A 72,089-nucleotide genomic window follows, 5' to 3' on the forward strand; every position below is an offset into this window, starting at 1 on the left:
GCACTTATTAGTGTGAGCATATCATGTAGGCTCTTTTGTGATTGTGTTACCTCGCTCAGGATGATATACTTCAGATCCATCCAAATGTCCAAGAATATCATGAAATCATTGCTTTTAATAGTTGAGTAGTATTTCATTGTATAAGTGTACCACATTTTCAGTATCCATTTCTCTGTTTAGGGTCATCTGGGTCCTTTCAAGTTTCTGACTATTATAAAGGAAGCTTCTATGAATATAGGGGGCCTGTGTCCTTATTACAAGTTGGAGCATCTTCTGTGTATATGCTCAGCCATGGTATTTGTGGAATGGGTAGTACTCTATTCAATTTTCTGAGGACTGCGAAACTGATTTCCAGAGTGGTTGTACCAGCTTGCAATCCCACCAGTAATGGAAGTGTGGTCCTCTTTCTCCACATCCTTGACAGTCTCTGCTGTTACCTGAGGTTTTGATTTTAGCCATTTTTACAGTTGTTAGGTGGAATCTCAGTGTTGTTTTGATTTGCAGTTCCCTGATGATTAAGGATGTTTAACCTTTTTTTAAAGGTGCTTCTCAGCCATTTGGTATTCCTCAGTGAGAATTCTTTGTTTAGCTCTGCACCCCAATTTTAATAGGGTTATTCAGTTTTCTGAATCTAACTTCTTGAGTTCTTTGTATATATTGGATATTAACCCTCTATAGGATTTAGGATTGGTAAAGATGTTTTCCCAATAGGTTGATTGCCTTTTGTCTTACTGACAGTGTCCTTTGCCTTACAGAAGCTTTGCAATTTGATGAGATCCTATTTGACAATTCTTAGAGCATACACCATTGGTGTCCTGTTCAGGAAATTTCCCCCTATGAACCTGTATTGGAGGCTTTTACTCAAAATCTCTTCTAGTATTTTCAACACCACTTCATGACAAAAGTTATTAAAAGATTAGGATTTCAAGGCCCATACCTAAACTTAGTAAAAACAATATACACCAAACCAGTTGCCAACATCAAACTAAATGGAATGAAACATGAAGCAATCCCACTAAAATCAGGATCTAGACAAGGCTCCTCACTCTTTCCATACCTATTTAATGTAGTACTTGAATTCCTATCCAGAGCAATTAGACAAAAAAAGGAGATTAAAGGGATAAAAATAGCACTGTAAATTGTTAAGAAGCACAATATACAATTGTTAACTGAGTAGCACGTGCAGAACTAATAAATCTTTATATATGTTGTCTTAGAGTTACTAGTTTGAAAACAAATAGTATTCATACACCTCTTCAAGGTCTATAACCCAATATAGTTAGTCATATTTACAGATGACCTCATTGAGACTTGGGTGTCTCCCTTATCCCAGGTCTCTGTCACAGTCTGGACACTAAACCAAACAAACTTAGGAAGAAATGTATTATTTCATTTCACATGTTACTACTGAATGTTAAAGAAATAAGGAATCAGAATGTTGGTGAAGGTTTAGCTATTTTTCATTTCCTTCTTTTTAAAATCATTTATTAATATATTCACCACTCTCTCTTCTCCTACAATTCCCAGTCTCACATGTCCCTACCCCATTAACCCTTTGCCATTTCCTCAGAGAAGGGGAAACCTTCCGTGGGTAAGAACAATATACTCATAGGAAGGAGGGTCTTGGGAATGAGGGAGGAGGGAAAAAGGGTGACAGGATCAGGTGAGGGATGAGACTGAGGAGATGTACAACAGATCAGGAAATTGAACAGAGGTGTGTAGCAGTGGGAGATTGGCACCTGAGGGGGGGAGCCACCAGAAAGTCCCAGATCCCAGAAAAGCAAGAGGCTCCCAGGACTGAAAAAGAATATTAGCTGAAATACCCAACAAAGGGGAGAGAGAAACTTTAGAGAACATATCCAGTGGTTAGATGTGGCTCCTAGTTGAGGGATAAGGCCAGCCATTCATCAATAAAATTTTAACCCAGAATTGGTTCTGTCTAATGAAAATACAGGGACAAAGAATGGATCAGAGACTGAAGGAAATTCCATTCAGAAACTGCTCCTTCTAGATGTGGATCCATACCATATGCAGTCATCAAACCCAGATACTGTTGCTGATGCCAAGAACAGCTTGCTGACAGCGTCCTGCTATAGCTGTTTCCTGAGAAATTCTGCCTGGGCCTGAACAATACAGATGCTGATGCTTGCAGCAAACCCACAGACTACTCATCATGGGGAGGTAAAAGGAGTAGTTAGGGGCAGGACTGAAGGAACTGAAGGGATTTACATCCCCATAGGAAGAACAACAATATCACCAACCATAACCCCCAGAGTTCTCAAACCAAAAAGTACACATGCAGGGACCGTTGGCTCCACCTACATACGTAGCAGAGGATGGCCTTATCTGGCATCTATGGGTGGAGAAACCCTGTATCCTGTGGTGCCCTAGCATAGGAGAATGCTCCGGTGGTGAGGCAGAAGTGGGCATATGGGTGGGGGAGCACCCTCATAGGGTGTACAAGCAGGGGAAATGGGGGATAGGATAAGGGCTTTGCTAAAGGGAAACTGGAAAGAGAATAAAGTTTGAAAAGAAAATAGAGAATAAAATAAAAATAACAATTAATATAAAAACATATTAATTCATAAAAGAAACTGAACCTGGCACCTCTAATTACAGCACACATATCCTCTACCACTAAAGCCAGACAAGGCAGTCCAGATTGAGGAAGGATTGCAAAAGAGCAACAATAGCCTTGCAGGGCCGTGGTTATGGGGGAAAGAGGGGAGTGGGAGAGAACCTGTGTCCTGCCAGAGTTCAGGTGCTTGGGTGGGCTGAGAACTGCACACTATACACATAGCCCTGTGTGGGTGTCTGGATGTGTTAAGTCACTGATCCCATCTAGGTGGGTGGTGGAAAAGGGGCAGCCCTAGGTACCAGGTTCTCAGGCTCTGACATCCCACCCCTAGATACAGCAGAGGAACTGAGAACAGGATAGTGGCTTTGAGTGGCTATCGGCCCCAAGGATGAAGGGAGGGGAGGACAGGGGGAGAGGGGGCACTGGATAGTTTCCACACAGGTGAGAGTTTATGTGGCTGGATCACAGGGTGGCTTCCTAGCAGGAGGTTAGATGCTGCTCATTAGGGGAAAGCCTATCCCATCCTTCAAGGTTGGCTGGCCTTGATGAGCAGAGACTGTCTATGGTTTTAGAGATTTATTGTAGAAAGGCAGGGAGAAAGGAGAGAAAGTGGAAAGAGAGAGACTAGCCATGGCCATGGCCATGGCCATGTGGAGAGAAGAGGGAAGGGAAAGAGAGAAGAAGGGCTAGAGTGTAACAAAGGAGAGAGCTAAAGAGAGCGAGGAGTTGCCAAGCAGCCCCTCTTAGAGTGGGTTGCGCTATCTTACTGTTGCCAGCTAACTGTGGGGAGAAGTATATCTGGCTATATTCAGGTAATTATGGGGGTGGAGTCTAGCCAGAATGATAGAAGCTTGGGACATTGCATGACTGATAGTCATAGAATCATGGACAGGCACTTGATTCTGGGAACATGGATCACCTTTCAGTCACTTGTAGATTCCTCTATTGGTTCACTCGAGCAAGCACCATTCAACAAAAATAGATTGCCTAACATAGTCCCACAAGCCTCTTCTCTGATTCTTAGGGTACCCATATGAAAACCAAGCTGTACATCTGTTAAAAATGTGTAGGGATCCTAGATTCAGCCCTTGCATACACTTTGGTTGGTGGTCCAGTTTCTGTGTTTACTCATATGTTCAGGTCAGTTGCCTCTGTAGGACTTCCTGTGGTGCCCTTGAACGCTCAGGTTCTCTAAACCCTATCCCCCACTGCTCCACAAGATCCCCTGAGCCTTGCCCAATATTTGACAGTGGGGACTCTACATATGTTTCCATCAGATGAATGAATGGCTGAAGACTTCTTCTGTTCATTCAGGAGACAGCTGTGCTAGGTCTCAGTCTGTTAGCACAGGAGAGTATCATTAATCTTGTTATAGTTTGAGTCTTTCCCAAGAAATGGGTATCAAGTTGGAGCAGTCATTTGTTGTCCATTCCTTCCATTTCTACTCCATCTTAATTCGAGTGAATCTTGTAGGCTGGACAAAATTTGACTCAAGCTATTGTGTCCATTTCCCTCCAATGGAATTCCCACTTCGCTACAGGAGGTCTCCACTTCAGTTTCCATATCTCCAGATGCCAGGAGGTTCAACAAGGATGAACCACATAAACACTAGGAGCTTCCCTGACCCCAGGTCTCAGGCTATTCCAAGAGATGCCCTCCCATTGGATTCCTTTCTCTGTCTCAGCCTTTTCCTACACCCTCACACCCACCACACTGGATCCCCATCCCCATTCCTATCTTCACCCAATCTCTTACCTAGTTAACTCCATTTATCCATCTATCATGCATATTTTCTTTCTCCATCTGAGTGAGATATAAGCTTCTTGACTTGAGTCGTCCTTGTGACTTAGATTCTTTGAATCTGTGGACTATAGCATGGTTATCCTATACTTTATGGCTAATGTCCACTTACAAATGAGTAATAAGTTTGTGTCATTATTGGTCAGGATTACCTCACGTGAGTTTATATTTTATAGTTCCATTCATTTTCCTGCAAATTTCCTGATGTTATTGTTTTGAATGGCTATATTGTTTTCTATTGTTTAGATTCAGGACATTTTCTTTATCCATTCTTTAGGTGAGGGACATCTAACTTGTTTCACATGTTTTGCTAGTAAAAGTAAAGTCTCCATAAAAATATTTGGGAAGCCTTGTGATGTATTGGAGCATATTTTAGTAAATACTATGTATTTTTATTTGATTTTCTGACCGTATATACTTCTTTCCTATCTCATTCATTACCTGATCCTGCCCCCCTTTTTTCCCACCACCTCCTATCTCCCTCCCAGGTTGCCCATCTCTCCCTCCCTCTCTCCCTCCCTACCTCCCTCCCTCCTTCCCTCCCTCCCTCCCTCCCTCCTTCCCTTACTCCTTTTCTCCCTCCCTCCCTATATCTTCTGTGATTTTTTTGTTCCCCTATCTATGTAGAATTGAAGTATGCATACTTTGGTTTTCCATCTTCTTCACCCATATAGTTTGTGGGTTGTATTATGGGTATTCTGAGACTTAGGGCTAATATACAATTACCAGTGAGTAGGGACCATATGTGTTCTCTTTTGCATGGGTTACCTCATTCAGGATGGTATTTTTTTACTTCCATCTATTTGTCTGTGCTTTTCATGAACTCAATGATAGCTTTATAGTATTCCATTGTATAAATGTACCACACTTTCTGTATCCATTTCTCTGTTGAGGGACATCTGGGTTGTTTCCAGTTTCTGTCTATTATAAAAAGTCTGCTATAAACATGTTGCAGCATGAGTACTTGTTATATGTTGGAGTATGTTTTGAGTATATGCCCAGTAGTGATGTAGCTGGGTCTTCAGGTAGAACTATTTCCAAATAGCCGAGGAACTTCCAGATTGTTTTCCAAAGTTGTTTTAACAATTTCTGAAGCACATATATAAAATTGGAAAGATACAGAAAAGATTAGCATGGCCCCTGTGCAAGGGGGGTCTATTTTTTTTTTTTACTTCATTGTCTCACTCCTAAAGTTCATTTACAAAATATTAAGGTTTAGAAAACCCAACAAGCACGCCTTTAACTCATCACTCAGGAGGCAGAAGCAAAGGAATCTGAGTTCCTCTCAGTCCTACAGAACGAGCTCCAGAGCAGCTAGGGTAGCACAAAGAAAAGCTGACTCAGAAAAAACAAACAAACAAACAAACAAAAACATCCCAAACAAACAAAAACCAACACCCCAGAAAACAAAAAAAAATTTCAGGACAAAAAGACCTTAAAATGACACCATTACTGAGTGCACCTGAACCTGAACATGAAGGACACTCCCAGAGTGGCAGTATCCAGTCACTGGAGAGGTACACGGCTCCCAGATTAAAACAAGTTACTGCATCAATACTAACTGTCCTGAGTTTGATCATTTGGATACAGTTGTATAATATAAATTATTGTCCCTCGAATAAAATGAGGAACATGTGTGCCTCAATTTTATTTGTTTGTTTTGGTTCTATGACCTAGGCTCTTGCTATATTCTTTTTTCAACAATTGTGTCTTGGCCTATTAATTGCCAGAATCACAGTGTAATCTACTACATTTAGCAAATTTCAAGTATTACCACCTTTTTTTTTAAGACCTAAAATTATATATGAATTAAATTGGGAAGATAGGACAACATACGACTTGGGTAAAAATAATCCACTTATCTTTGACCTACACTTGCAACTCTTCACCAACTTTGATATTATATTTTATGGACAAAGGAAACATTTATAAGATTGAGAAAAAAATTACAAACGAAACAAAAATCAAAACAAAATTGTAATCAGCTAACATGATAAATCAAAGACATTTCTTCTCTTAATTGTACTTTCAATTAAGACAGTTTGTCTTGCCTGGCAGTGGTGGCACATGCCTTCGATCCCAGCACTTGGGAGGCAGAGGCAGGCAGATTTTAGAGTTTGAGGCCAGCCTGGTCTTCAAACTGATTTCTAGTACAGTCAGGATTACACATAGCAACCCTGTTTCAGACAAACAAGCAAGCAAATGAACAAACAAACAAAAACAATTTGTCATAACATTAATGGAAATTCATGCTGTTATTTTAGGGGGGGGACTTCTTTATTCAGTTTTATGGGAGTTTAAGTAATCAGAAAGAACACAATTCTGAAGGCTTTAGGGCAAAGCGTGCCCATTCACCTGAGTAGATGTGTCCTCTCTCCAACAGGATAGAAAATGACCTCTGTTCTGTCAAGATAGGTACGAGAAGACAGTCCCAATGTTCTTGCAGCTTTGTTTCTCTTCACAGCAGACTATGTTCTGTAATCAAAATACTTGTTTGTTGGAGTCATGAATTATTACAAGAAACGAATAAGGATCAACACATTCCATTTTTACCTTTAACTCTGGTTGGAAAGTTAATCAGGGAATTTATCCAGTTTCTTCCCACAAATACAGTAGTAGGGAATATTACAGTCAGTATCTTCTATTCTTGCTTTAGATAAAAATACACATCCTCTAGACTTAAAGTTCATTTTCCTTATTTTCATGTCACTGAAGAGCAAAGACAAGAGTGGGCAACTAGTAAATTTTGAACATTCACTGAAAAAAATCATGATTTTAAAAATTCTATTGGCCAAAGTATACAGAATATATAGCCTAAGTTTAGCCTAAGTTCATCATGAAAATATTTTCTTCTAAGTTCATTATAAAGAAATGGTCTCTTATCACACCAAAACTCTACATCACATTTCACACTCACAAGTGTTTAATCAGTGGTTAAATCTGATTTTCAATATTTTCAAAGAATTATTTTACCAATCTTGCTTTCCCATTTATATTTTGTCAATAAGAATGCTAGGACGATAGTAAAGCAGATGTGTTTGGCATACAAAACAAGGTTTTATAGGTTTGTGTTTTAAGGAAAAGGGCATATTTGAAATATAGTCACAGATGAGTGCTTGTAACTAATATTTTTGCATTGTTTCCCTTTATTCCTAAGCACCCCATAGCTAACAGGTCTTCACAGACACATAGTAATCTACTGAATTCCCTGTCTGCAACAGAACTCTAATTTCTGCAGGATGATATTTTAGGGACCATAACTATCTTTCTGTTAAAAAAAAAGTCAGCTATATAAAAAAGTAAATTATAACACAGACAAATTACCACAAAAACAGGAGCACTGTGCATTCTGGGACACATGGGCTACATAGCAAAATGAAGTAAAAAGGTAATTATTTAATAATTGATAATTAAGATTATCTTATATAAATCAACAGAAATGGGATTTCTCCTCAAGTTGAGGTGTTAGGAGGAGGATCTCAGATGGTCAGGGAAGCACTGTTGCTAGTTTTTCCCAAAAAGTAGAACTGACTAAGGAATGTATTCAAAACGAAGATCCTCAATAATAAATCCAGCCAGGCATTGTGGGACACAATCCATCATCCCAGTTGTGAGGAGATGACGGTAGATGGATCACAGTTCAAGGCTAACCTTCAATACAGAGGTAGTTTGAGGCTATCCTGGGTTAATGAGACTTTGTCACATGAGAGAAAGAGTGTGAAATCCACTGAAACCACATGGAACTGCCAAAGGATGAGTCTTTAGCAAAATAAAACATTTTGGAATTTTGGATTTAAGATGAAGAAAAATAGAATATTCATATTCATCGAATTTAGGAATGGTGAAAAAAAGAAATAATCAGATAAGATGAAAAATATATGTTTTGGATTCTGAGTGTTCAAAGACAAAGGAAGATTTTGAACTGGAAAAGAGGTAATGGGAAAGAATAAAGGATGTGTAAACTTAAACTAATTGTGTATATAGGCTTTAAGGAAAACCACTACTTAGGTAGCTTATAGTTGACAAAGACAAAACAGACTCCATATTCCTTTGGAGGTTTAGAGACTTGTGTGTGTGTGTGTGTGTGTGTGTGTGTGTGTGTGTGTGTCAGTGTGTGTGTAATTTTTGCGTGTATGCTTGTTTGTTTTGTAGGGGTAAATTTTGTCTTATTGTGATTTTGATTTGTGTTTTTACTTGCTTGATTTTATTTTCCTTTTGTTGTTGGTTTTTTTTTTTTTCAGAGATAGAAATAACATGATGTTGAGTCTGTAGTAAGGTAGAGAGCAATAAGGCATATTCAGTATGAAGGGAAACAGATCAAAATATAAAATGTAAGTATAAAAGTTACATTTTCCATAAAAATGTAACTAATATGAGAATTAAAATTTAGAAAAGCGTTACAATTACAGAAGATATTAGTTTTTAAATCGAAACCAAAGTACAAGGCAAAGGAGACCTACAGAGAAATTACTGCCTGGTCAGGTAGATGACAGAGTTCTCCCAAACAGCACAGGCTATTGCTCCTGCCCTTGGGTTTCATAACTATTTGATAAGGCCTTGTTTCTGAAGATACTCCTCATTTTGACATCAGGACCCAAGAATTCAATTTCAAACCAATATGGAAATACCTTCCCCTAGGCAGGCTTTCAAGGGGTTAGTAGGTTATCTACAGGTTTTAGGGGAGAAAAGGTATGAGTAGTCTTATCCTGCACTGGACCTTTTATGCTACAATGGTGACCTGCAAGACAAGACATGTTATAGGATCAATAAATGTATTCTTATTGGAAATGAGACCTTTACCATGGGAGGCAAGCATGCTTGGTGTTGTAATCTAAATCAGAAATCCAATATTGGGAAGTTCAAATGCCCCACTTTCGAATTTGGTATAATCGCTCTGCTTAGTGAGCAGTGGTTAACATTTACACCTATAGCCTAGACCTGTGATGCTCTCAACCTCCATCAGAGGAGCTTCTTTATTCGGTGAGGCAGAGTCCATGCAGTGTGTCAGAATTGGTCAAACTGCTTTGGAGAAGTGTTTATGTGCTGAGCCCTAAAGGAGACATCTATATCAACTTCTTCCTTTCCATACCACCAGCAAGTCTCAGGGAATAGCAGGGAAGAGAAAATAAAAAAGGTAGCACCAGAGAAGAAGAAAGGCTTTGTGAAATTCTGCCTTCTAGACTTCTAGACAAGATTAATTTTTTTAAAGTTTAGTTCATTTTAGAAACCATTATTAGGTGACAGCTGCTGAAAAAGTGAGATTCATTTCTTTATTGAGTGTGTGGCTATTGTTGGATTTTCTGGTTCCAGTGCATGGCCTACAACCATGCACCTGTGGACAGTTAATTAATAAGGCAAGAAGTTATCATGGGACATGTTAGAGATTTGAGTAGGAGTAGGGGCAGATATGTTCATATATTATTTGATGTATATATGGTACTAAAGAAAAAGTCATATTATTAAGAAAGTTAATCAGTAAACAGATTTCTACCAGATTGTAGATAAAAAATAAACTTGAGATTCACACAACACATCTTTAAATGGAAGGAAAGCATTTATATGTATGTATATATAAACATGTACTTATATTTATAAGTAACTGAAAATAATATAAGCTAACAACAATAAAAAATGTTAAATGAATATCTGTTATACTCAGACTCATTGTATCTGTCATGACCATTTCCTCAAATTACACCATCTTAAGTTGTTGACGGTCTAGTGCCCTTCCCATGTTAGAACACACCATCCTTAGATGTATGCAGTACTAAGGCACTTTTGGTCATCTCCTCAACTATATATCTTCCTTTTGTAACACTTAATCAGGAACTGCCTTATACAACTTGTCCTTACTACTGAGCTCCATAGAAAATGAGGAAAACCATGAGAAATGGAGAAAAGCCTTTGCAGACGACCGTCTCAATCCCCAAGGGAGGGTTAGAGTCTGAAGTGATCAGAAACTCACAGTTTAGATTGGCCATTGTCAATCCATGCCCATTGCTTTTTTTTCTTATCATAAGACAATACAATCCAGTAACTCTCTGGAATAACATGGCGTTGAAGAAATTTCTGTATAGGAAACAATGTAGCTTATCAGGAAATTTCTGTATGTTGGATGAGAGAACAAATAGGAAGAGTCCCCACCACCCGTATCTCACTCTCTGCTGTCCTATCCTCCCACCACTCAGTCTCATCATATTCATTTTCTAAACTGACTTCCTATTTATATCAAATTGAGGTCAGTTCAATAAACTATTTAAAATAAAAACTTCAAGTATCCTGGGTTCATGATTTGATTTGGGACTGTGTTTATTACTGAGTCTCAGAATTTAAACAAGGTTGCTCTTGAACTCACAATATTCCTACTTAAGGATGGAATTTTTTAGATTTATCATTTTGACTGATGTATAGATTCCTTCTATTGCATCTAAAATGTGTGAGCTAAGCAGAGAATTCTCAACAGAGAAATATTGAATGCCCAAGAAGCATGTTAACAAACATTCAAAGTTCTTAGCCACTAGGGAAATGCTAGTCAAAACAAACCTGAGATCATGTCTTACCCCAATAGGAATGGCTAAGGTAAAAAAGTTAATGATAGCACATGCTGACAAGGATATGAAGAAAGGGAAACACTACTACAGTGATGATGGGGGGGGGGGAACAGTTGTAGAAATCAATTTGGTGGTTTCTCAGGACACAAGCAATAGTTCTATCTCAAGAAACAGTTATACTACTCCAGGGCATATACTCAGAGATTCTCCACCATCCCAAAAAGACTCATTGTCAGATATGTTCATAGCAGTTTTATTCATAACACCCAGAAATTTGAAACATCTTAGATGTCCCTTCACTGAAAAATGGATAAAGAAAATATGCTACGTCTATGCAATGGAGTACTCTTTAGCTATGAAAAAAATCATCATGAATTTTGAAGGCAAATTGATGGAACTTAAGAATATCATCCTAAATGAGGTAACCAAATCCTAAAGTGACATTCATAGTATGTCTTCACTTATCAGTTGATACTATACATAAAATGCAAGTGTACATGTTACCCTCCACAGAACCCAGTGGCTGGATAAAAGAAAGCCACAAGTAAGAATGCTTGAGTCTCAATTGGAATCACGAATGGAATAATTATAGAAGGTAGATGGAGGGAGGGAACTGAGTGAAAAATTAAATCAAGGGATCAATTAGGGTTCAGAAACTGTTGTGCTTCAGGGAGAGATGATGGCCTGAAGGGAATGAGAATGAATGTAGAGATGAAACTGATAGGGGGTAGATGGGGACATCTCCCAGAAAAGATGGATATCAGTGATAGGGAAAGTACACAAGAGTCAATGGGGGTGTCCTTAGCTGTATCTCTATATAACCTGGGTAGGCTGTCTCCTGTGGCCAATAAAGAATTCCTGAGGAGTGACAGGGAAACAACATACCCGCAAAACTTCCTTCCTAAACTTACCCCTTCTACAAGAAATACAGGGATTGGGATTGGATGAAAGTCTAAGGGAATAAACAACCAATAACCAGCTTAACTTGAATCACATCCCATGGAGAATCATCTATCCCTGACCCAACTAATGATACACAGCTATGCTTGCAAACAGGAATATAGCATTGCTGTCTTCTGTGAAGCTTTGTTCACAATCTGAGTCATACATACACAAACAACCATAGCCAAACAGTGAATGGAGCTTGAGGACTCTTAGGGGAGAACAAGTGGAAGGATTGTAGGCTCTGAATGGAATAGGATCTCCATAATAAGACCAAGAGTATCAACTAACCAAGACCCTTGGGGTTCTCAGAAATGGAACCACAAAAAAGAACATACATGGGGTAGGAACTCACCCTACCTGCTTGTGTGCAGTTTGGCCTTCAGTGTAAGTTATGAACAAGTGGAGTAGGCACTATCCCAAAGAGTGTTGACTGTACATGGGTTAAGTTCTTGTAACTGGGCTGTCTTATCTAGCTTCAGTGGGAGCACATTCACCTAACCTCATGGAAATATATTGTCCTTTGTTATGGGGATACCTAGGGGCCCCCATCCAATCAGAGCAGAAGGGTGGTTAGGGATGGATTATGGATCAGGATTTAAAATGAATAAACTACTACTATACTACTAGTACTACTACTAGTACTACTAGTACTACTACTACTACTACTACTACTACTACTCTACTACTACTGCTACTACTCATCTACTACTACTACTAAGGCTGCTGCTGATAATAATAATAATAAATTTTAAAAATTGGTTATGTTTCCTATATCAAAAGGAAAATTACACTAATTTTGACATCAATATCCATTTAGAATGTCATTTAAACACCATTAACTTGATGTATAAATATCATACCATATTATAAATAACAAAATTTTCAAGGTGATCCTGCAATTATTTTTCTAGAAAAATCTAGTCTTCGTATTTGAAAAGATTTCATAAGTAATAATTTAAAGAGGGAATGACAGAATCGTGGAAACTTTATTTTATTTTAAATAGTCATTTCTAAAATGAATATCTTTTTTACAGGACATAAAAATAATATGCAGTAAGTATTGTGAACAGTTTCAGAGGAAATCACTATGGAGTTAACTGGTCAACCATTTAATTCTACATTTCTCATATCATTTCATTTTGCAGACAGGACCAGAGCACAACTGCTTTCCCTGTTGTCATCTGATTACTTATCTCAGGCAGCCTCATTTCCAGCTTCCAAAGAGCAAATCCTAAAAACAGGGGTTTACTTGGCACTATATGGAGACAAATAACTGTCAGTAACTGGATATGCTGTACCAAAATATTAAACTTCATCTGGGAAAGAAATGATTTCTGAAGGATTCTCTTGTACACTCCTGAAAAAGGGAGGAGACTGAAAGATACAAATGTCTTTGTAGTAATGAGTCTGCACTTAACAGACTTGTGTCCCACAGTTCACATTACAGGAAAAATCATTTACAAATGAAAAAAAATGTATCTGGTACCTCATTATTCAGGGTTAGTGACAGAATCTAAGAAAATAAGGGGCAAGTAAGCCTCCACAGTACCAGTTCATCTTCATCTTCTATCTTCACAATGGGAAAGTTGTAATGCTGGCAGTTCGCTTTACATCCACTCCATGATCTATGCAACATTGTTAATACAACTACAGATCTAGAAATATTTCCTGTGTCAATCATGGATGAATCAATAGAGAAAATGATGCACATACACACAAAAAAATATTGTTTATCCTTTAATGGAAAATGAATCAGCTTGACAGGATGATCTATACCTATGACATGAGAACTCCAAAGAGAAAGACAGGAAGATCACTAACAGTTTGAGGCCTTCCTTTCCTAAACAATGACTTTCATGTCAGTCTTCTCTACATTGTGTGTTCCAAGTCATCCTGGGCTAGAGAATAACATGTCTCACAAGAAACCCAAAAGCAAGATGCTGACCTATGTGACAAACATCACTTGAGGATGGTTTGGAAAGTAAAACACACCGGGCATAGGACCACACAAAATGATTCTATGAAGATCAGGTTTTTTTAAAAAGCCTAGTTCTATGGAACAGAGGCTTGTGAGATACCAGGGGCCAGAGGCAGACAATGAGCAATTGCTACTCAGAGGCAGTTAAACTGCTGACAGAATTCTAGATATGAAGTAATGCATTGTGCCCACACTCGTCTATACACTTGTATGCACTTAGCATTGTGCCAAGATCTGTGATAATTGATATTACCTTAACAGTAATAAGAGACAAACAAATGCCGGGTGGGGTGGCAAATGCCTTTATTCTAAGCCCTTTGGAGGCACAGGCAGGCAGATTTCTGAGTTCGAGGCCAGCCTGGTCGAGAAAGTGAGTTGCAGTACAGCTAAGGCTACACAGAGAAACCCTGTCTCAAAAAAACAGAGAGAGAGAGAGTGAGAGAGAGAGAGAGAGAGAGAGAGAGAGAGACAGAGAGAGAGAGAGAGAGACAGAGACAGAGACAGAGACAGAGACAGACAGTGACAGAGACAGAGAGAGACAGAGAGAGAGAGAAACAAGAGAGGTTTGGTGTTGAAAGTCTGTTCTCCTGATTATGCTGATTCCATCAGTGTTTTGCCCACATGTCCAAATGTTTAAAGTTGAATACATGAAAATGTGTGCAGTTGGTTTTGCAAGATCCTCTCAATATGAATGTTTTGTTTAGAGAGTTGCAGTGAATGCCCATGGTCTATTAGGTAAGTTTATTTCCAACCTTCACTTTTCTGTGAAGAGGAATCAATGTGTAGCTCAGGCTGAACTTGAAATTTCTGGGACGTCCCTATATTACTGAAAGTTATCATCCTCCTCCGTCAACCTCACAGTCATTGGGATTACATCATTATGCTATGCTAGACAGGTAATTAAGTTATTGTAAAATAATTTGACAACAGCTTTTCTATAGGTTGGAATCTTTCAAAGATTGTTTTGGAGCTTTTTTTTCCTGTCACAAATTTTATAATGCAACAGTTTTAAATATATGAATCCTGACATAACCAGAATCATCACATCCTACTGTCACAGAGTGGTGAGATAATATACAAGATCCCTTTGTTACAAATCTTGTAAAAGTATTTAATGATAATTGATAAACTTTGTCAGTAAAAATGACTTGCATGGGCAAGAAAGATTCTTTGTGACTCTTGATCTTTTCATTTTTCCAGTCTCATTCACTCTGTCACTGGCAGAGTTGCAACCTTTAAACACCATGGTTGAACTTCCTTATCTGCCCCAGGAAGGGTCCCTTTTTACAAACGGTACAGATCTCTCAAAACCTGTCAGATGGGAAACATACATGCACAAACAAAAAATTCTTCTAATAACTGCCACCATGTAAATGCTCTAAGTCCATTTTAGCATAAAAATTTCATAAATACACTCTTACTAAAACCTTCCATATTCTGTCAGCAACAAAGTTGTAGACTTATATTTTCTAGACAGAAACAATCAAAATTATCAAAGGTATGGATTTGTAATTCGCTCCCCATGAGGCAGTAGGTGTGCCAAATAGAACTTGGCTTCTAGAAACTATAAGATTCTCCTCATTCAAATATGGATTTCTGAGTTTCCATATCTCTACATTAAGTAAGTTACCCCCAAATGATTAACCCAAAGATCACAAGCATCTTAACCTGCTGTATGTACTTCAAATCTGCCAGAGAAGAAATAATAGATAATAATGCAATTCTGTACTCATGGTATTTCTCTGCTACATACCTGTGTCTCATGAAGAATCTAAAACACTCTTGGTTTCACTGTCCCATCTCTCCTGTTCTCTGTTGAGGGATTCCAGAAGTTCATTGCTTGGCCTACAATCTATAGCCTTATTTGTCAACATTTCTTCCTTTAAGTTGAAATCCCTTTGCATGTTGCTGCAGTTATGGTGGTTGTTGAGAGTTTCATGGATTTCTTGTTTGTGTTGACTATACTGAAAAACTAAATTAATCACAGATATAAAATAAAAATGCTTAAGAGAAATGCATATCAATATTTAAGATTAGAGAATAGGCTTCACGTGGAGAGCCAACACATATTATTATTTCCTTGGTATTTTAACATTTATAAATTATTACTTCAATTTACTCATTATAGAAAGAGATACTTCAATTTTCTCTAAGTTAAGTTTACTGTAAAATAAATTAACAGAGCTGAAAAAATTATGGTGGAAGTAACTTCCATTCACTTCAATTTTACAGCAGAAATTTGCAGATAATTACCTAAGTAAAATAATCAGTGAATATTTAGCAAACTATGAAAATGTGAACTAAAAAGAAAAAAAAAACCAAAAGGACAAAAAACAAAACAAAACAAAAAAACACAAAAAAAACAAAACAAACAAACAAACAAAAACTCACGTTAAAAATGGCACAATTCTTCTTTGAGCATATGCTTTGTAATATATTCACATACAGAGTTATGTTTTGGCATAGCCTGAAAGTGATTCCCTTTGTTAATATAGAGAAATCCAATTAAACTTATCTTAATGTCTCTGTCAGATTAAATCTTTTTATGTATGCATAAAATAAACTTTGAAGAAATATAAAAACAAGGCCATTGATTCTTTGCACAGGTGTTTTTCAAAAAATGTTTATTTTACATTCGCAATCATCTGAGCTGAGAAATTAAATGATCATCAAGTCCTCAGAACGAATATGACCAAAAATGAAACTGAAAGGGGGAACTCTCAACAGTCCCAGAGCTAATAGATTAAGTATGAAAAGAAGAGAACACTGCAGTTTTTCAGGAAAAAAATATCATAACTCCAGAGATTCTGACTCATCTCCTCCTGATTATAGACAGAACATTGTACAGCATGTATTACTGCGTAGTTAATGTCTAAAGCTATTCTCTAGGCGGAAGCTCAAAGAAGGTGCATCTCAGTTACTTACTCTTTGTCACAAACACTGCAACAATTACCAGCCGAAGGGTACAGAGGATTCCAAGAGCTATCACAATGAGCTGCCAAGGAACTGAACACACTTAAATCAGCAAAACAAAACAAGAAAATCTCTATTAATAGAGTAGATCTCAATACTAATTACAATTTGTGTAGCATGGAAACAAGGAAATCTTTGCACAAGTCTATTATATGAACTGACTGAAAATGTACCCTCAAGATTGTAGATTTCTACCTAAAATGTAAGGATTTTAGAAATCTTACAGGTGTTCACAAAATTTTGAACAAGGCCTGAGCCTTGCACAGTGAATCCTCCTGACTCAGATTAGAAGGAGCTAGATGACAGGCATGTGCACTCACCCAATTCTATAGAGAAAAAAAAGTGCATTCTACAGATGTCATTCAAGGCATATATACTATCCAAGTACAAGGTATCAAGCTGAGGCATGCAGCCTACCAAGAGAGATAACTGAGGATGGGGAGGAAGGAAAGAGGGATGGATCTTTTTGAGAAATGGTAGGAAACCACAGTTGTTCTAGACATGATCTGTATGCATCGCCATCCTTGAAAGTGCCTATAATTCAAGAATCACTTTTTTCCTGTAAGTTCAAAATTGCTCCATATAATACTAAATATTTGCGTGTATCTAAGGTGTTTGGAATCTGAAACACATGCCTGTGACTTACATTATATCAAAAAAAGATAAAAATCGCAGCTTGGAGTACAGCTGTGCCAATGTGTATAGAGTAACTAAAAAGAATAAAAATTGAGATTTTCTCAATTTCAGTAAGAAACAAAATTATTCTTTGATATTTTTTCAGGAACTCCCCATGGGGTTTACTTATTCCTACATGGACGAATCCTCTCATCCCCTCTCTCTGCATCTGCAACTTTATTATCAAGAGGAAATGTCCTTTTCTGATGGACAACTGTTTTTGCATAGCGGCGTTATATATTTGGATGTTTATGACAATTAAAACATGTTCTCCAAGAGTAAAAGTATTGATTATAATGCATAGGCTTCATTTCCTTAGGATTTTACTTCTCTAGAAAATTGTTTTTTTCTCCAGACCCTAGTTTGTCTGCCAGTATTAAAGTTTAGATGTTTATGACAATTAAAACACTTTCTTCATGTATGAAAATATTGTTTCTTTTGGGGGAGTTTGAGAAAGGTTTTCTCTGTTTTGCCAGGCTGTCCTGAAACTCACCCTGTAGACCAGGCTGGCCTCAAACTCAGAAATTCACCTGCCTCTGCCTCCCAATTAATGGGATGAAAGGCACGCTCCACCACTGCCAGGGAAAAGTATTTTTTTCTAATGCATAAGCTACATTTCTTTAGGAGTTTGTTGTTCTAGAACATTTCTTAAAAAAAAAAACACTCTTTTTTTTAATGTTAGTTTTGAAGTTTTCAGAATTCTTCTTGACTAGACTAAAGGAAAAAAAACCCTCCTAATAGTTTCTTACTTCTTGTTTCCCAAGAAATGTTTTCTCACCAATTACCATTGTTCTAATCAGCCCATCTGATTTATTCCCTTATCAGCAAACATCTAAATGGTAGAAGCGTTATATATTTCTTTCTGTTTGATATTTAATTTTAAAACTTGATTGCTTTATTTTTAAACTTAATTTTGTACAATTTTGTACATAATAACCCTCCAACTAATACTATTTTCTTCTCTCACCCTCGTGTATAATTAAGCCAAGATGAAATGGAACATTTTACTTTTCAATAAAAGCCAGTAGGATATTTTCAAACTATTAAATATTTAAAATACATCTTTTAAAAAGTGATTTTAAACACTTAAAACACTTACCTCTTAGGCCAGCTTTTCTAGATCTCTGAGTCCCCTCAAGTCTCACCTGGCTGTTCAAACCTGAAGACTTATGGAATCTCATAGTTGGGAAAGCGACTTCCTGCTCACCCATCTTGGGAATACGTAGAGTATGTTCTTTTAAAAAATATGTCCTTGAGTGATTTATAAAGATAACGTTAAAATGCCAACCTATTGGAAGGTACCTGGATCTGGTGATACAGAAGGTTGAGAAAGGGTGGGGTTTGACTAACTCACTTAATCATCCAAAATCCCTCAAATTCCATTAGAAGTGAGAAACCTTTGCAGACTTGCATTAAAATTGCTTTTATTTCTAATGGTAACAGCAGTTTATAGGAAATATAGAAGTATTAATGCCACAGCCCGTTTGTTCAAAATATCTAGCACATAAAAATGCTAGGTAAAAGTGCTACCACTGAAAAACATTGAAAAGAAATTTAAACAATCTATTCAAATAACAAAGAGTCAAAGATTTAGGAATAACTAAAAATGATGCTTTAAAATTATTTACACATTTGGATAAATACATGAATGCTAAATGATCTTTCAGTTATATATATGTGTGTGTGTGTGTGTGTGTGTGTGTGTGTGTGTGTGTGTTTGTGTGTGTGTGTGTGTGTGTGTGTGTATGTGTGTGTGTGTGTGTGTGTATCAGACTTTCCCAGACACTACTGCAGGTGACACAAGAGACAGAAATATCTCTTAATGAAGCTCCAATCAGCTGAGATATCCAACCTCTCAACACAGCCTCAGTCTACACATTCCTCCATATGGTTGGACCAGGTAAGTGGATGCAACCAGAAAAGATCTTACTGAGTGGGATAATTCATGCCCAGAAAGCCAATACTGAATATTTTCTCTTATCTGAGGTTTCTGGTTCAGTCTTCAGAAAAGATTTGTTATCTTTAGTAACTGAATCAACCAGAAAAGTAGAAAGGGACCTTGCCCATGGAGTATGGGAGCAACAGGAAACAGCATAGAGAATAAAATACAAAGTTTCAATTTTAAGACCTTCCATCTAAATAGTCATGTCACATATAACATACTCATACATAATGTTGCAAGAGAAGGTTATATGAAATTGTCAGTATGAAGCACACATGATCTAATGCCCATAAAAGATACAATCTGATGATAGATATCAATGTACTAGGAAACACTAAACATTTGTAACTGGCATTACCCTTACATTAATAACTGAGCTAAGAGCCAGCAGATAGTAAAGATAAGCTGCATGTGTGATAGCTTTCTTTTCTACTTTTTTAATTTATGAAGTTTTCTGAAGAGATTCACTGTCTTATTTCTTGACAAAAAAAAATCCTTCAGTTACAGAATTTTGTTCCAAATTTTTATTTATTAGTAGTGCTCTTCGGATGGGTGTATTCAAGCCAATGTGCATGTGTCCAGAAGACCATTTACAAAGTGAGTTGTCCCTCTCCTCTTTCCTTTTAGGTACAAGGATCAAACTTGGGTATTCAGGGTTTTCAGTAGCAAGCACATTTACACACTGAAATATTTTATATAGATACTATTATCACAACTTTCAGATGGATAATATATAAACATTTAACCAAACTAAAGAGTCATGAACTCCATAGATTCCTCTACCTTAAATTCTTAGCACACAATACAAGTCCCAGCATACTCCAAAAGAAAATCACCAGTGCAGAATAACAGTTTTCACATGCTACCAGATTTAACCTGATATAACACAGCCAAAAGGGCTCTCAGCAATCCTGTTCTCATGTGACACTGCATGAAATTCTCTAGAGTATATTTTATCATTTGTTAGAAAAACAATAAAAGCAGCTATTTCTACCTGTGTCTCCACCCTGAAGTGATTCCTGTAGAAAGAATGGATGCCTCAATTGGGGTAATGTGGGCCTTTACAGTCTGTATCCCCTGAGAGGCTCCAAGAAGAAAGGCAGAACTAAATTTCCTCCGAGTGATACTCAACCTCATGTTTTTCTGCCCCTCCTCTTGACCAAATCAAAAAGAGGAAATTGCTTTTGAAACCTGAGTCTGAGAGCAAATTAAAGGAGCAAAATATTGGGCCAGATGTTGCAAAAGAAACATCTATAAATGATATTTGAAGACAGAGAAGTTGAGCACTCCTGCAGAGAAAGCAAAACCCGTGTCCTCAGCAAATCAAATGGGAAAAAGAGGGACTGAAGATTCTCTGCTCCAAATTTTATAAAAAAATATTTTATTAGGTATTTTCCTCATTTACATTTCCAATGCTATTCCAAAAGTCCCCCATACCCTCTCCCCCCACTCCCCTACCCACCCACTCCCCCTTTTTGGCCCTGGCATTCCCCTGAACTGGGGCATATAAAGTTTGCACGACCAACGGGCCTCTCTTTCCAGTGATGGCCAACTAGGGCATCTTTGATACATATGCAGCTAGAGACATGAGCTCCGGCGTACTGGTTCGTTCATAATGGTTTTCCACATATAGGGTTGCAGATCCCTTTAGCTCCTTGGGTACTTTCTCTAGCTCCTCCATTGGGGGCTCTGTGATCCATCCAATAGCTGACTGTGAGCATCCACTTCTGTGTTTGCTTGGCCCCGGCATAGTCTCACTAGAGACATCTATCAGGGTCCTTTCAGCAAAATCTTGCTAGTGTATGCAATGATGTCTGCGTTTGGAAGCTGATTATGGGATGGATCCCCGGATATGCAAGTCTCTAGATGGTCAATCCTTTTGTCTCAGCTCCAAACTTTGTCTCTGTAACTCCATCCATGTGTGTTTTGTTCCCAATTCTAAGAAGGGGCAAAGTGTCCACACTTTGGTCTTCCTTCTTCTTGAGTTTCATGTGCTTTGTATATTGTATCATGGGTATTCTATGTTTCTGGGCTAATATCCACTTACCAGTGAGTACATATGATGTGAGTTCTTTTGTGATTGGGTTACCTCACTCAGGATGATGCCCTCCAGGTCAATCCATTTGCCTAGGAATTTCATAAATTCATTCATTTTAATAGCTGAGTAGTACTCCATTGTGTATATGTACCACATTTTCTGTATCCTTTCCTCTGTTGTGGGGCATCTGAGATATTTCTAGCTTCTGGCTATTGTAAATAAGGCTGCTATGAACATAGTGGAGCATGTGTCTTTCTTACCAGTTGGGACATCTTCTGGATATATGTCCAGGGGAGGTATTGCAGAATCCTCCAGTAGTACTATGTCCAATTTTCTGAGGAACCGCCAGACTGATTTCCAGAGTGGTTTTACAAGCTTGTAATCCCACCAACAATGGAGGAGTGTTCATCTTTCTCCACATCCTTGCCAGTATCTATTGTCACCTGAATTTTTGCTCTTTACCATTCTGACCGGTGTGAGATGGAATCTCAGGGTTGTTTAAATTTCATTTCCGTGATGATTAAGGATGCTGAAGATTTTTTCAGGTGGTTGGTTCTAAGTCATTTGGTATTCCTCAGGTGAGAATTCTTTGTTTAGCTCTGAGCCCTATTTTTTAATGGGGTTATCTGATTTCCTGGAGTCTACCTTCTTCAGTTCTTTATATATATTAGATATTAGTCCCCTATCTGATTTAGGATAGGTAAAGATCCTTTCCCAATCTGTTGGTGGCCTTTTTGTCTTATTGACATTGTCCTTTGCCTGACAGAAGCTTTGCAACTTTATGAGGTCCCATTTGTCAATTCTCGATCTTACAGCACAAGCCCTTGCTGTTCTATTCAGGAATTTTTTCCCTGTGCCCATATATTCTCTGGTTTTATGTGGAGCTCTTTGATCCACTTAGATTTGACCTTAGTACAAGGAGATAGGAATGAATCAATTCGCATTCTTCTACATGATAACCGCCAGCTGTGCCAGCAACATTGTCGAAAATGCTGTCTTTTTCCCACTGGATGGTTTTAGCTACCTTGTCGAAGATCAAGTGACCATAGGTGTGTGGGTTCATTTCTGTGTCTTCAATTCAGTTCCATTGGTCTACCTGTATGTCAATATACAAGTACCATGCAGTTTTTTTTTTCCATTTTTTATTAGGTATTTAACTCATTTACATTTCCAATGCTATACCAAAAGTCCCCCATATCCACCCACCCCCACTCCCCTGCCCACCCACTCCCCCTTTTTGGCCCTGGTGTTCCCCTGTACTGGGGCATATAAACTTTGCAAGTCCAATGGGCCTCTCTTTCCAGTGATGGCTGACTAGGCCATCTTTTGATATATATGCAGCTAGAGTCAAGAGCTCCGGGGTACTGGTTAGTTCATAATGTTGTTCCACCTATAGGGTTGCAGATCCCTTTAGCTCTTTGGCTACTTTCTCTAGCTCCTCCATTGGGAGCCCTATGATCCATCCATTAGCTGACTGTGAGCATCCACTTCTGTGTTTGCTAGGCCCCGGCATAGTCTCACAAGAGACAGCTACATCTGGGTACTTTCAATAAAATCTTGCTAGTGTATGCAATGGTGTCAGCGTTTGGATGCTGATTATGGGGTAGATCCCTGGATATGGCAGTCTCTACATGGTCCATCCTTTCATCTCAGCTCCAAACTTTGTCTCTGTAACTCCTTCCATGGGTGTTGCTCTGTATTACTGCTTTAGGTCAGGCATGGTGATTCCACCAGAGGTTCTTTTATCCTTGAGAAGAGTTTTTGCTATCCTATGTTTTTTGTTATTCCAGATGAATTTGCAGATCACTCTTTCTAATTTGTTGAAGAATTGAGTTGGAATTTTGATGGGGATTGCATTGAATCTGTAGCATGCTTCTGGCCAGATAGCCATTTTTACTATAATGATCCTGCCAATCCATGAGAATGGGAGATCCCGTGCTCCTAATTTTTTAATTTAGTGCTGGAAATCTCTTATGCTTCTATTTTTAATACTTCTTGGTTTTAAATCATGCTAATTGCATCTAATTATGTATTAGAAATGCTGTTAGAACACATTCCCCTGGAAAAGTGTTCCTTTACACTATTCAAGCTTTTTAATCATAGGTAATATAGACTGTGAACATCCAAGTCATTCCACACAGAGTGGTCTCCTGCTGGGGTTTTCATGGTGCTGGAATATCAAATCTAAGGAAATGGACATGATCAGCAAATACTCTTTCCCTAGGCTACAGATTAAGGCTTCATTTTGGTTTTCTTCTGGTGTTTAGTTTTTGGTTTGTTTTTGTGGTTGTTGTTGTTTTTGTTTGGAGACAGTTTTTGTACCTTGCTCTCACAAGCTGATGTCACACTCACAGTCCTCTGACCTCATTCTTTTCTGTCTTTCCATTAGAGCTATACAATTCTGCATCAATTAACTCCATATTTCTGATATTAATTTTTCTAGTAAATAGTAAGCAGTTCTTAATTTTATATATAATGACCTCAAGATGATTAAAGCAATGTGTATTTATTAATCACTTCCATAAAACAGAAAGCAATTAGAAAATGCTCAACTATTTAACATTCTAGTTGTTTTATAGTATTTTGTTGTTTTTACTTTTAAAAGTACATGGAACGTACTTTAGAAAATCCTAAGAGATATATTTTATGCATTAAGTCATGGGATTCAAGGAGAAATATATTTTAAAAACTCTAATATAGATTATTACATGGCATCTAGTTCATTTACAATCTTCCAGTTGCCATGAAAATATTCACTACTGATTTTATAGATTAGATGAGGTGATTTTTCTTCTGTAAATTTTGCCGTTTGGTTTTTGATGAGAATTCCTGGAAAGAAGGTATTTCAGCCAGTTGATTCAAAGTATAGAGAGGTGAGGACAATGTCATTCTATGGGTCAAGGGACTATTTACCTTACCAGAGGCTAACTCTAGCCCTTTAAGTAACCTATGTCAGAACTAACATCCTCTGATTAATAGATAAATGTTTCATGAAATCTATGCACATAGCTGACCACTAAATCCATTTACCTGAAGGTTTAGAATGTATTCTGATGACATATAGAATCTTCTATTTTGCTGAAATCACCTCTCTGATGTACCCACCAATGTGTAATGAAATTGTCTTTCTTTATGATTTTCTGCATTATTTAAAAATTCAAAACTTTATGAAACTGCTTCTACATTGGGGCATGGAACCATGGTCTCTCAAAATGTTTCCAGAATACATTATCATTTATTCCTTTTAATCTGAAAGCTGGATTTTGCATCAATAGACCTTCTTTGAAAGCCTTTGCTGTGCAAACATTGCTAGTGAGGTTGCACATTCTAGTGATGATTCACATACTGGATACATTAGACACTTCACTGGGATTGAGGGTACGGTTCACGGTAGGGCATGTACAGAGTCTTGACCTCATACAGCACAGTAATCATAATAGCAACAATAATAATACAAATGACAATGATAGGAACAAAAACAATGATAATAATAACAGAATAAAGAGAGGAGGTAAAAGATTATTTGACTTCAACAGTCTGTTTCTATGAGCTCACCCTTTTTGTTATATGTTTACATCTCTCACTAAATTTTACTTTCATTTGATTTTATTTTTTTCCAACTGGCTGACTTGTTTTTGTAGAAAACAATTTAAATTGTTCTTTAAATCAAGAGACAGTGATTAACCATGAACTGGGAAATGTGGATGGCTCAAGACTAGAAGAGGAACTGAAGATACACTGTCAAGCCTGATTGCTAGTAGAGTAGGTCAGAGCAGACCCCCTGATTCTCTCTTCCATTACTAAATTCCAGCCATCCTTAAATTATGACTTCTCAGTGGCTTCTTTAGTTCTTTCTTTCACTCAACTTCCAATGTTTTCTCATACTTTACAAATTACCCATTTGCTTATCAATAGACAGTCCTGCCTGTTTCCTATATGAACAGAGTCTGTCTCCTTAAATTGTTTATTTTTTAGATGTATTAGAAGAACTTTTATATTGATCGTTATTCCTTCATGTGTGTATGTTTACGAATGCTTAAGTGCAAACAAGCCATGTAGTATACAGAGGAAAACTTTGGGGGTTAGTTCTTTTCTTCTGCGGATAACTCACTGGAACTTTTTTTTTTTCTGTCATCAGGCTATGCTGTAGTGCTTTTACCCACTGGGACAGTTCAAATTCCAGTTTTTGATACTTTAACCCAAATATGTATGAGTTGAGACTCAAGTCTGCCATTATCATGTACCTGACCTTCACTGAAACAGATGACAGACTTACATCATCTCAACAGTGTAATAAAAGTTCCGTGGATGCAGTGTGGATGATTCTATAATGCCTTCAGCTAGTCACTTTTGTCTGTAACCTCTAACCCTTGGGGAATCATTCTATTTATAAACTACAAACACACACACACACACACACACACACACACACACACACACACACGCACACGCACATGCACACGCACATATACATACACACACACATACACATACACACAGCGGACATGGGAAGTAGGGTGGAGAAGCAGCAGTGTTGAACAAAGTGGTCTCAATGTCTCAGTGCAGACAGATGCTTGTGCTGTCTCAGCTTTCCTCAGAAAAGATTCTGAAGAAGTCAGCTGAATGACTTAAGGATACTGTGGGCCTATATTCCAAATACATCATTAATTCATGCATGGAACATGGATATGATTGACACTTAAAAGGGCCTGGGTTTTAGGTTCCCATTAAGCATGAGTCTGCCAGCTGAGTGTCATGAGTGGAAACACCAAACCAGGCACTTGTGACTTCATGTAAGTCCCATCATTCACAGATTCTTTCACCACAGTACATCAGAAGTCCTATTTCTTTATATGTTGCTGTGAAGGTTTAATAAGATACACTAATAGCATTTTGTTTTCTTGTGTGTGAGACAAGTCCTCACTATTTAGCCCTATCTGGGCTGGAGTTTACCATATAGAACATGTTGGCCTCAAAATCACACAGATTGAATGATTCTTTCTCCCAGGTGCTGGGATTAAATGTACGAATCACCATTTGAAGCTTCAAATAATGTTTTTAATCATAACCTGGCGAATGAATAGTAAGTTGCATTCAATATCAAACATTACTTGGGGGGGGGCAAAACTCCAGTCTTTGCTTACCATATTGATATGATCAAAAGACTGATACTTTAAGCTTATGTTTTCATGTGGTCATCAATATTGGGTCACCTCCTTCTTAGGTTTAAAGTAACTGTAATCTGGAAAACTGGAAGAACCTGGTAGATTTCAAGAGAAGGTTCTTTTTTCTCTTGAATTTTTTTCAGCATTTTAGTTTCCAGAAGCTGATCTAAGACACAAATAGGATAGATTTTCTAAGGGTGTATGTGTTTGGAAGGACAGGATAGGGAGGTTACATGAACAAAAGTGAGAAACTGACACATCTACAGCCTTGAGCTATTGCCGCTCTAGAAAACCCACATTCCTCCCTCCTCTGAGAGGTTTATGTCAACTTGTACACAGAAATATTTATGGTGCTGAGACCTTGCATCCTTATCTCTGCTAAGAGGGTGTCATCTTTACCACAGAGGCTAACCACATGCTCAGGGAACACTTCTTTGTGATTTCTGCATATTGTTTGCCTCTTCTAACATCATGCAAAGTCTGTGAGCAAGTGGGTCTCTAGTTGCAAATATAGTAGAGGATGGTCGAATCGGCCATCAATGGGAGGAGAGGCCCTTGGTATTGCAAAGATCATATGCCCCAGTACAGAATATGCCAAGGCCAGAAAGGGAGCAGGAGTGAGTGGGCTGGGTAGCAGGGTGAGAAGAGGGCATTAGGGGCCTTTGAGGATAGCATTTGAAATGTAGATGAAGGACATCTGGGTTCTTTCCAGCTTCTGGCTATTATAAATAAGGCTGCTATGAAAATAGTGGAGCATGTGTCCTTATTACCAGTTGGAAAATCTTCTAGGTATATGCCCCGGAGTGGTATTGCTGGATCCTCTGGTAGTATTATGTCCTGTTTTCTCAGGAACCACCAGATTGAATTCCAGGGTGGTTGTACAAGCTTGTAATCCCATCAGCAATGGAGGAGTGTTCTGCTTTCTCCACATCCTCACGAGCATCTGCAGTCACCTGAATTTTTAATCGTAGCCATTCTGACTGGTGTGATGTAGAATCTCAATGTTGTTTTGATTTTCATTTCCCTGATGGTTAAGGATGTAGAAATTTTTTTCAGGTGCTTCTCAGTCCTTTGATATTCCTTACTTGAGAATTCTTTGTTAACTCTGTACCCCATGTTTAATGGGGTTATTTGAATTTCTGTAGTCCAACTTCTTGAGCTCTTTTTATATATTGGATATTAGTCCATACCAGATTTAGGACTGGTTAAAATCCTTTCCCCATCTGTTGGTGGACTTTTTGTCTTATTGACAGTGTCCTTTGCCTTACAGAAGCTTTTGCAATTTGAAAAGGTCCCATTTGTTTATTCTTGATCTTAGAGCACAAGCCATTGCTGTTGTGTTTAGGAAATTTTCCCCAGTGCCCATATCTTCGAGGCTTTTCCCCACTTTCTCCTCTATAAATTTCAGTGTCTCTGGTTTTATTAGGAGTTCTTTGATCAACTTAGACTTGAGCTTTCTAAAAGGAGATAAAAATGGATCTTCTACATGATAACAGCCAGTTGTGCTAGCACCATTTGTTGAAAATGCTGTCTTTTTTCCATTGGACGGTTTTAGCTCCCTTGTCAAAGATCAAGTGATCATAGGTGTGAGGAGTCATTTCTGGGTCTTCAATTCTATTCCCTTGATCTACAAATGTGGTACATTTACACAATGGAGTACTTCTCAGCTATTAAAAACAATGATTTATGAAATTCTTGGGAAATGGAGGTATATGTAGGATATCATCCTTAATGAGGTAACCCAATCACAAAAGAAGTCATTAGACATGCAAACACTGATTTGTGGATATTAGCCCAGAAACTTAGAAAACCCAAGATACAATTTGCCAAACACAAGAAAATCAAGAAGCAGGAAGACCAACGTTTGGATACTTCATTCCTCCTAAAATAGGGAACAGATTACCCATGAAAGGAGTTATAGAGACAGAGTTTGGATCTAAGGTGAAAGGATGGACTATTCAGAGACTACCCCACCTCTGGGTCAATCCCATAATCAGCCACCAAACCCAGACACTATTGCATATGCCAGCAAGATTTTGCTGACTTGACCATGATATAGCTGTGTCATGTGAGGGTATGCCGGTGCCTGGCAAATACAGAAGTGGATACTCACAGTCATCTATAGGATGGAACACAGGTCCCCCAATGGTAGAGCTAGAGAAAGTACATAAGGACCTGAACGGGTGTGCAACCCTATGGGTGGAACAAAAATATCAACTAACCAGTACCCCTAGAGCTGGTGTCTCTAGCTGCATATGTAGGAGAAGATGGCCTAGTCTGCTCTTGCAAGCACCAGACTGGCCAGCAAGAACAATGTTGCAACAGGATCTTTCTGCACACATTTATTGGGAGAGCTTGATTGCAGAGGTGAAGTGACCCCAAGACTAGAACTGGTGCTGCTTATATAGGCCTAGGAGAGGCATGTCTCACACCTGGATTGGTTGTGCTTTGGTTATGCTTACCCCCTCATTTGCATGCCTACATCTGATTGGTTAACTTCTCTCTCATCTGATTGTTTAACTTCACTCTCATCTAATTGGTTAACCTGTCTCTCATCTGATTGGTTAACTTGTCTCTCATCTGATTGGTTATATTGTCTCTCATCTGATTGGTTAATTTTGGTTAATTCTCAAAACCTCATCTTGGCAAAAAAACCTTTATTGCCTATGTATGCATGGTGGCCAGCTGTAGCCAGCGCCACACTGCAACAGCACATGTGTCTTCCCACAGTCAGCCATCATTTGGAAGAGAGGCCCCTTGGTCTTGCAAACTTTATTTGTCATATATACAGGCCCAAGAAGTTTAAGTGGGTTGATAGAGGACCAGGGCAGGGTGAGGTTGTGATAGCCTTTGAAATGTAAATAAAGAAAATATATAAAAAAAAAGAAAGAAAAAGAAAAAGAAAAAGAAAACGAAAAAAGCTGTGCAATGATAGCACTGAGGCCTGAGGGTCTGAACCTCTCCTAAACAGCTTTAGGAGAGATCCTTGGTATTGCAAAGATCATAGGCCCCAGTAGAGGGGAAAGCCAGGGCCAAGAAGGGGGAGTGAGCAGGTTGGAGATCAGGGCAGGGGGGAGGGTATAGGGGACTTTGGGGATAGCATTTGAATTGTAAATGAAGAAAATATTTAATGAAAATGCCTTAAAATAAAATTAAAATATAATAATAAAAAATAAAAAAGAAGAACTTTAGAGCTGTTTGCTCATTATTGTGGCCATAGCATTAATGAAAGATGAGTAGCTTACCAGTGTACTTCAGGAAGGAGGAATAGTATTAAAAGAGACTGAACACACAGTGCGTGTTTCTTTGTTTGTTTGTTTGTTTGTTTGGATAGATAAGAGCATGCCTATAACTGTAAAGCCAAAGAGCCGCATCTTTCTCTAAGCTTTGTACACTTGGGCTCTAAATTTATAGAAGAATGAAAACTGTTAGGAGGCACAATTAACATTGAATAATGACTACCAATGGTATAGACTTGATTGTCAGTTCAGTTTTGTTTCTTGAACCAAAGTGCAGCATAAACCATGACGTACCAAACTCACATCTCACAGGAAAAGGTAATAAATCTTTGAAGTGAAAAACTAAAAGAAATATTTGTTTTCTGGAGATTTATCTTTAAATTTATTATAAACAAAACAAAACAAAACAAAAACAAAAAATAAAAACATTCATAAGCACACACACACACACACACACACACACACACACACACACACACACACACACATACACACATGTTCCTTTGCTGTAAAAGCCTTTATTTGTGAAAACACAATTGCCCATTCCTATATGTTGAGATAGACACAATCACAATTCCACATTCAAACCTTCCAATCAGACCCTCAGGCCTCAGTGCTATCATTGCACAGCTGCAATCTGCTCTTCCTGTCCCAGGCTAAGGTGAGGGATACCTGGAGTAGTAACCAGACCACAGCAAAGGATGGGCTGATATCTTGCTTCTCAGGGAGGACTGGTTTATACTGCCCAGCATCTCACCTCTTGATGATGACTTTTCTGGTAGAAATTTAACTACTGTAGAATATCATAAATTCACAGTTCTTAAGAAAACACAAAACAGTTCTATTTTGAGATTTCCTCTGTTTGTATTCACCCTGGGCATTTGTACTCATAGGTGTTTTAACACTGCTTAATCTGCCTACATACATAGTCCTTGATAGAATCAAGCACTGAGAGCAAGAAAATGAAAAAGATGATTCAAGAATGTAGTAAGAATGATAAAGGGGGATCATAGAGTGTTTCTTGTGGATATCTGGGCTCCTCAATACCTAGGGATACAAATTACTCTTGGAGAAGTTAGGCAACAATCTGTAAGACATTTGCCTCTTCAGAGTAGACTCTAATCCAGCTCCACTGAATTCTTTGTGGAGTCTGTGAGATCAGCTCATCCTCCTTTAGCATTCTTTTAAGTTTATTTCTTTTTTCTTTTTTCTTTCTTTTTTTTTTATACTATGTGGTTCCATATACTTCATGATGGCCCAGAATTAATATTTAGCTGAAAATGCCCTAAACACTTGATCTTATTCCTTCTAACTTTTGAGTTCCAAAATTTCAGGGTGATCTGACATATGCAGCTATCATATCATTCTTTTACTTTTCATTTTGTGCTTACTTTGGTGTTCCTTCTTCTTGAATTTCATGTATTTTGGGAACTGTATTTTGGGTATTCCTAGCTATTGGGCTAATATCCACTTATCAGTGAGCCCATATCATGTGTGTTCTTTTGTGATTGATTTACCTCACTCAGGATGATATACTCCAGATCCATCCAATTGTACAAGAATTTCATGAAATCATTGTTTGTAATAGTTGAGTAGTATTCCATTGTATAAATGTACCACATTTTCTGTATCCATTTCTCTGTTTATGGTCATCTGGGTTCTTTCAAGTTTCTGGCTATTATAAAGAAAGCTTCTATGAATATAGTGGAGCATGCATCCTTATTACATGTTGGAGTATCTTCTGGGTATATGCCCAGGCATGGTATTTCTGGAATGGGTAGTACTATATTCAATTTTCTGAGGACTGTGAAACTGGTTTCCAGAGTGGTTGTACCAGCTTGTAATCCCACCAGTAATGGAAGAGTGTCCCTCTCTCTCCATATTCTTGCCAGCATCTGCTGTCACCTGAGTTTTTGATTTTAGCCATTCTTACTTTTCTTAGGTGGAATCTCAGTGTTGTTTTGGTTTGCATTTCCCTGATGATTAAGAATGTTTAACCTTTTTTTAAAGGTGCTTCTCAGCCATTTGTATTCCTCAGTGAGAATTCTTTGTTTAGCTCTGCACCCCGTTTTTAATAGGGTTATTTGGTTTTCTGGAGTCTAACTTCTTGAGTTCTTTGTATATATTGGGTATTAACCCTTTATTGTCTTTAGGATTGGTAAAGATCTTTTCCCAATATGTTGATTGCCTTTTTGTCTACTGACAGTGTCCTTTGCCCTACAGATGCTTTCCAATTTTATGAGATCCTATTTGACAATTCTTAGAGCATACACCTTTGCTGTCCTGTTCAGGAAATTTCCCCCTGTGAACCTGTATTGGAGGCTTTTCTCAAAATCTATTCTACTATTTTTAACACCACTTCATGGTAAAAGTCATTGAAAGATTAGGACTTCAAGGCCCATAACTAAACATAGTAAAAACAATATACACCAAACCAGTGGCCAACATCAAACTAAATGGAAAAAAAAAAACATGAAGCAATCCCACTAAAATCAGGAACTAGACAAGGCTGCCCACTCTTTCCCTATTTATTTAATATACTTGGATTCCAATCCAGAGCAATTAGACAACAAAAGGAGATTAAAGGGATTCAAATAGCACTGTAAACTGTTAAGAAGCTCAATATACAATTGTTAACTGTGTAGCACGTGCACAGAACTAATAAATCTTTATATATGTTGTCTTAGAGTTACTAATTTAAAAACAAATTGTATTCATACACCTCTTCAAGGTTCATAATCCAATATAGTTAGTAACATTTCCAGATGCCCTCATTGAGTCTTGGGTGTCTCCCTTATCCCAGGTCTCTGTCTTACTCTGGACACTAAACCAAACAAACTTAAGAAGAAATGTATTATTTCATTTCGCATGTTACTACTGAATGTTAAAGGAATATGGAATAAAAATTTAGGTGAAGGTTCAAAGCTGAAACTTCAGAGGAACTATTTTTCTGATTTGAAACATAGCTCAGGTTTAGCTATTTTTCATTTCTTCCTTTTTTAAATAATTTATTTATATATTCACCACTCTCTCTTCTCCTGCCATTCCTAGGCTCACATGTCCCTACTCTTTTTAACCCTTTGCCATTTCCTCAGAAAAGGGGAAACCTTTCATGAGTAAGAACAAAATACTCATAGGAGGGAGGGGATTGGGAGTGAGGGAGGAGGGGAATGTGGAAAAAGGTTGACAGGATCAGGTGTTGGATGAGACTGGAGTGATGTACAAGAGATCAGGAAATTGAGCTCAGGTGTGTAGCGGTGGGGGATTGGGAACTGGGGGAAGCCACCAGAAAATCCCAGATCACAGAAAAGCAAGAGGCTCCCAGGACTTAAAAAGGATATTAGCTGAAATACCCAACAAAGGGGAGAGAGAACCTTTAGTGACCATATCCAGTGGTTAGATGTGGCCCCTAGTTGAGGGATGAGGCCACCCATTGTGAGCACCCTACTTGCCAGCAAAGCAGAAGCCACAACAGGATCCTTCTGTAACAACTTTATTGGGAGAGCATTTACTGAGTAGGCAAGAAGACCCTGAGCCCAGAACTGGTGCTGCTTATATAGGCCTAGGAGAGGCATATCTCACACCCAGATTGGTTATGCATTCTACCTCATTTGCATGTTCCTCATTAGATTGGTAATTCACTCTCAGTACTTCACTGAGCCTCATTATCATACTTCATTTGCATGTCTCTCATCTGATTGGTTATTCTCTCTCAGTACCTCACTGAGCCTCATTATCCTGCCAGGGCCAGGTAATCACTTGGTGAAAAACTTTACTGTATATATACACAATGGTTGTTTACCTAGACTTATGGCAGTAGCCAGCGCCACGTTGTAATGGCATATGTGGCTTTCCACAACCCATCAATTGACAAAAATTTAACCCAGAATTGGTTCTGTCTAAAGGAAATACAGGGACAAAGAATGGATCAGAGACTGAAGGAAATTCCATTCAGAAACTGCTCCTTCGAGATGTGGATCCATACCATATGCAGTCATCAAACCAAGATACTATTGCTAATGCCAAGAAGAGCTTACTGACAGATTCCTGCTATAGCTGTCTACTGAGAGATTCTGCCTGGGCCTGAACAATACAGATGCTAATTCTTGCAGCAAACCCACAGACTACAAATCACAGGGAGGAAAATGGAGGAGTTAGGGTAAGGACTGAAGGAACTGAAGGGATTTGAATCCCCATAGGAAGAACAATAATATCACCAACCATAACCCCAGAGTTCTCAAACCAAAAACTACACATGCAGGGACCGTTGGCTCCACCTACATATGTAGCAGAGGATGGCCTTATCTGGCATCTATGGGTGCAGAAACCCTTTATCCTGTGATTCCCTACCATAGGGGAATGCTCTGATAGTGAGTGGTGAGGCAAAAGTGGACATATGTGTGGGGGAGCACCCTCATAGGGTGTACAAGTAAAGAGAAATGTGGGATAGGAAAAGGGGTTTGCTAATGGCAAACTGGTAAGAGGATAAAGTTTGAAAAGTATATAGAGTATCAAATAAAAATAACAATTAATATAAAAACATAATAATTCATAAAAAAGAACCTGACCTGACACCTCTAATTACAGCACACACATCCTGTACCACTAAAGACAGACAAGGCAGTCCAGATTGAGGAAGGGGATCCAAGGTAAGCAACAGAGCAACAACAGCCTTGTAGGGCCATGGTTATGGGGGAAAGAGGGGAGTCGGAGAGAACCTGTGTCCTGCCAGTGTTCAGGTGCTCTGGGTGGGCAGAGAACTGCACACTATACACATAGCCCTGTGTGGCTGTGGGGATGTGTTAAGCCACTGATCCCATCTAGGTGTGTGGTGGAAAAGGGACAGCCCTAGGTACCAGGTTCTCAGCCTCTGACATCCCACCCTAGATACAGCAGAATAACTGAGAACAGAATAGGGGTTTTGGAGTGGCACTCAGGCCCAGGGATGAAGGGAAGGGAGGGCAGGGGGAGAGGGGGCACTGAATAGTCCCCACATGGGTGAGAGTCTTTTGACAGGTCTGTGGCTGGATCACAGGTTGGCTTTCTAGCAGGAGGTTTGATGCTGCTCATTAGGGGAAAGCATATCCCATTCTTCAAGCATGGCTGGACTTGATGAGCAGAGACAGTCTATGGTTTTAGAGCTTTATTGTAGGAAGGCAGGGAGAAAGGAGAGAAAGTGGAAAGAGAGAAACTGGCCATGGCCATGTGGAGAGAAGAGGGAAGGGAAAGAGAGAAGGAGGTCTAGAGAATAAGAAAGGTGAGAGCTAAAGAGAGCTATAAGGTGACAAGCAGCCCCTCTTATAGTGCATTGAGCTATCTTGCTGTTGCCAGGTAACTGTGGGGAGAAGTATATCTGGCTATAGTCAGATGACTGTGGTGGTGGAGTCTAGCCAGAATGCCAGAAGCTTGGGGCATTGTAAGACTGATAGTCATAGAATTATGGACAGGCACTTGATTCTGGGAACATGGCTCTCCTTTCCTTCCTTTGTAGATTTCTCTATTGGTTCACTGGAGCAAGCACCACTCAACAAAAATAGTCTGCCTAACACAGTCCCACCAGTCTCTTCTCTGATTCTTAGGGTACACATATGAAAACCAAGCTGTATATCTGTTAAAAAATATGTAGGGATCATAGATTCAGCCCTTGCACACACTTTGGTTGGTGGTCCAGTTTCTATGTTTACCCATATGTCCAGGTCAGTTGCCTCTGTAGGACTTCCTGTGGTGTCCTTTACCTCGCAGGTTCTCTAATTTCTATCACCCTCTGTTCCACAAGATTCCCTGAGAGTTGTCTAATATTTGACAGTGGGGACTCTACATCTGTTTCCATCAGATGAATGAATGGCTGAAGACTTCTTCCCTTCATTCAGGAGACAGCTGTGCTAGGTCTCAGTCTGCTAGCACAGGAGAGTATCATTAATCTTGTTATAGTTTGAGTCTTTCCGAAGAAACGGGTATCAAGTTGGAGCAGTCATTTGTGGTCCATTCCTACCATTTCTGCTCCATCTTAATTCAAGTGAATCTTGTTGGCTGGACAAAATTTGACTCAAGGTATTGTGTCCATTTCCCTCCAATGGAAGTCCCACTTGGCTAGAGGAGGTCTCCACTTCAGTCTCCATATCTCCAACTGCCAGGAGTTTCAACAAGGATGAACCACATAAACACTAGGAGCTTCCCCCACCCCAGGTCGCAGGCTATTCCCAGAGATGCCCTCTATTGGTTTCCTTTCTCTGACTCAGCCTTTTCCTGCACCCTCACACCCACCACACTGGATCACTTTCCCCATTCCTCTCTTCACCCACTCTCTTACCTAGTTAACTCCATTTATCCATCTATCATGCATATTTTCTTTCTCCATCTGAGTGAGATATAAGCTTCTTGACTTGAGTCCTCCTTGTGACTTAGATTCTTTGACTCTGTGGACTGTAGCATGAGTATCCTGTACTTTATAGCTAATGTCCACTTACAAATGAGTAATATGTTTGTGTCATTTTTGGTCAGGATTACCTCACATGAGTTTATATTTTATGGTTCATTTTCCTGCAAATTTACTGATGTTATTGTTTTGAATGGCTATATTGTTTTCTATTGTTTAGATTTACGACATTTTCTTTATCCATTCTTTAGGTGAGGGACATCTAACTTGTTTCACATGTTTTGCTAGTACAAGTAAAGCCTCCATAAAAATATTTGGGAAGCCTTGTGATATATTGGAGCATATTTTAGTAAATGCTATGTATTTTTATTTGATTTTCTGACCGTATATACTTCTTTCCTATCTCATTCATTACCTGATCCTGCCCCCTTTTTTCCCACCAACACCTGTCTCCCTCCCAGGTTGCCCATCTCTCCCTCCCTCCCTCCCTCCCTCCCTCCCTCCCTCCCTCCCTCCCTCCCTCCCTCCCTCCCTCCCTCCCTCCTCCCTTCTTCTCTCCTTCCCTCCCTCCCTCCCTATATCTTCTGTGATTTTTTTGTTCCCCCATCTATGTAGAATTGAAGTATGCATGCTTTGGTTTAACGTCTTCTTCAGCTCAATATGGTTTGTGGGTTGTATTATGGGTATTCTGAGACTTAGGGCTAATACACAATTATCAGTGAGTAGGGACCATATGTGATCTCTTTTGCCTGGGTTACCTCATTCAGGATGGTATTTTCTACTTCCATCTATTTGTCTGTGCTTTTCATGAACTCAATGATAGCTTTATAGTATTCCATTGTACAAATGTACCACACTTTCTGTATCCATTTCTCTGTTGAGGGACATCTGGGTTGTTTCCAGTTTCTGTCTATGATAAAAAGTCTGCTATAAACATGTTGCAGCATGAGTACTTGTTATATGTTGGCATATGTTTTGGGTATATGCCCAGTAGTGGTATAGCTGGGTCTTCAGGTAGAAATATTTCCAATTACCCGAGGAACTTCCAGATTGTTTTCCAAAGTTGTTTTAACAATTTGTGCAGCACATATATAAAATTGCAAAGATACAGAAAAGATTAGCATGGCCCCTGTGCAAGGGGGGTCTATTTTTTTTCGTACTTCATTGTCTCACTTCTAAAGTTCATTTACAAAATATTAAGGTTTAAAAAAAGCAACAAGCACGCCTTTACCTCATCACTCAGGAGGCAGAAGCAAAGGAAACTGAGTCCCTCTCAGTCCTACAGAACGAGCTCCAGAGCAGCTAGGGTAGCACAAAGAAAAGCTGTCTCAGAAAAAACAAACAAACAAACAAACAAACACATCCCAAACAAACAAAAACCACCACCCCAGAAAACATTAAAAAAATTTCATGACAAAAAGACCTTAAAATGACACCATCACTGAGTGCACCTGAACCTGAACATGGAGGAAACTCCCAGCATGGCAGTATCCAGTCAGTGGAGAGGTACACGGCTCCCAGATTAAAACAAGTTACTGCATCAATACTAACAGTCCTGAGTTTGATCATTTGGATACAGTTGTATAATATAAATTATTGTCCCTCGAATGAAATGAGGAACATGTGTGCCTCAATTTTGTTTGTTTGTTTTGGTTCTATGACCTAGGCTCTTGCTATATTCTTTTTTCAACAATTATGTCTTGGCCTATTAATTGCCAGAATCACAGTGTAATCTACTACATTTAGCAAATTTCAAGTATTACCACCTTTTTTATAAGACCTAAAATTGTATTTGAATTAAATTGGGAAGATAGGACAACATACGAGTTGGGTAAAAATAATCCACTTATCTTTGAACTACACTTGCAACTGTTCACCAAATTTGATATTATATTTTATGAACAAAGGAAACATTTATAGCATTGAGAAAAAGTTACACATGAAACAAAAAGCAAAACAAAATTGTAATCAGCTAACATGAGAAATCAAAGACATTTCTTCTCTTAATTGTACTTTCTTTCTTTTTCTCTTTTTTTTATTACGTATTTTCTTCAATTACATTTCCAATGCTATCCCAAAAGTCCCTCCCCCCACTCCCCTACCCACCCATTCCCATTTTTTGGCCCTGGCATTCCCCTGTACTGGGGCATATAACGTTTGCCTGACCAATGGGCCTCTCTTTCCATTGATGGCCGACTAGGTCATCTTTTGATATATATGCAGCTAGAATCAAGAGCTCTGGGGTACTGGTTAGTTCATAATGTTGTTCTTCTGATAGGGTTGCAGATCTCTTTAGCTCCTTGGACACTTTCTCTAGCTCCTCCATTGGGGGCCCTGTGATTCATCCAATAGTTGACTGTTAGCATCCACTTCTGTGTTTGCTAGGCCCCGGCCTAGTCTCACAAGGGACAGCTATATCACCGTCCTTACAACAAAGGCTTGCTAGTGTATGTAATGGTGTCATCGCTTGGAGGCTAATTATGTGATGGATCCCTGGATATGGCATTCTCTAGATGGACCATCCTTTTGTCTCAGCTCCAAACTTTGTCTCTGTAACTCCTTCCATGGGTGATTGTTTCCAATTCTAAGAATAAGCAAAGTGTCCACACTTTGGTCTTCGTTCTTCTTCAGTTTCATATGTTTTACATATTGTACCTTATATCTCGCTATACTATGTTTCTGGGCTAATGTCCACTTATCAGTGAGTACATTTCAGTTGAGTTCTTTTGTGATTGGGCTACGTCACTCAGGATGATGCCCTCCAGGCCCAAACAAGACAGTTTGTCTTGCCTGGCAGTGGTGGCACATGCCTTTGATCCCAGCACTTGGGAGGCAGAGACAGGCAGATTTCAGAGTTTGAGGCCAGCCTGGTCTTCAAAGAGATTTCTAGGACAGTCAGGGCTACACATAGCAACCCTGTCTCAGACAAACAAACAAGCAAATGAACAAACAAACAAAAACAATTTGTTATAACATTAATGGAAATTCAGGCTGTTATTTTAGGGGGGACTCTTTATTCAGTTTTATGGGAGTTTAAGAAATCAGAAAGAACACAATTCTGAAGGCTTTAGGGCAAAGCATGCCCATTCACCTGAGTAGATTTGTCCTCTCTCCAACAGGATAGAAAAATGACCTCTGTTCTGTCAAGATAGATAGGAGAGGACAGTCCCAATGTTCTTGCAGCTTTGTTTCTCTTCACAGCAGACTATGTTCTGTAATCAAAATACTTGTTTGTTGGAGTCATGAATTATTACAAGAAATGAATAAGGATCAACACATTCCATTTTTACCTTTAACTCTGGTTGGAAAGTTAATCAGGGAATTTATCCAGTTTCTTCCCACAAATACAGTAGTAGGGAGTATTACAGTCAGTATCTTCTATTCTTGCTTTAGATAAAAATACACATCCTCTAGACGTAAAGTTCATTTTCTTTATTTTCATGTCACTGAAGAGCAAAGACAAAAGTGGGCAACTAGTAAATTTTGAACATTCACTGAAAAAAATCATGATTTAAAAAATTCTATTGGCCAAAGTATACAGAATATATAGCCTAAGTTTAGCCTAAGTTCATCATGAAAGTATTTTCTTCTAAGTTCATTATAAAGAAATGGTCTCTTATCACACCAAAACTCTATATCAATTTTCACACTCACAAGTGTTTAATCAGTGTTTAAATCTGATTTTCAATATTTTCAAAGAATTGCTTTCCCATTTATATTTTGTCAATAAGAATGCTAGGACGATAGTAAAGCAGATGTGTTTGGCATACAAAACAAGGTTTTATAGGTTTGTGTTTTAAGGAGAAAGGGCATATTTGAAATATAGTCACAGATGAGTGCTTGTAACTAATATTTTTGCATTGTTTCCCTTTATTCCTAAGCACACCATAGCTAACGGGTCTTCACAGACACATAGTAATCTACTGAATTCCCTGTCTGCAACAGAACTCTAATTTCTGCAGGATGATATTTTAGGGACCATAACTATCTTTCTGTTAAAAAAAAAGTCAGCTAAATAAAAAAGTAAATTATAACACAGACAAATTACCACAAAAACAGGAGCACTGTGCATTCTGGAACACATGGGCTACATAGCAAAATGAAGTAAAAAGGTAATTATTTAATAATTGATAATTAAGATTATCTTGTATAAATCAACAGAAATGAGATTTCTCCTCAAGTTGAGGTGTTAGGAGGAATTGGACAAATCTCAGATGGTCAGGGAAACACTCTTGCTAGTTTTTCCTAAAAAGCAGAACTAAGGAATGTACTCAAAACAAAGATCCTCAATAATAAATCCGGCCAGGCATTGTGGGACACAATCCATCATCCCAGTTGTGAGGAGATGACGGTAGATGGATCACAGTTCAAGGTTAACCTTCAATACAGAGGTAGTTTGAGGCTATCCTGGGTTAATGAGACTCTGTCACATGAGAGAAAGAGTGTGAAATCCACTGAAACCACATGGAACTGCCAAAGGATGAGTCGTTAGCAAAATAAAACATTTTGGAATTTTGGATTTAGGATGAAGAAAAATAGAATATTCATATTCATCAAATTTAGGAATGGTGAAAAAAAGAAATAATCAGATAAGATGAAAAATATATGTTTTGGATTCTGAGTGTTCAAAGACAAAGGAAGATTGTGAACTGGAAAATAGGTAATGGGAAAGAATAAAGGATGTGAAAACTTAAACTAAGTGTGTATATAGGCTTTAAGGAAAACCACTACTTAGTAAGCTTATAGTTGACAAAGACAAAACAGACTCCATATTTCTTTGGAGGTTTAGAGTCTTGTGTGTGTGTGTGTGTGTGTGTGTGTGTGTGTGTGTGTGTGTGTGTGTGTGAGTGTGTGTGTGTAATTTTTTACATGTATGCTTGTTTGTTTTGGATGGGTAAATTTTGTCTTATTGTGATTTTGATTTTGTTTTTACTTGCTTGATTTTATATTCCTTTTGTTTTTTTTCGTTTGTTTTTTTTTGTTTTTGTTTTTTGTTTTTTGTTTTTTTTTTTGCAGAGATAGAAATAACATGATGTTGAGTCTGTAGTAAGGTAGGGAACAGTAAGGCATATTCAGTATGAAGGGAAACAGATCAAAATATAAAATTTAACTATAAAAGGTACATTTTCTATAAAAATGTAACTAATATGAGAATCAAAATTTAGAAAAGTGTTACAATTACAGACGATATTAGTTTTTAAAGAGACACCAAAGTACAGGGCAAAGGATACCTACAGAGAAATTACTGCCTGGTCAGGTAGATGACAGAGTTCTCCCAAACAGCACAGGCTATTGCACCTGCCCTTGGGTTTCATAAATATGTGATAAGGCCTTGTTTCTGAAAATACTCCTCATTTTGACATCAGGACCCAAGAATTCAATTACAAACCAATATGGAAATACCTTCCCCTAGGCAGGCTTTCAAGGGGTTAGTAGGTTATCTAAAGCTTTTAGGGGAGAAAAGGTATGAGTAGTCCTATCCTGCACTGGACCTTGTATGCTACAATGGTGACCTGCTAGACAAGACCTATTTTAGGATCAATAAATGTATTCTTATTGGATATGAGGCCTTTACCATGGGAGGCAAGCATGCTTGAATTGTAATCTAAATCAGAAATCCAATATTGGGAAGGTCAAATGCCCCACGTTCAAACTTGCTATAATCTCTCTGCTAAGTGAGCAGTGGTTAACATTTACAACTATAGCCTAGACCTGTAATGCTCTCAATGTCCATCAGAGAAGCTTCTTTATTCGGTGAGGCAGAGGCCATGCAGTGTGTCAGAATTTGCCAAACTGCTTTGGAGAAGTGTTTATGTGCTGAGCCCTAAAGGAGACATCTATATCAACTTCTTCCTTTCCATACCACCAACAAGTCTCAGGGAATAGCAGGGAAGAGAAAATAAAAAAGGTAGCACCAGAGAAGAAGGAAGGCTTTGTGAAATTCTGCCTTCTAGACTTCTAGACAAGATTTTTTTTTTAAAGTTTAGTTCATTTTAGAAACCATTATTAGGTGACAGCTGCTGAAAAAGTGAGATTCACTTCTTTATTGAGTGTGTGGCTATTGTTGGATTTTCTGGTTCCAGTGCATGGCCTACAACCATGCACCTGTGGACTGTTGATTAGCAAGGCAGGAAGTTATCATGTGAGATGTTAGAGATTTGAGTAGCAGCAGGGGCAGATATGTTCATATATTATTTGATGTATATATGGTACTAAAGAAAAAGTCATATTATTAAGAAAGTTAATCAGTAAACAGATTTCTACCAGATTGTAGATAAAAAATAAACTTGAGATTCACACAACACACCTTTAAATGGAAGGAAAGCATTCATATGTATGTATATATAAACATGTACTTATATTTATAAGTAACTGAAAATAATATAAGCTAACAACAATAAAAATGTTAAATGAATATCTGTTATACTCAGACTCATTGTATCTGTCATGACCATTTCCTCACATTACACCATCTTAAGTTGTTGACGGTCTAGTGCCCTTCCCATGTTAGAACACACCATCCTTAGATGTATGCAATACTAAGGCACTTTTGGTCATCTCCTCAACTATATATCTTCCTTTTGTAACACTTGATCAGGAACTGCCTTATACAACTTGTCCTTACTTCTGAGCTCCATAGAAAATTGGGAAAACCATGAGAAATGGAGAAAAGCCTTTTCAGATGACCCTCTCAATCCCCAAGGGAGGGTTAGAATCTGAAGGGATCAGAAACTCACAGTTTAGATTGGCCATTGTGAATCCATGCCCATTCCTTTTTTTTCTTATCATATGACAATCCAATCCAGTAACTCTCTAGAATAACATGGCGTTGAAGGAATTTCTGTATAGGAAACAATATAGCCTATCATGAAATTTCTGTATGTTGGATGAGAGAACAAGTAGGAAGAGTTCCCACCACCCATATCTCACTCTCTGCTGTCCTATCCTCCCACCACTCAGTCTCATCATATTCATTTTCTAAATTGACTTCCTATTTATATCAAATTGAGGTCAGTTCAATAAACTATTTAAAATAAAAACTTCAAGTGTCCTCGGTTCATGATTTGATTTGGGACTGTGTGTATTACTGAGTCTCAGAATTTAAACAAGGCTGCTCTTGAACTCACAATATTCCTACTTAAGGCTGGAATTTTTTAGATTTATCATTTTTTGACTGATGCATAGATTCCTTCTATTGCATCTAAAATTTGTGAGCTAAGCAGAGAATACTCAACAGAGAAATATTGAATGCCCAAGAAGCACATTAAGAAACATTCAAAGTTCTTAGCCACTAGGGAAATGCTAGTCAAAACAAACCTGAGATCATGTCTTACCCTAATAGGAATGGCTAAGTTAAAAAAGTTAATGATAGCACATGCTGACAAGGATATGATTGAAAGGGGAACACTACTACAGTGATGATGGGGGAACACTTGTCGAAATCAATTTGGTGGTTTCTTAGGATACTGGCAAAGTTCTATCTCAAGAAACAGTTATACTACTCCAGGGCATATACTCAAAGATCCTCCACCATCCCAAAAAGACTCATTGTCAGATATGTTCATAACAGTTTTATTCATAACACCCAGAAATTGGAAACATCTTAGATGTCCCTTCACTGAAAAATGGATAAAGAAAATTTGCTACATCTATGCAATGGAGTACTCTTTAGCTATGAAAAAATCATCATGAATTTTGAAGGCAAATTGATGGAACTTAAGAATATCATCCTAAATGAGGTAACCAAATCCTAAAATGACATTCATAGTATGTCTTCACTTATCAGTTGATACTATACATAAAATCCAAGTGTAAATGATACCCTCCACAGAACCCAGTGGCTGGATAAAAGAATGCCATAAGTAAGAATGCTTGAGTCTCAATTGGAATCAGGAATGGAATAATCATAGAAGGTAGATGGAGGCAGGGAACTGAGTGAAAAATTAGTCCAAGGGATCAATTACGGTTCAGAACCTGCTGTGCTTCAGGGAGAGATGATGGCCTGATGGGAATGAGAATGAATGGAAATATGAAAATGATAGGGGGTGGATGGGGACATCTCCCAGAAAAGATGGATATTAGTGATAGGGAAAGTACACAAGAGTCAATGGGGGTGTCCTTAGCTGTATCTCTATATAACCTGGGTAGGCTGCCTTCTGTGGCCAATAAAGAATTCCTGAGGAGTGACAGGGAAACAACATACCCGCAAAACTTCCTTCCTAAACTTACCCCTTCTACAAGAAATACAGGGATTGGGATTGGATGAAAGTCTAAGGGAATAAACAACCAATAACCAGCTTAACTTGAGTCACATCACATGGAGAATCATCTATACCTGACCCAACTAATGATACACAGCTATGCTTGCAAACAGGAATCTAGCATTGCTGTCTTCTGTGAAGCTTTGTTCACAATCTGAGTCGTACATACACAAACAACCATAGCCAAACAGTGAATGGATCTTGAGGACTCTTAGGGGAGAACAAGTGGAAGGATTGTAGGCTCTGAATGGAATAGGATCTCCATAATAAGACCAAGAGTATCAACTAACCAAGATCCTTGGGGTTCTCAGAAATGGAACCACAAAAAAAAAATACATGGGGTAGGAACTCACCCTACCTGCTTGTGTGCAGTTTGGCCTTCAGTGTAAGTTATGAACCAGTGGAGTAGGCACTATCCCAAAGAGTGTTGCCTGTACATGGATTAAGTTCTTGTAACTGGGCTGTCTTGTCTAGCTTCAGTGGGAGCACATTCACCTAACCTCATGGAAATATATTGTCCTTGGTTGTGGGGATACCTAGGGGCCCCCATCCAATCAGAGGAGAAGGGTTGTTAGGCCTGGATTATGGATCAGGATTTAAAATGAATAAATAAACTACTACTATACTACTAGTACTACTACTAGTACTACTACTACTACTACTACTACTACTACTACTACTGTACTACTACTGCTACTACTCATCTACTACTACTACTAAGGCTGCTGCTGATAATAATAATAATAAATTTTAAAAATTGGTTATGTTTCCTATATCAAAAGGAAAATTACACTAATTTTGACATCAATATCCATTTAGAATGTCATTTAAACACCATTAACTTAATGTATAAATATCATACCATATTATGAATAACAAAATTTGCAAAGTGATCCTGCAATTATTTTTCTAGAAAAATCTAGTCTTCATATTTGAAAAGATTTCATAAGCAATAATTTAAAGAGGGAATGACAGAATCGTGGAAACTTTATTTTATTTTAAATCGTCATTACTAAAATGAATATCTTTTTTACAGGACAGAAAAATAATATGCAGTAAGTATTGTGAACAGTTTCAGTGGAAATCACTATGGAGTTAACTGGTCAACCATTTAATTCTACATTTCTCATATCATCTCATTTTGCAGACAGGACCAGAGCACAACTGCTTTCCCTGTTGTCATCTGATTACTTATCTCAGGCAGCCTCATTTCTAGGTTCCAAAGAGCAAATCCTAAAAACAGGAGTTTACTTGGCACTATATGGAGATAAATGACTGTCAGTAACTGGATATGCTATACCAAATATTAAACTTCATCTGGGAAAGAAATGCTTTCTGAAGGATTCTCTTGTACACTCCTGAAAAAGGGAGGAGACTGAAAGATACATATGTCTTTGTAGTAATGATTCTGCACTTAACAGACTTGTGTCCCACAGTTCACATTATAGGAAAAATCATTTACAAATGAAAAAAAAATGTATCTGGTACCTCATTATTCAGGGTTAGTGACAGAATCTAAGAAAATAAGGGGCAAGTAAGCCTCCACAGTACCAGTTCATCTTCATCTTCTATCTTCACAATGGGAACGCTGTAATGCTGGCAGTTCGCTTTACATCCACTCCATGTAGTTTTATTCATGATGAAATAATAACATTTAGTACCATAGCAGAACCAGTATTTAACACCTCTGCCTACAACAGAGAAGGTAAATGGTTAACCTTTCTATTTTCTGGTATTGTGTTATCATCAGAATATATTTGTTAGCCTGTGCTTTTTTTAAAAAGGCAGTAAAATCTCATAGTCATCAGAAAGTGAAATTCCATAATGCCCAAACTCCCCTGCACATCCATGATCTATGCAACATTGTTAATACAACTACAGATCTAGAAATATTTCCCATGTCAATCATGGATGAATCAATAGAGAAAATGATGCACATACACACAAAAAATGTTGTTTATCCTTTAATGGAAAATGAATCAGCTTGACAGGATGATTTATGCCTATGACATGAGAACTCCAAAGAGAAAGACAGGAAGATCACTAACAGTTTGAGGCCTTCCTTTCCTAAACAATGACTTTCATGTCAGTCTTCTCTACATTGTGTGTTCCAAGTCATCCTGGGCTAGAGAATAACATGTCTCACAACAAACCCAAAAGCAAGATGCTGACCTATGTGACAAACATCACTTGAGGATGGTTTGGAAAGTGAAACACACCGGGCATAGGACCACACAAAATGATTCTATGAAGATCAGGATTTTTAAAAAGCCTAGTTCTATGGAGCAGAGGCTTGTGAGATACCAGGGGCCAGAGGCAGACAATGAGCACTTGCTACTCAGAGGCAGTTAAACTGCTGACAGAATTCTAGATATGCAGTAATGTATTGGGCCCACACTTGTCTATACACTTGTATGCCCTTAGCATTGTGCCAAGATCTGTGATAAGTGATATTACCTTAACAGAAATAAGAGACATCAAATGCCGGGTGGGGTGGCAAATGCCTTTATTCTAAGCCCTTTGGAGGCACAGGCAGGCAGATTTCTGAGTTCGGGCCAGCCTGGTCGAGAAAGTGAGTTCCAGTACAGCTAAGGCTACACAGAGAAACCCTGTCTCAAAAAACCAAAGAGAGAGAGAGAAAGAGAGAGAGAGAGAGAGAGAGAGAGAGAGAGAGAGAGAGAGAGAGAGAGAGAGAGAGAGAAAGAAAGAGAGAAACAAGAGAGGTTTTGGTGTTGAAAGTCTGTTCTCTTGATTATGCTGATTCCATCAGTGTTGTGCCCACATGTGCAAATGTTTAAAATCGAATACATGAAAATGTGTGCAGTTTGTTTTGCAAGATCCTCTCAATATGAATGTTTTATTTAGATAGTTGCTGGGAATGTCCATGCTCTATTAGGTAAGTTTATTTCCTACCAATACTTTTCTGTGAAGAGGTACCAATGTGTAGCTCAGGCTGGACTTGAAATTTCTGGGATGACCTTATATTACTTAAGTTATAATCCTCCTCCCTCAAACTCAGAATCATAGGAATTACAACATTATGCTGTCCTAGACAGCTAATTAAGTTATTTTAAAGTAATGGCACAACGTCTCTTCTATAGTTTGGAATACTACAAAGATTGATTTGGAGCTTTTTTCTTTGTTTGTTTCCTGTCACAAATTGTAATTTATTCATTTTTACATCTTTTTATTAGATATTTTCTTCATTTACATTTCAAATATAATTACCAAAGTCCCTTATACCCTTCCCCCTCCCTGCTTCCCAACTCACCCACTGCTTCCTGGCCCTGGCATTCCCCTGTTTTGGGGCATATTATCTTCGCAAGATCAAGGGCCTCTCCTCCCATAGATGGCCAACTAGGCCATCCTCTTCTACATATGCAGCTAGATACACAGTTTTGTGGGGTACTGGTTAGTTCATATTGTTGATCCTCCTATAGGGTTCCTGACTCCTTTTTCTCCTTGGTTACTTTCTCTAGCTCCTTCATTAGGGGAACTGTGTTCCATCCAATAGATGACTATGAGCATCCACTTCTGTATTTGCCAGGCACTGGCATAGCCTCACAAGAGAGAGCTATATCAGGGTCCTGTCAGCAAAATCTTGCTGGCATATGCAATATTGTCTGGGTTTGGTAGTTGTATATGGAATGGATCCCCAGGTGGGGCAGTCTATGGATGGTCCTTTCTACTGTCTCAGCTGTGAACTTTGTCTCTGTAACATCTTTCATGGGTATTTTGGTCCCCATTCTAAGAAGGAACGAAATATCCACATTTTGGTCTTCCTTCTTCTTGTATAATGTAACAGTTTTAAATCTATTAATCCGGAAATAATGAGAATCATCACATTCTATTGCCACAGAGTGGTGAGATTGTATATAAGAGCTCTTTGTTACAAATCTTGAAAAAATAGTTGGTGATGATTTATAAACTGTGTCAGTAAAAATGAAAAATCACATGAAAGTTTAAGACAGGTTCCCTGTGACTCTTGATCTTTTCATTTTCCCAGCCTCATTCACCGTGACACTGACAGAATTGCAACATTTACACACAATGGTGAAACTCCCTTGTCTGCTACAGGGAGGGTCCCTTTTTACAAACAATCCAGCTCTCTCAAAATAATGTCAAATAGAAAACACACTTACACAAACAAAAAATGCTACTTTTAACTGCATCTATCTAAATGCTCTAAGTCCACATTAGCATAAAAAGTTTATAAGTACACTCTTACTAAAAACTTCCATGTTCTGTCAGCAATAAAGTTCAAGACTCAGATTATCCTGTAGACCAAAACAATCAAAATCCTCAAGGGTACTGATTTGTAATTCTGTCCCTAGCAGGCAGTAGGAGTGCCAAAGAGAACTTTCCTTCTAGAAATTATAAGATTCTCCTAATCCAAATATGGATTTCTGAGTTTTCATGTCAAAACATGAAGTAAGGGACCCCCAAATGATTAACCCACAGATCACAAACATCTGAAGCTGCTGGATGTACTTCAAATCTTCCAGAGAAGAAATAATAGATAATAATGCAATTCTGTACTCATGGTATTCCTCTGCTACATACCTGTGTCTCGTGAAGAATCTGAAACACTCTTGGTTTCACTGTCCCATCTCTCCTGTTCTCTTTTGATGTATTCCAGAAGTTCATAGCTTGGCCTACAATCTATAGACTTATTTGTCAACATTTCTTCCTTTAAGTTGAAATCCCTTTGCATGTTGCTGCAGTTATGGCGGTGGTTGAGAGTTTCATTGATTTCTTGTTTGTGTTGACTATACTGAAAAACTAAATTAATCACAGATATAAAATCAAAATGCTTATTAGAAATGCATATCAATATTTAAGGTTAGAGAATAGGCTTCACGTGGAGAGCCAACACATATCAATATTTCCTTGGTAGTTAACATTTATAAATTATTACTTCAATTAACTCATTATAGAAAGAGATACTTCAATTTTCTCTAAGTTAAGTTTACTGTAAAATAAATTAACAGAGCTGAAAAAATTATGGTGGAAGTAACTTCCATTCACTTCAATTTTACAGCACAAATTTGCAGATAATTACCTAAGTAAAATAATCGGTGAATATTTAGCAAACTATGAAAATGTGAACTAAAAAGAAAAAAACCAAAAAGACAAAAAGACAAAAAACAAAACAAAACAAAAAACACACACACACACAAAAACAAACAAACAAAAACTCACGTTAAAAATGGCACAATTCTTCTTTGAGCATATGGTTTGTAATATATTCACATACATAGTTATGTTTTGGCATAGCCTGAAAGTGATTCCCTTTGTTAATATAGAGAAATCCAATTAAACTTACCTTAATGTCTCTGTCAGATTAAATCTTTTTACGTATGCATAAAATACACTTTGAAGAAATAGAAAAAGAAGGTCATTGATTCTTTGCACAGGTGTTTCTCAAAAAAATGTTTATTTTAGAATCTTAATCATCTGAGCTGAGAAATTAAATGATCATCAAGTCCTCAGAAGGAACATGACCAAAAATGAGACTGAAAGGGGGAACTGTCAACAGTCCCAGAGCTAATAGATTAAGTATGAAAAGAAGAGAACATTGCAGTTTTTCAGGAAAAAATATCATAACTCCAGAGATTCTGACTCATCCCCTCCTGATTATAGACAGAACAATGTACAGCATGTTTAACTGCGTAGTTCATGTCTAAAGCTATTCTCTAGGTGGAAGCTCAAAGAAGGTGCATCTCAGTTACTTACACTTTGTCACAAACACTGCAACAATTACCAGCCGAAGGGAACAGAGGATTCCAAGAGCTATCACAATGAGCTGCCAAGGGACTGAACACACTTAAATCAGTAAAACAAAACAATAAAAATCTCTATTAATAGAGTAGATCTCAATACTAATTACAATTTGTGTAGCATGGAAACAAGGGAAATCTTTGCACAAGTCTATGATATGAACTGACTGAAAATGTACCCTCAAGATTGTAGATTTCTACCTAAAATGTAAGGATTTTAGAAATCTTAAAGGTGTTCACAAAATTTTGAACAAGGCCTGAGCCTTACACAGTGAATCCTCCTGACTCAGATTAGAAGGAGCTAGATGACAGGCATGTGCCCTCACCCAGTTCTATAGAGAAAAAAAGTGCAATCTACAGATGGCATTCAAGGCATAGGTACTATCCAAGTACAAGGTATCAAGCTGAGGCATGCAGCCTACCAAGAGAGATAACTGAGGATGGGGAGGAAGGAAAGAGGGATGGATCTTTTTGAGAAATGGTAGGGAACCACAGTTGTTCTAGACATGATCTGTATGCATCACCATCCGTGAAAGTGCCGATAATTCAAGAATCACCTTTTTCCTGCAAGTTCAAAATTGCTCCATATAATACTAAATATGTGGGTGTATCTAAGGTGTTGGGAATATGAAACACATGCCTGTGACTTCCATTAATAAAAAAAAAGATAAAAATTGCAGCTTGGAGTACAGCTCTGTCAATGTGTATAGAGTAAATAAAAAGAATAGAAATTGAGATTTTCTCAATTTCAGTAAGAAACAAAATTATTCTTTGATTTTTTTTCAGGAACTCCCCATGGGGTTTACTTTTTCCTACATGGACTAATCCTCTCATCCCCTCTCTCTGCATCTGCAACTTCATTCTCAAGAGGAAATGTCCTTTTCTGATGGACAACTGTTTTTGCATAGCGGCGTTATATATTTGGATGTTTATGACAATTAAAACATGTTCTTCAAGAGTAAAAGTATTGATTATAATGCATAGGCTTCATTTCCTTAGGATTTTACTTCCCTAGAAAATTGTTTCTTTTCTCCAGACCCTAGTTTGTCTGTCTGTATTAAAGTTTAGATGTTTATGACAATTAAAACACTTTCTTCATGTATGAAAATATTGTTTCTTTTGGGGGAGTTTGAGAAAGGTTTTCTCCGTTTTGCCAGGCTGTCCTGAAACTCACCCTGTAGACCAGGCTGGCGTCAATCTCAGAAATTCACCTACCTCTGCCTCCCAATTAAAGGGATGAAAGGCATGCTCCACCACTGCCAGGGAAAAGTATTTTTTTCTAATGCATAAGCTATATTTCTTTAGGAGTTTGTTGCTCTAGAACATTTCTTTACATAAAAAAACTCTTTTTTTAATGTTAGTTTTGAAGTTTTCAGAATTCTTCTTGACTAGATTAAAGGAAAAAAAAAAAAAACTCCTAATAGTTTCTTACTTCTTGTTTCCCAAGAAATGTTTTCTCACCAATTACCATTGTTCTAATCAGCCCATCTGATTTATTCCCTTATCAGCAAACATCTAAAAGGTAGAAGGGATATATATTTTTTTCTGTTTGATTTTTAATTTTAAAACTTGATTGCTTTATTTTTAAACTTAATTTTGTACAATTTTGTACATAATAACCCTCCAACTAATACTATTTTCTTCTCTCACCCTCGTGTATAATTAAGCCCAGATGAAATGGAACATTTTACTTTTCAATGAAAGCCTGTAGGATATTTTCAAACTACTAAATATTTAAAATACATTTTTTAAAAAGTGATTTTAGACACTTAAAACACTTACCTCTTAGGCCAGCTTTTCTAGATCTCTGAGTCCCCTCAAGTCTCACCTGGCTGTTCAACCCTGAAGACTTGTGGAATCTCATAGTTGGGAAAGTGACCTCCTGCTCACTCATCTTGGGAATACGTAGAGTATGTTCTTTTAAAAAATATGTCCTTGAGTGATTTATAAAGAAAACATTAAAATGCCAACCTATTGAAAGGTACCTGGATCTGATGATACAGAAGGTTGAGAAAGGGTGGGGTTTGACTAACTCACTTAATCATCCAAAAACCCTCAAATTCCATTACAGGTGAGAAACCTTTGCAGACTTGCATTAAAATTGTTTTTATTTCTAATGATAACAGCAGTTTATAAGAAATATAGAAGTATTAATGCCACAGCCCGTTTGTTCAAAATATCTAGCACATAAAAATGGTAGGTAAAAGTGCTACCACTGAAAACCATTGAAAAAAAATTAAACAATCTATTCAAATAACAAAGAGTCAAAGATTTAGGAATAAATAAAAATGATGCTTTAAAATTATTTACACATTTTGATAAACACATGAATGCTAAATGATCTTTCAGTCATATGTGTGTGTGTGTATCAGACTTTCCCAGACACTAGTGCAGGTGACTCAAGAGACAGAAATATCTCTCTAATGAAGCTCCAATCAGCTGAGATATCCAACCTCTCAACACAGCCTCAGTCTACACAATCCTCCCTATGGTTGGACCAGGTAAGAGGATGCAACCAAAAAAGATCCTACTGAGTGTGATAATTCATGCCCAGAAAGCCAATACTGAATATTTTCTCTTATCTGAAGTTTCTGGTTCAGTCTTCAGAAAAGATTTGTTATCTTTAGTAACTGAAACAACCAGAAAAGTAGAAAGGGACCTTGCCCATGGAGTATGGGAGCAACAGGAAACAGCATAGAGAATAAAATACAAAGTTTCAATTTTAAGACCTTCCATCTAAATAGTCATGTCACATATAACATACTCATTCATAATGTTGCAAGAGGAGGTTATATGAAATTGTCAGTATGAAGCATACATGATCTAATGCCCATAAAAGATACAATCTGATGATAGATATCAATGTACTAGTAAACAGTAAACATTTGTAACTGGCATTACCCTCACATTAATAACTGAGCTAAGAGCCAGCAGATATTAAAGACAAGCTGCATGTGTGATAGCTTTCTTTTCTACTTTTTTAATTTATCTAGTTTTCTGAAGAGATTCACTGTCTTGTTTCTTGACAAAAAAAATCCTTCAATTACAGATTTTTTTTCAAATTTTTATTTATTAGTAGTGCTCTTCGGATGGGTGTATTCAAGCCAATGTGCATGTGTCCAGAAGACCATTTTACAAAGTGAGTTCTCCCTCTCCTTTTTCCTTTTAGGTACAAGGATCAAACTTGGGTATTCAGTAGCAAGCACATTTACACACTGAAATATTTTATATAGATACTATTATCACAACTTTCAGATGGATAATATATAAACATTTAACCAAACTAAAGAGTCATGAACTCCATAGATTCCTCTACCTTAAATTCTTAGCACACAATACAAGTCCCAGCATACTCCAAAAGAAAATCACCAGTGCAGAATAACAGTTTTCACATGCTACCAGATTTAACCTGATATAACACAGCCAAAAGGGCTCTCAGCAATCGTGTTCTCATGTGACACTGCGTGAAATTCTCTAGAGTATATTTTATCATTTCTTAGAAAAACAAAAAAAGCAGCTATTTTTACCTGTGTCTCCACCCTGAAGTGATGCCGGTAGAAAGAATGGATGCCTCAATTGGGGTAATGTGGGCCTTTACTGGTCTGTATCCCCTAAGAGGCTCCAAGAAGAAAGGCAGAACTAAATTTCCTCCGAGTGATACTCAACCTCATGTTTTTCTGCCCCTCCTCTTGACCAAATCGAAAAGAGGAAATTGCTTTTGAAATCTGAGTCTGAGAACAAATTAAAGGAGCAAAATATTCGGCCAGATGTTGCAAAAGAAACATCTATAAATGATATTTGAAGACAGAGAAGATGAGCACTCCACCAGAGAGAGCAAAACATGTGTCCTCAGCAAATCAAATATGAAAAAGAGGGACTGAAGATTCTGTGCTCCAAATTTTTTTAAAAAATATTTTATTAGGTATTTTCCTCATTTACATTTCCAATGCTATTCCAAAAGTACCCCATACCCTCTCCCCCCACTCCCCTACCCACCCACTCCCCCTTTTTGGCCCTGGCATTCCCCTGTACTGGGGCATATAAAGTTTGCACGACCAACGGGCCTCTCTTTCCAGTGATGGCCAACTAGGGCATCTTTGATACATATGCAGCTAGAGACATGAGCTCCGGGCTACTGGTTAGTTTTTAATGGTTTTCCACATATAGGGTTGCAGATCCCTTTAGCTCCTTGGGTACTTTCTTTAGCTCCTCCATTGTGGGCTCTGTGATCCATCCAATAGCTGACTGTGAGCATCCACCTCTGTGTTTGCTTGGCCCCGGCATAGTCTCACTAGAGACAGCTATATCAGGGTCCTTTCAGCTAAATCTTGCTAGTGTATGCGATGGTGTCTGCGTTTGGATGCTGATTATGGGATGGATCCCGGGATATGGAAGTCTCTAGATGGTCCATTTTGTCTCAGCTCCAAACTTTGTCTCTGTAACTCCATCCATGTGTGTTTTGTTCCCAATTCTAAGAAGGGGCAAAGTGTCCACACTTTGGTCTTCCTTCTTCTTGAGTTTCATGTGCTTTGTATCTTGTATCATGGGTATTCTATGTTTCTGGGCTAATATCCACTTATCAGTGAGTACATATGATGTGAGTTTTTTTGTGATTGGGTTACCTCACTCAGGATGATGCCCTCCAGGTCAATCCATTTGCCTAGGAATTTCATAAATTCATTCTTTTTTAATAGCTGAGTAGTACTCCATTGTGTATATGTACCACATTTTCTGTATCCATTCCTCTTTTGAGGGACATCTGAGTTATTTCTAGCTTCTGGCTATTGTAAATAAGGCTGCTATGAACATAGTGGAGCATGTGTCTTACCAGTTGGGACGTCTTCTGGATATATGCCCAGGAGAGGTATTGTGGAATCCTCCAGTAGTACTATGTCCAGTTTTCTGAGGAACTGACAGACTGATTTACAGACTGGTTTTACAAGCTTGCAATCCCACCAACAATGGAGCAGTGTTCATCTTTCTCCACATCCTTGCCAGTATCTGTTGTCAACTGAATTTTTGCTCTTTACCATTCTGACTGGTGTGAGATGGAATCTCAGGGTTGTTTTGATTTGCATTCCGTGATGATTAATGATGCTGAAGATTTTTTCAGGTGCTTCTAAGCCATTTGGTATTCCTCAGGTGAGAATTCTTTGTTTAGCTCTGAGCCCCATTTTTTAATGGGGTTATCTGATTTTCTGGAGTCCACCTTCTTCAGTTCTTTATATATATTAGATCTTAGTCCCCTATCTGATTTAGGATAGGTAAAGATCCTTTCCCAGTCTGTTGGTGGCCTTTTTGTCTTATTGACAGTGTCCTTTGCCTGACAGAAGCTTTGCAATTTTATGAGGTCCCATTTGTCAACTCTCAATCTTACAGCTCAAGCCCTTGCTGTTCTATTCAGGAATTTTTTCCCTGTGCCCATATATTCTCTGGTTTTATGTGGAGTTCCTTGATCCACTTAGGTTTGACCTTATTACAAGGAAATAGGAATGAATTAATTCCCATTCTTCTACATGATAACTGCCAGCTGTGCCAGCACCATTTGTATAAAATGCTGTCTTTTTTCCACCGGATAGTTTTAGCTCCCTTATCAAAAATCAAGTGACCATAGGTGTGTGGGTTCATTTCTGGGTCTTCAATTCAGTTCCATTGGTCTACCTGTATGTGGATATACAAGTACCATGCAGTTTTTATCACAATTGCTCTGTATTACAGCTTTAGTTCAGGCATGGTGATTCCACCAGAGGTTCTTATATCCTTGAGAAGAGTTTTTGCTATCCTAGGTTTTTTGTTATTCCAGGTGAATTTGCAGATCACTCTTTCTAATTTGTTGAAGAATTGAGTTGGAATTTTGATGGGGATTGCATTGAATCTGTAGCATCCTTCTGGCCACATAGCCATTTTTACTAGAATGATCCTGCCAACCCATGAGAATGGGAGATCCCATGCTCGTAATTTTTTAATTTAGTGCTGGAAATCTCTTATGCTTCTATTTTTAATACTTCTTTGTTTTAATTCATGCTAATTGCATCTAATTATGTATTAGAAATGCCGTTAGAACACATTTCCACTGGTAAAGTCTTCCTTTACACTAGTCAAGCTTTTTTTTTAATCTTTTTTTTTTAATTTTTTAAACTCCACATTTTTTTTAATTAGGTATTTTCCTCGTTTACATTTTCAATGCTATCCCAAGTGTCCCCCATACCCACCCCCTCAATCCCCTACCCACCCACTCTCCCTTTTTGGCCCTGGCGTTCCCCTGTACTGGGGCATATAAAGTTTGCAAGTCCAATGGGCCTCTCTTTTCAATGATGGCCGACTAGGCCATCTTTTGATACATATGCAGCTAAAGACAAGAGCTCCCGGGTACTGGTTAGTTCATATTGTTGTTCTACCTATAGGGTTGCAGTTCCCTTTAGCTCCTTGGGTAATTTGTCTAGCTCCTCCATTGGGGGCCGTGTGACCCATCCAATAGCTGACTGTGATCATCCACTTCTGTGTTTGCTAGGCCCTGGCATAGTCTCACAAGAGAGAGCTATATCTGGGTCCTTTCAGCAAAATCTTGCTAGTGTATGCAATGGTGTCAGCATTTGGAAGCTGATTATGGGATGGATCCCTGCATATGGCAATCACTAGATGGTCCATCCTTTCGTCACAGCTCCAAATTTTGTCTCTGTAACTCCTTCCATGGGTCTTTTGTTCCCATTTCTAAGAAAGGGTAAAGTGTCCACACTTTGGTCTTCGTTCTTCTTGAATTTCATGCGTTTGGCAAGTTGTATCTTATATCTTGGGTATCCTAAGTTTCTGGGCTAATATCCACTTATCAGCGAGTACATATTGTGTGAGTTCCTTTGTGATTGGGTTACTTCACTCAGGATGATACCCTCCAGGTCCATCCATTTGCCTAGGAATTTCATAAATTCATTTTTGTATTAGCTGAATAGGATTCCATTGTGTAAATATGCCACATTGTCTGTATCCATTCCTAGTCAAGCTTTTTAATCATAGGTAATATAGACTGTGAACATTCAAGTCATTCCACACAGAGTGGTCTCCTGCTGGGGTTTTCATGGTGCTGGAATATCAAATCTAAGGAAATGGAAATCCTCAGCAAAAACTCTTTCCCTAGGCTACAGACTCAGGCCTCTTTTTGGTTTTCTTCTGGTGTTTAGTTTTTGTTTCGTTTTTGTGGTTGTTGTTGTTGTTGTTTGGAGACAGTTTTTGTACCTTGCTCTCACAAGATGATGTCACACTCACAGTCTTCTGACCTCATTCTTTTCTGTCTTTACATTAGAGCTATACAATTCTGCATCAATTTACTCCATATTTCTGATATTAATTTTTCTAGTAAATAGTAAGCAGTTCTTAATTTTATATGTAATGATCTCAAGATAATTAAAGCAATATGTATTTATTAATCACTTCCATAAAACAGAAATCAATTAGAAAATGCTCAACTATTTAACATTCTAGTTGTTTTATAGTATTTTGTTGTTTTTACTTTTAAAAGTACATGGAACGTACTTTAGAAAATCCTAAGAGATATATTTTATGCATTAAGTCATGGGATTCAAGGAGAAATATATTTTAAAAACTCTAATATAGATTATTACATGGCATCTAATTCATTTACAATCTTCCAGTTGCCATGAAAATATTCACAACTGATTTTTAGAGATTAGATGAGGTGATTTTTCTTCTGTGAATTTTGCCATTGGGTTTTTAATGAGAATTCCTGGAAAGAAGGTATTTCAGCCAGCTGATTTAAAGTATAGAGAGGTGAGGACAATGCCATTCTATGGGTAGAGTGACTATTTATCTTACCAGAGGCTAGCTCTAGCCCTTTAAGTAACCTTTGTCAGAACTAACATCCTCTGATTAATAGATAAAAGTTTCATGAAATCTATGAACAGAGCTGACCACTAACATCCATTTACCTGAAGGTTTAGAATGTCTTCTGATGACTTATAGAATCTTCTATTTTGCTGAAATCACCTCTCTGATGTACCCACCAATGTGTAATGAAATTGTCTTTCTTTATGATTTTCTACATTATTTAAAACTTCATAACTTTAAGAAACTGCTTCTACATTGGGACATGGAACCATGGTCTCTCAAAATGTTTCCAGAAAACACTATCTTTTATTCCTTTTAAGGTGAAAGCTGGATTTTACATCAGTAGACCTTCTTTGAAAGCCCTTGTTGTGCAAACATTGCTAGTTTGGTTGCACATTTTAGTGATGATTCACATGCTGGATACATTAGACACATCACTGGGATTGAAGGTATGGTTCAGGGTAGGGCATGTACGGAGTCTTGACCTCATACAACACAGTGATCATAATAGCAACAATAATAATACAAATGGCAATGATAGGAACAAAAACAATGATAATAATAACAGAATAAAGAGAGGAGGTAAAAGATTATTTGACTTCATCAGACTGTTTCTATGAGCACACCCTTTTTGTTATATGTTTACATCTCTCACTAAATTTTACTTTCATTTGATTTTATTTTTTTCCAACTGACTGACTTGTTTTTGTTGAAAACAATTTAAATTGTTCTTTAAATCAAGAGACAGTGATTAACCATGAACTGGGAAATGTGGATGGCTCAAGACTAGAAGAGGAACTGAAGATACACTGTCAAGCCTGATTGCTAGTAGAGTAGGTCAGAGCAGACCCCCTGATTCTCTCTTCCATTACTAAATTCCAGCCATCCTTAAATTATGACTACTCAGTGGCTTCTTTAGTTCTTTCTTTCACTCAACTTCCAATGTTTTCTCATACTTTACAAATTACCCATTTATTTATCAATAGACAGTCCTGCCTGTTTCTTATATGAACAGAGTCTGTCTCCTTAAATTGTTTATTTTTTAGATGTATGAGAAGAACTTTTATATTGATCGTTATTCCTTCATGTGTGTATGTTTACGAATGCTTAAGTGCAAGCAAGCCATGTGGTATACAGAGGAAAACTTTGGGGGTTAGTTTTTTTCTTCTACGGAGACCGGAGACCTCACTGGAACATTTTTTTTTTTCTGTCATCAGGCTATGCTGTAGTGCTTTTACCCACTGGAACAATTCAAATTCCAGTTTTTGATACTTTAACCCAAATATGTAAGAGTTGACACTCAAGTCTGCCATTATCATGCACCTGACCTTCACTGAAACAGATGACAGACTTACATCATCTCAACAGTGTAATAAAAGTTCCGTGGATGATTCCATAAGACCTCCAGCTAGTCATTTTTGTCTGTAACCCCTAACCCTTGGGGAATCATTCTATTTATAAATTTCAGACACACACACACACACACACACACACACACACACACACACACACACATACACATACACACAGCAGACATGGGAAGTGGGGTGGAGAAGCAGCAGTGTTGAACAAAGTGGTCTCAGTGTCTCAGTGTAGACAGATGCTTGTGCTGTCTCAGCTTTCCTCAGAAAAGATTCTGAAGAAGTCATCTGACTGACTTAAGTACACTGTGGGCCTATATTCCAAATACATCATTAATTCATGCATGGAACATGGATATGATTGACACTTAAAAGGTACTTGGTTTTAGGTTCCCATTAAGCATAAGTCTGCCAGCTGAGTGTCATGAGTGGAAACACCAAACCAGGCACTTGTGACTTCATGTAGGTCCCATCATTCACAGATTCTTTTACCACAGTACATCACAAGTCCTGTTTCTTTATATGTTGCTGTGAAGGTTTAATAAGATATACAAATAGCATTTTGTTTTCTTGTGTGTGAGACAAGTCCCCACTATTTAGCCCTATCTGGGCTGGAGTTTACCATATAGAACAGGTTGGCCTCAAAATCACACAGATTGAATGATTCTTTCTCCCGGGTGCTGGGATTAAATGTACGAATCACCATTTGAAGCTTCAAATAATGTTTTTAATCATAACCTGGCGAATGAATAGTAAGTTGCATTAAATATCAAACATTACTTTGGGGGGCAACACTCCAGTCTTTGCTTACCATATTGATATGATCAAAGGACTGATACTTTAAGCTTATGTTTTCATGTGGTCATCAAGATTGGGTCACCTCCTTCTTAGGTTTAGAGTAACTGTAATCTGGAAAACTGAAAGAATCTGGTAGATTTCAAGAGAAGGTTCTTCTTTCTATTGAATTTTTTTCAGCATTTTAGTTTCCAGAAGCTTCTCTAAGACACAAATAGGCTATATTTTCTAAGTGTGTAGGTGTGTGGAAGGACAGGATAGGGAGGGTACATGAGCAAAAGTGAGAAACTGACACATCTACAGCCTTGAGCTATTGCCGCTCTAGAAAACCGACATTCCTCCCTCCTCTGAGAGGTTTATGTCACCTTGTACACAGAAATATTTATGGTGCTGAGTCCTTGCATACTTATCTCTGCTAAGAGGGTGTCATCTTTACCACAGAGGCTAACCACATGCTCAGGGAACACTTCTTTGTGATTTCTGCATATTGTTTGCCTCTTCTAACATCATGCAAAGTCTGTGAGCAAGTGGGTCTCTAGTTGCATATATAGCAGAGGATGGCCTAGTCGGCAATCAATGGGAGGAGAGGCCCTTGGTATTGCAAAGATCATATGACCCAGTACAGAATATGCCAGGGCCAGGAAGGGAGCAGGAGTGAGTGGGCTGGGTAGCTGGGTGGGGGGGGAGGGCATAGGGGGGTTGGGGATAGCATTTGAAATGTAGATGAAGGACATCTGGGCTCTTTCCAGCTTCTGGCTATTATAAATAAGGCTGCTATGAAAATACTGGAGCATGTGTCCTTATTACCAGTTGGAACATCTTCTAGGTATATGCCTCGGAGAGTTATTGCTGGATCCTCTGGTAGTATTATGTCCAGTTTTCTCAGGAACCACCAGATTGATTTCCAGGGTGGTTGTACAAGCTTGTAATCCCATCAGCAATTGAGGAGTGTTCCTCTTTCTACACATCCTCATGAGCATCTGCTGTCACCTGAATTTTTAATCCTAGCCATTCTAACTAATGTAACGTAGAATCTCAATGTTGTTTTGATTTGCATTTCCCTGATGATTAAGGATGTAGAAAATTTTTTCAGGTACTTCTCAGCCCTTCGATATTCCTCACTTGAGAATTCTTTGTTAACCAAGTACCCCATGTTTAATGGGGTTATTTGAATTTCTGTAGTCCAACTTCTTGAGCTCTTTATATATATTGGATATTAGTCCCCTACTAGATTTAGGATTGGTTAAAATCTTTTCCCCATCTGTTGGTGGTCTTTTTGTCTTATTGACAGTGTCCTTTTCCTTACAGAAGCTTTTCCAATTTGATAAGGTCCCATTTGTTTATTCTTGATCTTACAGCACAAGCCATTGCTGTTGTATTTAGGAAATTTTCCCCAGTGCCCATATCTTCAAGGCTTTTCCCCACTTTCTCCTCTATAAATTTCAGTGTCTGGTTTTATGAGGAGTTCTTTGATCCACTTAGACTTGAGCTTTGTAAAAGGAGATAAAAATGGATCTTCTACATGATAACAGCCAGTTGTGCCAGCATCAATTGTTGAAACTGCTGTCTTTTTTCCAATGGACGGTTTTAGCTCCCTTGTCAAAGATCAAGTGATCATAGGTGTGAGGATTCATTTCTGGGTCTTCAATTCTATTCCATTGATCTACAAATGTGGTACATTTACACAATGGAGTACTTCTCAGCCATTAAAAACAATGATTTATGAAATTCTTGGGAAATGGAGGTATCTGTAGGATATCATCCTTAATGAGGTAACCCAATTACAAAAGAAGTCATTAGACATGCACACACTGATATGTGGATATTAGCCTAGAAACTTAGAAAACCCAAGATACAATTTGCCAAATTCAAGAAAATCAAGAAGAGGGAAGACCAACGTGTGGATACTTCATTCCTCCTTAGAATAGGGAACAGAATACCTATGAAAGGAGTTATAGAGACAAAGTTTGGAGCTAAGGTGAAAGGATGGACTATTCAGAGACTACCCCACCTGTGGATCAATCCCATAATCAGCCACCAAACCCAGACACTATTGCATATGCCAGCAAGATTTTGCTGACATGACTATGATATAGCTGTGTCATGTGAGGGTATGCCAGTGCCTGGCAAATACAGAAGTGGATAATCACAGTCATCTATAGGATGGAACACAGGTCCCCCAATGGTAAAGCTAGAGAAAGTACATAAGGACCTGAACAGGTCTGCAACCCTATGGGTGGAACAAAAATATGAACTAACCAGTATCCCTAGAGCTCGTGTCTCTAGCTGCATATGTAGGAGAAGATGGGCTAGTCTGCTCTTGCGAGCACCAGACTGGCCAGCAAGAACAATGCTGCAACAGGATCATTCCACACACATTTATTGGGAGAGCTTGATTGCAGAGGTGAAGTGACCCCAAGACTAGAACTGGTGCTGCTTATTTAGGCCTAGGAGAGGCATGTCTCACACCTGGATTGGTTGTGCTTTGGTTATGCTTACCACCTCATTTGCATGCCTACATCTGATTGGTTAACTTCTCTCTCATCTGATTGGTTAACTTCCCTCTCATCTAATTGGTTAACTTGTCTCTCATCTGATTGGTTAACTTGTCTCTCATCTGATTGGTTAATTTTGGTTAATTCTTAAAACCTCATCTTGGAAAAAAAACCTTTATTGCCTATGTATGCATGGTGGCCAGCGGTAGCCAGCACCACCCTGCAACAGCACATGTGTCTTCCCACAGTCAGCCATCATTGGGAAGAGTGGCCCCTTGGTCTTGCAAACTTTATTTGTCATATATACAGGCCCAAGATGTTTAAGAGGGTTGATAGAGGACCAGGGCCGGGTGAGGTTGTGATAGCCTTTGACATGTAAACAAAGAAAATATCTAAAAAAAAAAAAAAAAGAAAGAAAGAAAAAGAAAAAGATAAAAGAAACAGCTTTAGGAGAGGTCCTTGGTATTGCAAAGATCATAGGCCCCAGTACAGGGGAAAGCCAGGGCCAAGAAGGGGGAGTGAGCAGGTTGGAGAGAAGGGCAGGGGGGAGGGTATAGGGGACTTTGGGGATAGCATTTGAATTGTAAATGAAGAAAATATTTAATGAAAACGCCTTAAAATAAAATTTAAAAAATAATAATAAAAAAATAAAAAAAGAAGAACTTTAGAGCTGTTTGCTCATTATTGTGGCCATAGCATTAATGAAAGATGAGTAGCTTACCAGTGTACTTGAGGAAGGAGGAAAGTTATTAAGAGAGACTGAACACACAGTGGGTGTTTCTTTTGTTTGTTTGTTTGTTTGTTTGTTTGGACAGATAAGAGCATGCCTACAACTGTAAAGCCAAAGAGCCGCAGCTTTCTCTAAGCTTAGTACACTTGTAGCTCTAAATTTATAGAAGAATGTAAACTGTTAGGAGGCACAATTAACATTGAATAGTGACTACCAATGGTATAGACTTGATTGACAGTTCAGTTTTGTTTCTTGAACCAAAGTGCAGCATAAACCATGACTTACCAAACTCATATCTCACATGATCAGGTAATAAATCTGTGAAGTGAAAAACTAGAAGAAATATTTGTTTTCTGGAGATTTATCGTTAAATTTATTGTAAAATACAAACAAACAAAAAAACAAAAACAAAAAATAAAAACATTCATAAGCACACACACACACACACACACACACACACACACACACACACACACACACACACACACACTCATACACACACACACATGTTCCTTTGCTGTAAAAGCCTTTATTTGTGAAAACACAATTGCCCATTCCTATATGTTGAGATAGACACAATCACAATTCCACATTCAAACCTTCCAATCAGACCCTCAGGCCTCAGTGCTATCATTGCACAGCTGCAAGCTGCTCTTCTGGTCCCAGACTGAGGTGAGGGATACCTGGAGTAGTAACCAGACAACAGCAAAGGATGGGCTGATACCTTGCTTCACGGGGAGGACTGGTTTATACTGGCCAGCATCTCACCTCTTGATGATGTCTTTTCTGGTAGAACTTTAACTACTGTAGAATATCATAAATTCACAGGTCTTAAGAAAACACAAAACTTCTATTTTGAGATTTCCTCTGTTTGTATTCACCCTGGGCATTTGTACTCATAGCTGTTTTAACACTCTGCTTAATCTGCCTACATACATAGTCCTTGATAGAATCAAACACTGAGAGCAAGAAAATGAGAAAGATGATTCAAGAATGTAGTAAGAATGATAAAGGGGGATCATAGAGTGTTTCTTGTGGATATCTGGGCTCCTCAAATCCTAGGGATACAAATTACTCTTGGAGAAGTTAGGCAACAATCTGTACGATATTAGCCTCTTCAGAACAGACGCTTATCCAGCTCCACTGATTTCTTTGAGGAGTCTGTGAGCTCAGCTCATCCTCTGTTAGCACTCTTTTAAGTTTATTTCTTATTTCTTTTTTATTTCTTTTTTTTTATAATATTGGTTCCATATACTTCATGATGGCCCAGAATTAATATTTAGCTGAAACTGCCCTAAACACTTGATCTTATTCCTTCTAACTTTTGAGTTCCAAAATTTCAGGGTGATCTGCCATATGCAGCTATCATATCATTCTTTTTCTTTTCATTTTGTGCTTACTTTGGTGTTCCTTCTTCTTGAACTTCATGTATTTTGGGAACTTTATTTTGGGTATTCCTAGCTATTGGGTTAATATCCACTTATCAGTGAGCGCATATCATGTGTGTTCTTTTGTGATTGTTTTACCTCACTCAGGATGATATACTCCAGATCCATCCAATTGTTCAAGTATTTCATGAAATCATTGCTTGTAATAGTTGAGTAGTATTCCATTGTATAAATGTACCACATTTTCTGTATCCATTTCTCTGTTTAGGGTCATCTTGGTTCTTTCAAGTTTCTGGCTATTATAAAGATAGCGTCTATGAATATAGTGGAGCATGTGTCCTCATTTCATGTTGGAGCATCTTCTGGGTATATGCCCATGCATGGTATTTCTGGAACAGGTAGTACTATATTCAATTTTCTGAGGACTGTGAAACTGATTTCCAGAGTGGTTGTACCAGTTTGTAATCCCACCAGTAATGGAAGAGTGTTCCTCTCTCTCCATATTCTTGCCAGCATCTGCTGTCACCTGAGTTTTTGATTTTAGCCATTCTTACTTTTCTTAGGTGGAATCTCAGTGTTGTTTTGATTTGCATTTCCCTGATGATTAAGGATATTTAACCTTTTTTAAAGGTGCTTCTCAGCCATTTGTATTCCTCAGTGAGAATTCTTTGTTTAGCTCTGCACCCCATTTTTAATAGGGTTATTTGGTTTTCTGGAGTCTAACTTCTTGAGTTCTCTGTATATATTGGATATTAACCCTCTATTGGCTTTAGGATTGGTAAAGATCTTTTCCCAATATGTTGATTGCCTTTTTGTCTTACTGACAGTGTCCTTTGCCTTACAGAAGCTTTGCAATTTCATGAGATCCTATTTGACAATTCTTAGAGCATACACCTTTGCTGTCCTGTTCAGGAAATTTCCCCCTGTGCACCTGTATTGGAGGCTTTTACTCAAAATCTATTCTACTATTTTTAACACCACTTCATGGTAAAAGTCATTGAAAGATTAGGACTCCAAGGCCCATACCTAAACATAGTAAAAACAATATACACAAACCAGTGGCCAACATCAAACTAAATGGAAAAAAAAAAAAACATGAAGCAATCTCACTAAAATCAGGAACTAGACAAGGCTGCCCACTCGTTTCCTATCTATTTAACATAGTACTTAAATTCCTATCCAGAGCAATTAGACAACAAAAGGAGATTAAAGGGATACAAATAGCACTGTAAACTGTTAAAAAGCTCAATATACAATTGTTAACTGTGTAGCACGTGCACAGAACTAATAAATCTTTATATATGTTGTCTTAGAGTTACTAATTTGAAAACAAATAGTATTCCTACACCTCTTCAGGGTTCATAACACTTTATAGTTAGTAACATTTACAGATGCCCTCATTGAATCTTGGATGTCTCCCTTATCCCAGGTCTCTGTCTTACTCTGGACACTTAACCAAACAAACTTAGGAAGAAATGTATTATTTCATTTCACGTTACTACTGAATATTAAAGGAATATGGAATAACAATTTAGGTGAAGGTTCAAAGCTGAAACTACAGAGGAACTATTTTCCTGATTTGAAACATAGCTCAGGTTTAGCTATTTTTCATTTCTTCCTTTTTAAAATAATTTATTTATATATTCACCACTGTCTTCTCCTGCCATTCCTAGGCTCACATGTCCCTACCCCTATTAACCCTTTGCCATTTCCTCAGAGAAGGGGAAACCTTTCATGAGTAAGAACAAAATACTCATTGGAGGGAGGGGCTTGGGAGTGAGGGAGGAGGGCAATGTGGAAAAAGGGTGACAGGATCAGGTGTTGGATGAGACTGGAGTGATGTACAACAGATCAGGAAATTAAACAGAGGTGTGTAGCAGTGGGGGATTGGGAACTGGGGGAAGCCACCAGAAAGTCCCAGATCCCAGAAGAGCAAGAGGCTCCCAGGACTGAAAAAGAATATTAGCTGAAATACCCAACAAAGGGGAGAGAGAACCTTTAGTGACCATATCCAGTGGTTAGATGTGGCCCCTACTTGAGAGATGAGGTCACCCATTGTGAGCGCCCGACTTGCCAGCAAAGCGGATGCCACAACAGGATCCTTCTGCAACAAGTTTATTGGGAGAGCATTTACTGAGTAGGCAAGAAGACCCCCGAGCCCAGAACTAGTGCTGCTTATATAGGCCTAGGAGCAGCATGTCTCACACCCAGATTGTTTATATATTCTACCTCATTTGCATGTTCCTCATCTGATTGGTTATTCTCTCTCAGTACCATACTGAGTTTCATTATCATACCTTATTTGCATGTCTCTCATCTGATTGGTTATTCGCTCTCAGTACCTCACTGAGCCTCATTATCATGCCCGGGCCAGGCAATCACTTGGTGAAAAACTTTGCTGTATATATGCACATTGGTTGTTTACCCAGACTTATGCATGGTGGCCAGAGGTAGCCAGTGCCACGTAGTAATGGCATATGTGGCTTCCCACAACCCACCAATTGACAAAATTTTAACCCAGAATTTGTTCTGTATAAAGGAAATACAGGGACAAATAATGGATCAGAGATTGAAGAAAATTCCATTCAGAAACTACTCCTTCGAGATGTGGATCCATGCCATATGCAGTCATCAAACCCAGATGCTATTGCTGATTCCAAGAAGAGCTTGCTGACAGGATCCTGCTATAGCTATCTCCTGAGAGATTCTGCTTGAGCTTGAACAATACAAATGCTAATTCTAGCAGCAAACCCACAGACTACAAATCATGGGGAGCAAAATGGAGGAGTTAGGGTAAGGACTGAAGGAACTGAAGGGATTTGAATCCCCATAGGAAGAATAACAATATCAGCAACCATAGCCCCAGAGTTCTCAAACCAAAAACTACACATGCAGGGACCTTTGGCTCCACCTACATATGTAGCAGAGGATGGCCTTATCTGGCATCTATGGGTTCAGAAACCCTTTATCCTGTGATTCCCTACCATAGGGGAATGCTCCGATGGTAAGTGGTGAGGCAGAAGTGGGCATATTGGTGAGGGAGCACCCTCATAGGGTGTACAAGGAAGGAGAAATGGGGGATAGGAAAAGGGGTTTGCTAATGGGAAAGTGGTAAGAGTATAAAGTTTGAAAAGTATATAGAGTATCAAATAAAAATAAAAATTAATATAAAAACATAATAATTCATAAAAAAGAACCTGACCTGGCACCTCTAATTACAGCACACACATCCTCTACCACTAAAGACAGACAAGGCAGTCCATATTTAGGAAGGGGATCCAAGGTAAGCAACAGAGCAACAACAGCCTTGCAGGGCCATGGCTATGGGGGAAAGAGGGGAGTGGGAGAGAACCTGTGTCTTGCCAGCATTCAGGTGCTCTGGGTGGGCAGAGAACTGCACACTATACACATAGCCCTGTGTGGGTGTCTGGATGTGTTAAGCCACTGATCCCATCTAGGTGGGTGGTGGAAAAGGGGCAGCCCTATGTACCTGGTTCTCAGCCTCTAACATCCCACCCTAGATACAGCAGAGGAACTGAGAACAGAATAGGGGCTTTGGAGTGACACTCAGGCCCAGGGATGAAGGGAAGTGTGGGCAGGGGTAGAGGGGGCACTGAATAGTCCCCACATGGGTGAGAGTCTTTTGACAGGTCTGTGGCTGGATCACAGGTTGGCTTTCTAGCAGGAGGTTAGATGCTGCTCATTAGGGGAAAGCCTATCCCATCCTTCAAGCATGGCTGGACTTGATGAGCAGAGACAGTTTATGGTTTTAGAGCTTTATTGTAGAAAGGCAGGGAGAAAGGAGAGAAAGTGGAAAGAGAGAGACTGGCCATGGCCATGTGGAGAGAAGAGGGAAGGGAAAGAGAGAAGGAGGTCTAGAGAATAAGAAAGGTGAGAGCTAAAGAGAGCTATAAGGTGACAAGCAGCCCCTCTTATAGTGCATTGAGCTATCTTGCTGTTGCCAGGTAACTGTGGGGAGAAGTATATCTGGTTATAGTCAGATGACTGTGGTGGTGGAGTCCAGCCTAAATGCCAGAAGCTTGGGGCATTGCAAGACTGATAGTCATAGAATTATGGACAGGTACTTGATTCTGGGAACATGGCTCTCCTTTCCTTCCTTTGTAGATTTCTCTATTGGTTCACTGGAGCAAGCGCCACTCAACAAAAATAGTCTGCCTAACACAGTCCCACCAGTCTGTTCTCTGATCCTTAGGGTACCCATATGAAAACCAAGCTGTATATCTGTTTAAAAATGTGTAGGGATCATAGATTCAGCCCTTGCATACACTTTGGTTGGTGGTCCAGTTTCTATGTTTACCCATATGTCCATGTCAGTTGCCTCTGTAGGACTTCCTGTGGTGTCCTTGGCCTTGCAGTTTCTCTAATTTCTATCAACCTCTGTTCCACAAGATTTCCTGAGTGTTGCCTAATATTTGACAGTGGGGACTCTACATCTGTTTCCATCAGAAGAATGAATGGATGAAGACTTCTTCCCTTCATTCAGGAGACAGCTGTGCTAGGTCTCAGTCTGCTCGCACAGGAGAGTATCATTAATCTTGTTATAGTTTGAGTCTTTCCCAATGGGTAAGAAATGGGTATCAAGTTGGAGCAGTCATTTGTTGTCCATTCCTTCCATTTCTGCTCCATCTTAATTCAAGTGAATCTTGTAGGCTGGACAAAATTTTACTCAAGCTATTGTGTCCATTTCCCTCCAATGGAAGTCGCACTTGGCTACAGGAGGTCTTCACTTCAGTCTCCACATCTCCAGCTGCCAGGAGTTTCAACAAGGATGGACCTCATAAACACTGGGAGCTTCCCTGACCACAGGTCTCAGGCTATTCCAAGAGATGCCCTCCCATTGGATTCCTTTCTCTGTCTCAACCTTTTCCTGCACCCTCACACCCACCACACTGGAATCCCATCCCCATTCCTCTCTTCACCCACTCTCTTACCTAGTTCACTCCATTTATCCATCTATCATACATAGTTTCTTTCTCCTTCTGAGTGAGATATAAGCTTCTTGACTTCAGTCCTCCTTGTGACTTAGATTCTTTGAATCTGTGGACTATAGCATGGTTATCCTATACTTTATGGCTAATGTCCACTTACAAATGAGTAATATGTTTGTGTCATTTTTAGTCAGGATTACCTCACATGAGTTTATATTTTATGGTTCCATTCATCATCCTGCAAATTTCCTGATGTTATTGTTTTGAATGGCTATATTGTTTTCTATTGTTTAGATTTACAATTTCTTTATCCATTCTTTAGGTGAGGGACATCTAACTTGTTTCACATGTTTTGCTAGTACAAGTAAAGGCTCCATAAAAATATTTGGGAAGTCTTGTGATATATCGGAGCATATTTTAATAAATGCTACGTAATTTTATTTGATTTTCTGACTATATATACTTCTTTCTTATCTCATTCATTACCTTATCCTGCCCCCTTTTTTCCCACCACCGCCTGTCTCCCTCCCACGTTTCCCATCTCTCCCTCCCTCCCTCCCTCCCTCCCTCTATCATCTGTGATTTTTTTGTTCCCCCATCTATGTAGCATTGAAGTATGCATGCTTTGGTCTTACATCTTCTTCAGCTCCATATGGTTTGTGGGTTGTATTATGGGTATTCTGAGACTTAGGGCTAATACACAATTATCAGTGAGTAGGGACCATATGTGTTCTCTTTTGCCTGGGTTACCTCATTCAGGATGGTATTTTCTACTTCCATCTATTTGTCTGTGCTTTTCATGGACTCAGTGATAGCTTTATAGTATTCCATTCTACAAATGTACCACACTTTCTGTATCCATTTCTCTGTTGAGGGACATCTGGGTTGTTTCCATTTTCTGTCTATGATGAAAAGTCTGCTATAAACTTAGAGCAGCATGAGTACTTGTTATATGTTGGAGTATGTTTTGGGTATATGCCCAGTAGTGGTATAGCTGGGTCTTCAGGTAGAACTATTTCCAATTACATGAGGAACTTCCAGATTGTTTTCCAAAGTTGTTTTAACAATTTCTGCAGCACATATATAAAATTGGAATGATACAGAAAAGATTAGCATGGCCCCTGTGCAAGGGGGGTCTATTTTTTTTGTACTTCATTGTCTCACTTCTAAAGTTCATTTACAAAATATTAAGGTTTAGAAAAAGCAACAAGCAGGCCTTTCATCTCATCACTCAGGAGGCAGAAGCAAAGGAATCTGAGTCCCTCTCAGTCCTACAGAACGAGCCCAAGAGCTGCTAGGGTAGCACAAAGAAAAGCTGATTCAGAAAAAAACAAACAAACACATCCCAAACAAACAAAAACCACCACCCCAGAAAACATAAAAAAAAATTTCAGGACAAAAAGACCTTAAAATGACACCATCACTGAGTGCACCTGAACCTGAACATGGAGGAAACTCCTAGCATGACAGTATCCAGTCAGTGGTGAGGTACATGGCTTGGAGATTAAAACAAGTTACTGCATCAATACTAACTGTCCTGAGTTTGATCATTTGGATACACTTGTATAATATAAATTATTGTCCCTCGAATAAAATGAGGAACATGTGTGCCTCAATTTTGTTTGTTTGTTTTGGTTCTATGACCTAGGCTCTTGCTATATTCTTTTTTCAACAATTGTGTCTTGGCCTATTAATTGCCAGAATCACAGTGTAAACGACTACATTTAGCAAATTTCAAGTATTACCACCTTTTTTTATAAGACCTAAAATTGTATATGAATTAAATTGGGAAGATAGGACAACATACGACTTGGGTAAAAATAATCCACTTATCTTTGACCTACACTTGCAACTGTTCACCAAATTTGATATTATATTTTATGGACAGAGGAAACATTTATAGCATTGAGAAAAGTTTACACATGAAACAAAAATCAAAACCAAATTGTAATCAGCTAACATGAGAAATCAAAGACATTTCTTCTCTTAATTGTACTTTTATTCTTTTTCTCTTTTTTTTATTACATATTTTCTTCAATTACATTTCCAATGCTATCCCAAAAGTCCCTCCCCCCACTCCCCTACCCACCCATTCCCATTTTTTGGCCCTGGCATTCCCCTGTACTGGGGCATATAACGTTTGCCTGACCATTGGGCCTCTCTTTCCATTGATGGCCGACTAGGTCATCTTTTGATATATATGCAGCTAGAATCAAGAGCTCTGGGGTACT

General features: G+C 38.4%; 1 protein-coding gene, 2 non-coding genes and 2 pseudogenes across 4 annotated transcripts; 3 read left to right on the top strand and 2 right to left on the bottom strand.

Annotated features, from left to right (window-relative positions):
- Positions 1–5,453: 5,453 nt before the first annotated feature.
- On the top strand, positions 5,454–5,548 carry Gm24676 (annotated as a pseudogene).
- Positions 6,641–16,866, bottom strand: Klra11-ps (killer cell lectin-like receptor subfamily A, member 11, pseudogene; annotated as a pseudogene).
- Gm22621 lies at positions 37,323–37,434 on the top strand. The gene has a single exon (XR_003956564.1). It is a non-coding gene; the product is annotated as a U6 spliceosomal RNA (small nuclear RNA).
- A 1,826-nt stretch (positions 37,435–39,260) lies between these two features.
- Klra8 (killer cell lectin-like receptor, subfamily A, member 8) lies at positions 39,261–53,933 on the bottom strand. 2 transcript variants are annotated; one of them, NM_001101620.1, is made up of 8 exons: positions 53,829–53,933; positions 52,084–52,235; positions 50,258–50,347; positions 49,085–49,303; positions 46,073–46,212; positions 42,998–43,101; positions 39,551–39,706; positions 39,261–39,472 (listed from the first exon to the last, which is right to left on the bottom strand). In NM_001101620.1, the coding sequence occupies exons 2-7, from the start codon at positions 52,193–52,195 to the stop codon at positions 39,571–39,573; spliced, it is 801 nt and encodes a 266-aa protein (NP_001095090.1). In that variant the 5' UTR covers positions 52,196–52,235; positions 53,829–53,933; the 3' UTR covers positions 39,261–39,472; positions 39,551–39,570. The 2 variants fall into 2 exon arrangements, with proteins under 2 accessions (NP_001095090.1, NP_034780.1); NM_010650.3 differs by having other exon boundaries at positions 39,262–39,472; positions 50,258–50,338; positions 53,829–53,870.
- Positions 53,934–70,914: 16,981 nt separating this feature from the next.
- Gm24712 lies at positions 70,915–71,018 on the top strand. The gene has a single exon (XR_003956559.1). It is a non-coding gene; the product is annotated as a U6 spliceosomal RNA (small nuclear RNA).
- Positions 71,019–72,089: the final 1,071 nt, after the last annotated feature.

Source organism: Mus musculus, chromosome 6 (assembly GCF_000001635.26).
Source record: "Mus musculus strain C57BL/6J chromosome 6, GRCm38.p6 C57BL/6J".
Lineage (NCBI taxonomy): Eukaryota > Metazoa > Chordata > Mammalia > Rodentia > Muridae > Mus > Mus musculus.

Excerpts from the sequence above, each read along its gene's own strand:
- Klra8 (NM_001101620.1), bottom strand. The coding sequence starts at position 52,195 with ATGAGTGAGCAGGAGGTCACTTTCCCAACTATGAGATTCCACAAGTCT. Across the intron at positions 49,304-50,257 it reads TGCAGTGTTTGTGACAAAGT|TTTTTCAGTATAGTCAACAC; the intron begins GTAAGTAACTGA and ends TGATTAATTTAG. Across the intron at positions 46,213-49,084 it reads AGATTCTTCACGAGACACAG|GCAGAGGTGTTAAATACTGG; the intron begins GTATGTAGCAGA and ends TCTCTGTTGTAG.